Raw genomic sequence first — 60,948 nt, 5'->3', positions numbered from 1 at the left:
AAGCCAGGTATAAGGCTGCAAATGGCTTTTCATGCCAAGCCAAGGGGGGGACTTCATCCTGAGGGCAGAGAGGAGCCACCCACTAAGTAGGGGAGTAACACGATTAGAGCTGCATTTTAGAAGGATCTCTCTGGGGTACGGTCATGGGTTCTCAAACTGCAGCTGCATTAAAATCACCGGGAGGGCTCATTAAGAGATTCTGGGTCCCCTCCCGTGAGTTTCTGGTTCAGAAGGTCTGGGGTGGGGCCTGAGAATATGAATTTGTCTCCAGTTCCCAGGTGATGCTGGTCTGAGGACCACACAGTGAGAACCACTGATGTAGAGGATGGGATGGAGAAGAGTGGGGAGCAGCAAGAAGAGTAAGGAAGCTGTTGAAACCCCCTAGGTGGGAGGTGACAGAGGCAGAGCAGGCAGGTGCTCACATCTTACATCTGAGCGCTGGTGACTTTTCAGTGTCTTAATGGTGAGATTTCAGGCATGGTACTAAGCCAACGTGGGAAAGGGAGGCTGTTTCTGGGGAAAAGTCAGCCAGTTGGTCAGGATAGTCCCTACCCCTAAGCTGGGAGGACCAGATGCACACTTGACAACAACCTTCAGAAAGGACAACAGAGACGCAGCGCCCAGAGTTGCCATTTAATGCCCGATTATCACAACATGAGGAGGTTTACACAGTGCTCATCGAGGCAGGACCCAGGCGAAACCAGGCCAGCGGTAAGTGACCCGTGTGGAGCCCTAGCACAGGACCCACTCGCCCTTGAGACGTGTGCCACATACAAGGCTTCTTCACTTACCCAGGAGCCAGGAGGCTGGCCGGGCTTCTGGTCACTGAGGATCCTTTGGGAGAACAGGGTCCCAGGATGAGTTGGGGACCTCAGGACACAATGATGAGAACCAGAAAGCTGCTTGCAAACAACCCCAAAAGCTTTCCCTTCAAATGCACTAAGCCACACAGCGCTCGGATGAGGGGACACCCAAACTCTTTCACTAAAAACTCTAAACACTGTGCGGAACTGAAGCTGAGAACACCTGGGGAGAGAAAATAAAGTCAAAACCATCCTGGAGCCGCTTTTACGAGCTGCACCATCTCGCTCTTCTTCCTGCAGCCACGCTAGTCAGCCCACAGCATTGCCGTGGGGAGGGGACGCCGCTAAGGTGGAGCCAACACTTTTAGCGGGAAGGGACACAGGAGCACGTCCCTGGTGTCAAGCCATCTCTTTGAATCCCCAACTCTACTGAACAATTTAATGCTACCGGGTTCCCTGGAGCCCCCGGGGCCTTTGATGCCCCGGGGACACAGGTGACTTGGGGGCTGCTGGTGGGCTGGGAAATTTCCTGGCAGAAATAATGTACTTCAGAAAAAACTGGCTTTCCTTCTGCCCTGGTTTTAAAGTTTCCCCGGCCCCTAAAGGAAATACCACTCCAAATGCATTCTTAAAGCACTGGAACATGGGAGGTTCCAAGCGTCACTGGCAAGGAAGACGTAAGAGCTTCTTTCCCATCCTGAGCCTGAGGCTTGGCCTGGGCGGTTCAGCCCCTGGGCCAGGCAGGGTGTGGAGAGGACAGCACAGGAGGGGGCAGGGGCAGCTGCTCAGGATACAGGCCATGGGCCCAAGGGGCAGCCCCTCTGTCCAGCCCTATGGCTGGGCATTCAAAGAGCTTGAATTCTGGCCAGATTTCATCATTAAACTCATTCCCGGTGGGTCCTGCAGGCCTCTCTTTTCTCTATTCCAGGAGAAAGTTCTAGACAATCCACGGCATGGAAGTCAAACATCTCTGTCCTCAGAGATGGTGCATGGCTAAACGGCAGCCCAGCGGAGACCTCAGAACAGCAAGGCCATCTTCAGTCCCACATGCCCCAAACCAGAGCCCATGCAGCTCCCCTCACCCCCGCCCAAAGGTCAAGGTGGTCCCTTGGCCCTTGGCCTCTTGAACTTCAAAACAGGCTTCTGATGAGACCCCTGTGAGTATCTGGGGAGGGGAGATTAACGGCATTTCTGTAAAGCATACAAAATTAGCCCTGTCTATAGAGCGGGGCATCTGTGACCTGATGGCCATTCCAGAGAGGGCCCTAACTTGGGAGCCCAGGAAACGGAGCAAATGACAAGGCACCACTGTCCCAAGCTGGACATTAGCTCACATCAGACCCCACCCCCAAAGAAGCCCACCTCTCAAAATTCAGATGCCAGTTGGTGAGCTCAGGAGCTCTCTTACGAGGCCAATTTCATATTTTAAATCAACTTAATGCTACAAACTTAAACAAAAAGTGCTGCCCAGCTGAGCCCCTGAGGAAACCTAGCTCCCTGAGGGTGGGCGGGGGCCTCTGAGACCACCACCCCTGGCTGCCTCTCTCCAGAAGGCACAGCCTTGGTTCAGCCCAGAGCACCCCCCATCCCAGGCTGGGTCAAAGGGGAGAGTTGTGTCCCCCTTGCCCAGCTGGGCTACAGGGACAGTGTGGGATGGTCAAGCCTCTGGGGGATGGGGTGAGGCCAGACCTTCTCAGGACCCCAAGCCTGAAGAGGTAACACGAGCCCATCTCCCCATTAGCTGGTCTGCAAGGAAGACTCGTCCCTGTCACCCCTTCAGCATTCCTGTGACAAAAGGAGCCAACATGCCATCAAGCCCTGGTCACCTCTGTCCCTGGGGGGGGGTCTATGGGAGAGCTGGGGGGAACAGGAGGTCCTTAAAGAATCACCCCCCTTCAACAAACATGGCAAAAAAACGATCCTTCCAGGGAACGGGAGGACAATACTGGCAGCTACCAGGGCGGGAACTTTCTGGCAGTTTCTGGTTTTCATCCCACCCTTCTCTGGGGTGGAGCTGCCCGGGTCCTCAGCATCAAACAGCCCCATCCCAGAGGGAGGCAGAGCCGAGGACAGGTGCCCGCGGCAGCTGTTACAGCTGCTTCCACATTCCTGTCCGTGTTTCCACAGGGGCACTTCTCTGCTGACCCCCCGGAGGATGGTGTTTTACATTCTAAGGCAAGAGGTAAGGGGTTCCACAGGAAGAGGGTCTCCTTAACTGGCTGCTCCAGTTTCCTCAGAAGCCCAGGGCGCCCTGGAACCATCTCTGGGACAGAGGAGACCAGGAATGTGGGGCTAGAGTCGGCAAGCTGAGAGCAGGAGAGGCCACAGGGCCTGCAGCTGCAGCCGCGACAGAACCTTGGGGCCGAAGAGCAATCAGCATTTCAGCCGACGGCCGGCCCCTCCGAGACGCAGCCCCAGCCACCAGCACAAATCAGGGAGTTGGCCCGGCCAGGCCTAGGCCTGCCCTTGGCCCGTGGACAGCGTTGGGCCTGTCGGAGGAGAAGTCTTACTAGAAACTAGAACAATCTCCCTGCTAAAACTCAGGGAAGACAAACAAACAAAACTCAACCTGAAATAAATACAAAGGTATTAAGTGCTTCTTGATAAATCGAGGGTCCTAATTACCCCTCAAAAAGCAGTGGCAGGACCTTTCCTTATACCTAGCCACCTCACCTGTGGCCCTTCACATGAGAGGTCAGAGGTCAGAAGACTGGCTAGGCCTTCCCAGGCCCAGCTTCCACTAGGAAGGTCAGGACCCGACGCCTGATACACTCCTCACCTGCGGCCTCCACACCGCCCCCGCGAGACACTTCGGCCAGCAGGGAGGCGGAAAAGGAGAGGAGGAGACCCCCAGATCCTGACGGCAGCACCTTGTGTCCAACGTCCCTGCACAGGCAGAGGACCTGTCAGTCTGTCTGGGAGGAGGTAGAGACAGGAGCAGGGCTGCAGGGGACAGGCAGGGCCACTCAATTAAGCAGCAGTTCCGAGAGGTCGTAGGAGTCGAAGAGGTCACTGATGCCCTCACCACCGTCCAGGCCCCACAAGTAGTCATCCTGGTCCAAGGGCGGGGAGAAGCTGATCAGAGGGGAGCTGCCCGGTAGGGTCGGGGACAGGAACTGGTCCTCAGTCTGCTGCAGAAGAGGGTGTGGCAGCTCCAGCATGCTGTCAGTGGCCTCCAGGGGGACAAGGGATGGTGGTGGCGGCGGTGGGACCTGCTGGGGAGTCAGCGCTGGCGCTGGAGACAAATAGACAAGGGTTATGCTTGCCCTGGTGCCCAAAAGCCCTGGTCAGACCTCAGAGCGCAAGAACAGCCTTCTGGTTCTCTGATGACGGTGCACCCTTCTCCTTTCTCCTACCCTGCCCCACTCCTAATGGCACAGGGTCACCCTCCCTTTCCCGGCACCAGCTCTAGCCACCGCCCTCATTCTCCCATCCTCTCTCCCCTCTCCTCTCACAGTGGGTGGGGTCTCCTGCTCTCAAAACCCACCCCCAGCTTCTACACTCAACCCAACTCCCTTTCACCAAGGCCCTTGCCCTTGAAATAATTTTTCTTCCTCCTGCACCGTCAATTTCTCTCACTCTACATCATTCCCACCAACACAGACACACTCTCATAACTCCTGTCTTTAGAGAGCACCCTCCCTGACCTCGTGACTCTCTCCAGTCACCAGCCCGTTTCACTGCTCCGTTTCATGGTGGAACTTCTCAAGAACCGCCTGTCATACTCCCTCCTTCCCCACCGCTGTTCACTTCTCCTACCCACTCCAACCTGGGGTCTGTCCCCACCACGCCACTGAGCCAGGGACCTCCATGTGGCTAAATCCAATGGTCAGTTCTCTGCCTTCTCTTATTTGACCTTCCAGCAGAATCTGATTCAGTTGTTCCCATCCTTCTTGAAACATCTTCCTCCCTTGGTTTTGGATGCACCAGCTTCCCCTGGTTTTCTTCTTACCTCTTCGGCTACTTCTCCTTGGTCTCCTTTGCTGGATTCTCCTTCTCTTCCCAACTAAACCCTGATGACCCCAGGGCTCCACCCTCAGCTTCTTCTCTCCTCCAGCGGCTCTCCTCCTGCCCTGTGGCTTTAAATCCCTCTTTCGACCTACTGCTCCCAAGTGGAGGCCTCTGGCATGGACCTCCTCCCAGAGCTCTGGGGCCCTGCAGGACTGCTTCTGTAACATCTCTACTCGGATGTCTAAGGTGCATCAGAACTCAGAACTCAGCGGGTCAAAACCAAGCTCCTGGTCTTCCCCTGAACCTGGGCCTCCCCTCGTCTTGCCCCATCACAATTAAGGAAACACCACTCACTCAGTTGCCTTGACCAAAAGGCCCAAGAATCACTGTAACCCTGACATGTCCCCTGCATCCACTCCAGCAGCAAGTTCAGTCATCTCTACAACCAAACGAATTCTCCAAGCTGCCCCTTTCTCTTTAGTTCCACTGCGGTGATCCTGGTCCGAGTCCTCTCCTCTCACTAGGCCCCTGCAGGAGGTGCCTCTTGCCCCTTGCAGTCTGTGCTTGGATTGAAAAATGGCCTAGAACAAAATCCAAGTTCCCACCAGGGCTGGGAAGGCCTGTGTGGCCTGGCCCTGCCTGCCTTCCCACTCCTTCTCCCACGTTCCTCCCACAGCTCACATGCACCCTCTCCAGCCACGCTGGTCATCAGCTACGCTTCAGTACACCAAGCTTGTTTCCCCCTTGAGGTAAGACGGTGGTTTCCTACACAGGGATGCGGAACAGGGCACCAGAAATCCCCTGCCATATATCCCGATGCCCGCAGTCTCACCATCTGAGTCATTCCCTAACCCCCAACCAAGCCTTGTTTGAAAATGCAACTGTGCTGGTAGGCCAGACTACCTGGTCAACCCCTTACTAGCCACGTAACTGTGGGCAAGTGACTTAATGTGTGTGAGCCTTGGGGTCCTCACCTCTAAAATGGGGACAATGATTACACCGCCCCACAGTGTTGCTAAGAGGATTAAATGGTAAGCGCAGGGAAAGAGCAGCTGATCTGCAGAAACCCCACCTTGTGTCTGCACGCCCTTGTCAATAATGAGAATGGCTCCCATTACCCAGGGCTTACGGGGGCCTGGCTCTGCTCTTAAGGACACTCACGTGGCAATGTTGTTAACCCTATTTACAGATGAGGAAACTGAGGCTGAAAGGAGTCAATTAAATGTATTTGAATGAAAAAAAATCTAATGTTCCTTTAGTGCGCTGCAGAGGTGTGCAGGTGTTATAGTAAGAGGCCTGGCTTGGGAGCACGGAGGAGGTGGGCTCCGACCCCAGCCCCACCGCTCACTGGCTGTAGGACCCGCTGCCTCAGTTTTAGAGACGTGGGGACAGAGGCTGGGAGGGGTTAAAGCGACTCGCCTATAGTCACCAAGTCATAGGAGGTGAGGTGCAGACTCAAAACCAAGTCTCCAGTTCTAGCTCCTGCACCGTCGGCCACGTCTAGGTTCACTCAGAAGGTCGGGGCCTGGAGGGAGGTCAGAGACGACCCTTGTTCCCTTCCATTACAGATGAGGGAAACTGAGGCCCCAAAGGGTTAGCGATCCCCCGCTGATGTCAGCACTAGGGACAGAGCTGGGTCCCAAGATTGCAGTAGCCTCCTCGTTGGGCGTGACCCCTGCACTCACACCTCACGAAGACCCCGCTTCAGGCCAGAACGCGGAGGGGGTGTGTGGGGGTGTGTACCCTGTCCAGAAAACTTCCTCCTGCTCCCTTCAGCAGGGACAGCACTGAGACGCCACGTAGCCAGGGTGGAAAGGGGCAGCCATGGCATGACCCCTGGCACAGAGCCGGCTGTGTGGCCCCATCAGCAACTGCCCTGTATGGCTCTACTCCTCTCGGGCCTCACACTCTTAATCTGTACAACCAAGGTAAAACCTGGCCCTCGCTCACGCTGCAGGGTCCCCCACCTCCGCCCAAGGTCTTGGAGGACGATGGAAGTGAAAGTGGTTCTAACTTTGGAGAGCTGTACACATGTTGACAGTGGGGTGAGAAGGCAGAGCGCAGGAGGAGGGAGAATGGGGTGAGGCACAGGTCTGGACAGGGAGATAGGCATTGGGAGGTGCCCAGAGCGACAGATGGCTGGTGCAGGGAGAAGCCTCGGTCTCTGGACAGGGCCAGGACACAGGAGACATCACTAGAAAAGGGAGTCTGGGCTCTTGCCCAAGCTCTACCACCAACTTGCTGTGTGATCTTGGGGAAGTCATTGGCCTTCTCTGGGCCTCAGTTTATTCACGAGTAAAATGAAAGGTTGAGTTAGATTAGGGTCCAGCAAACTCCTGTAAAGGGCTGGATAGTTTTTTAGGCTTTGCAGGACACGTATGGTCTCTGCCACACAGTCACTTCCCTTTTTTTCTTCCCCCACAACCCTTTAAAAACATGAAAACCATTCTTAGCTCAAGGATCACATACAAACAGGCCAGATGTGGCCTGCAGGCAATACTTCGTCAATCTATGAGTTAAAGAAATGGAATCCAACCTGTGTTCTGTGGACTCCCCCACCAAGGCTCCTCCATCAGACCAGTTCTAGCTCTGTGCCTGCTTACACATGAGGTTTCTACTTAAGGGAATTCTACTGCTAAGAAAACAAAACGTGGGACACGGGCCTACAAGGCCTCAAAGGATCCTGCGAGCCTGACCTGATGTGTATCCCAGTAAAGGGCAAAAACCATTCTCGGGGAGAGGCCTTCCCAGGCTCCCATTTCTTCTCCTTCCGGACTCCCGCCCTCCCTAGGAAGCCCTCAGGGACCTCTCCCACCTCTTTGCTCCCTGGCAATGGCCTCACACTACTTCCTGCCGGGCACAGCCAGCTTTTAGCTGTACTGTCCACCCCGCAGCCAGGAGTGAGCCTCTCCAGCCAGGGCCCCTTCCTTGATTCGCTCTGTGCCTCAAGGAGAGAGCACTGGGCTAGGAGTGTGTGTACCGAGGTTCAAGACAGCTCTGTGCTCGCCCAGCTGGGAGACCTTGGGCAAGTTACACCACATCTCTGGCTCAGTTCATTTATCTCTAAACTGGGAATAACAGACCCTACTCCAGAGCTGCTGTCAGGAGTAATGTGAAGCGGGTGCAGCTGGTACAGTTGTGGTTCAAAAAACCTTAGCTATTATCTCCCAAAAAAGTATTGAGCTTTCCTCAAAAAACCTATAGTTTCTATTTCCTGTGGGCTTATGGGGTAGTTGTCATGGAGCTAGCAGGACTAGTGGCAGTGGCAGTGATGAGGGTAATAACAGCTGACAGTTGTTGCCAGGCACCCTCTAAGCGCTTCCCTATATTGACTCATTTCGTTCTCACAACAAGCCGTGAAGTAGATACTATTCGTTACTATGCTCAACTTACAGATGGGGAAATTGAGGCAAGGAGAGGTTAAGTAGCTTGTCCAAGGTCACACAGCTGGTAAGTGGAAGAGCTGGGGCTCAAACCCAGGCCCCCGCTCTGCCCCAGGGCAGCAGCAGCCTGCCAGTGAGACGAGGAGGAATGGCATGTGCCTTATAGAGTGTAAAGGGTGATGCACACATGTGGGGGAGGACGGCATCCTCTGCTGCTGGGTAGAAGGTGGGTACCCCACAAACGTTGCCGTGGAAGAAGAAACTCTGAGGCTGGTTGCTCTCCCCACCTCCTATCCCTCTGGACAGAGGGCCCTACCTGGGGATGCCGTGGGTTTCAGGGTCCCGGGGTCGGTGCTGCTGCTGGGCTGAATGGAGTCAGGGCTGGGGCTGCGGGTGGAGGTGGAGGGGAGGGGTTCCTTGGCAGGACTGTCTGGATCCTGCACTTCCTCGGGGCACAGGTAGACTTCGATGGGCCCCTGCGTGCTCTTCAGATATATCTGCAGGTTCTCCTGGAAGAGGAAGAGAAGCCAGGTCATGGCTCTGGGCAGCTGGATACTTACTTATGGGTGAATGTATATGAACATGTGGCTCTTACTGTCCACAAGAGCAGGCTCAACTCCGGAGCTGGGCTCTGGGCTGGCCCCCTCTGGCCTGTGGACATCTGCTTTGTTGCCTGTCTGGCCCCAGGTCCCTTCTTTTGGGGACAGCACCTTGATTTTCCTCTGGGAAGTCACTCCTCCCCCCACTCTCAGGCCTGCAGTTGTGGGGGGTGGGGGGGCAGCACCCTTCCCCAATTCCAGTGGGTGAGCCTGGGATGCAGGCGGGGAAAGTCAGAACGAGGTGACTACCTTCAGGGTGGCACATGGCTCAGGTCAGTCCAACCAGCATCAGGCTCAGGAGGTGTGGGAAATGGAAGCTCCCTCCCGCTGGGGTTGCTGAGCCGGTATCATAAAAGCTATCTTTGCCACCGCAAGGAGAGAGCCCCCCTGGGAATGGAGTCAGCAAAGAGGATGGCAGAGTGAGAGATGGAGAGCGTGAGGCGGACTTGAACTCACAGTTGGAGGCCCTGCATCTGGCCTCGTCTGCAATCGCCAAATCTTCCCCCTGCCGCCCCTCTCACTTAAGCCAGCTGGACTCAGCTTTCTGTTACTCGTAACTGAGAGTCCTGATCCTTGGCCTTCGCAGCCCTGCCTCTTCCCTACCCCAGACCCGCAGCTCCAGCCACGACTGGCTACACACGCGCCATTCAGCCCGCATTCCGGTCTCCATGCCTGTGCTCATGCGGTACCCTCCACCCACCCCTACTTCACCTGGCAAAAGTCCTATTCATTCTTGAAGACCCAGTTTAAGTGTCACCACTTGTGGACTCTTCCTCCAACTGTCCTTTCTCTGACCCTAAAAATACATCTTCGGTCTATAAATGACAGCATCACTGCTTGCTGGGGTCTTTTTCCCACTAGGTCTTGAGCTCCTCCAAGGCAGGGTGGGGCCTCATTTATCTTAATGTTCTTTCATTAAACAAATTAATTCTTAAGCCCTTATTATGAGTCCAGTTCTGGGCTGGGGGTACCACGTGAGTGGAACGTGCTTTTGTGGAGCTTACACACTAATAGACAAGGCAGAACATAATCCCGTAATCACCAATATACGCCCGCAAATGGAGGTTAAGTGCAGTGGGAAAGCACAGGAGGTTATGAAGTCTAGGGGTGATCAGGGAAGGCTTCCTTGAGGAAGCGATGTTTGAGTTGAGACCTGTAGGATGCATAGGAGGAAACCAGGCAGAGAAAAGGAAGAACATTTCCGCTGGAGGGAACAGCACGTGTGCAGGTCTTGTACTGGCGACAAGCTTAGTGTGGTGGGGAAACCGCAGGCAGATCAGTGTGGCTGAAGCAAAGACAGAACAGGGGCAGCACGCAAGAGGAGGCTGGTGAGGTCAGAGCACAGAGGGCCTCATGGGGAGTGTTAAGAATTTTGGTCTTCAGCCTAGGAGTACGGTTCACAAGAAAGGATTATTGTAAGTACTAACACCGCTGTGTGTGGGCACACGTGCATGGGTGCAGGAATGCGGGGGTTGGAGGGACACAGAAAGAAACCAGGAACAGAGATTTTCTCGAGCCGGAACCCGATGCCTGTTGTACTTTCCAGCCTCCGCCATTTCTGCCCCAGCTCGGAGACCATCAATCTTGCCATGAGCACCAGAACAGTCCCGGGAAGCTTGGGGCTGGGCAGTGCCAGGGACAGGGTCGGCAAAGCTGCCCAGGACCCCCATAACACTGCTCTCCACCCAAAGCTTCCCCCTCTCACCTCACTTCTGTCGGGCACCTCCAGTCTTGTCTGCGGAGGAGCCTTGACAGCGATCACTGTCTGCTCCTTAAAGTTGCCGACAGCACGGATGTCCTGGTAAGTCACATAGGCCAGTGTAGGGGCAGGAGAGTCAAGAGAAGTGACTGTCTGGTCAAAATTTGAACCCACAGCCTGCCAGCCAGGCATCTTGCCCACCTCTCCTAGGCCTCTGAGTATCTCCTTCTTACTCCTTACACAGATAGAAATAACCAAAAACTATAACCTGTTCTTTTAAAGTCATAAGCTACCTTGGATCCCTTTGGAAAGCAAATGGGGGAATAAATCATTAAAAAAAAATGCCGCATTATATCAGCTTTTTACATAAAAGCTTCATCTCTGAAACTAACTAGATCAGTAGCTCTGAGAAGGCAGGAGACATGTCTCATTTCTTCATATATCTCACAATGCCTAGCATCCTTCCAGAAATACAAGGGCAGATCCAAAAACCGATTAGATGGCGAAGCCATTTGGGGAAAATGTATGAAAAGCCTTAGCAAAGGCCACGCTCTTTGACCTTATCGTTTCGATCCTGGGGATCTGACCTAGGGAAGTAAGTGAGAAATTTAGGAAAATGTTCTATATACAAAGATATTCATCACACTGTTGCTTTACAAAAGTACAAATCTAGAATCAATCTAAATGTTCATTCTAGGCCTTATCAATAAGCCAGAGTATAGTCTGAGTAGGACATTCTCAAACCATGTAAAAGACGAGTTTAAGCCATATGAAATTGCTATTTTTGTGAAAGATGGTCCAATATCAGCAATTTCATGTGGATCAGTCAAATAGTTAGGAAGGATGTGTTACAACATAAAAACTGTCTATGGTGACATGCTAAGTGGAGAAAGGCAAGATATAAAATCTTATGTATAGCGGGGCACGTGCTGTATTTAAATAACACAGACCCTGTCTATAGTTAAGGAACAATGGCTGGGTTAAGGTGGCAGCTATTTCTTTCTTTTCTCCATTTTCCATATCTAAAGAAATGTACTTGTCTTAGTTTTATAATGAGAAAGTAACTTCAATAGACTCAAGAGGAAAAGCCCCTGAAGAAGGAAGAAACAGAAGCCAGAGCGAAAGGGTGACTTAGTCCCCGCATGGAGGTCTTGCATCATGTCTGCATGGAGAGGAGCATGCCGAAGGCCCCTGCTCCCTGACTCCTCCCCCCAACCAAAGAGGATATCTCTTGTTGGCCTTGTCCTCGGTCAGGTGCTTGAAGTTCAGAGAGCAGCTCTGGATGAGCTGGTCCAAGGCCTGCTCCATGCTCATCAGCTCCTTCAGCTCCTGCCCCAGCTGCTGCTGCTTCCCAGGCCGGGTGGGATCTTCAAACATTCCCCTGCCTCTGAGAACAGAGCAGCCCGCCAGGGTCAGTCTCAGACCACATCCGGGGACCCCAACCCCAGGGTTGCTGTGCAAAACTGCACGGATGGTGCAGGCCACACTCCAGGAAGAGCCTGTCCACATCGTCTACGATGGTGCCCCCTGGGTTGTGCAAATCAGTGGTCTTGCCAGGCTCCCAGGAAGCTGCCAGGGACTGGAACTTGAGGTTTAGGGGTTGGGCTACAGAAGAGAAACAAGTCAGGCCTGACTCCACTTTTGGGGGGCTTTCAACTGTGTCCACCCTCTGTTCCAGGCTCCCCTAAGTGGCAGGGAGCTGGAGTGACCTCAGTCCTGACTCCTCTGCCTGGGTTCTCTCAGGGTTCATGCCAGGGGCTGCAGGTCGCTCTTTCAGACATTGTAGAAGTGACGGAAGGAGTCTTGAGCAGTTACGTCTCGGAGCTGGAAGGAGTCTGGGTTACTACAGCTCAGCTCGCAGGGGACTTTCCTAAGCTAGAAGAGGGCGAATCTTGGGATCCCTGACTCAAGCGGACCTGGTATGCTCTGAAGCCTTTACACAACCCAGAAATCCCTCTCCACCTTCCCCCTGCCATGTTCTATTACTTCCGCAGTGCACCTGCTTTTCCACCCCTCTTAAATACATTGGCTCCGCCCCCAGACTATAAGCCTATTGGATGTTGCTCTTGCTCGGATCCCAGCATGTGTGCCCACTGGCTGTTGCTCTCAGCCCTGCCCTTGACATTCACAGCCGCTGGATACTGCCCCCAGCTGTGCCCACAGCATGTGCACCCACCGGTGCCATCGGCCCCAGCCCAGGCACTCACACCCACTGGATGTTGTTCTTGGCCTTCTTGCGGATGAGCTGGATGCCCTCCAGCACGTTGGTGATGTCATAGATGCGCCGCTTCTGCACGTCCAGCACCTCAGCAGCCCAGTTCAGGTCCAGGACACCATCCTCGGACTCACTCAGGAGATAAATGAACTTCTTGGTGAGAAGCCCCAGCGACGTGTCATACCGAGTCTTCTCGCCGGGGGATTTGGGGGCTGAGGAGAAAAGGGGCCCAGTAACTGCTCAGAGAGGGCCAGCCTGGGGAACCCCCTCCCTTGACCTGGACCCATGAAGTACCACCCTTCATATGAGCACCCACTTTCCAGTTTACAGAGCACTATGAGGCAGGGGTCATTCACCACCATTGTCCAAACAGGGAACCTGATACCTAGAGAGGAAAAGTGACTTGTTTAAGGCCTCACAGTCAGGGGCAGTGTCAGGACTAGAAAGCAAGCATCTTAACTCCTGGTTCAGAGCACCTTCCCACCACAGCTTGGGGCAACCATACCACCACCACCAACAACAACAGTAAATGTGTAGGTCACTGTTCTAAGCAGTATTTGTTGCATATACAACACATGTAATCCTTACAACACCGTGTAAAGCTGATGCACAACCATCCCCATTTTATAGATGAGAATACTGAGGCACAGACAGCTTAAGTAACTTGCTCAGCTCACTCAGCTAGAAAGTGGCAAAGCTGGGATTTAAATTCAGGCAGTCTGGCTCCAGAGTCTTCCTTCTTAACCATTGCCCTATCCTGCCAGTTATGTCAGGAATCTGGAATGAGAGAAGGGAGGGAAGGATGAGCTTGGTTGAGAGCATTTTTATAGGCTTGCTTTTTCTTTCCATGCGTAGCCCAGTGATGATCTGAGAGGAATCAGTCCTGGGACAACAAATGGGGAAGGTTCATGAAAAAGGTGAACCTTCTTAATGAGGTCAATGTCACAAGACCACTTCTCAGCTGCAGCGTCTTAAACCACAGGAGGACTTGTGCAATCAAGTGACTTGCAAGTCACATAGCAAGTTAGTGGCCAAACTAGTTCTGGAAACTGAGTTTTAGCGAGTCTCAGATTCCTTGGGAGAGGGACTTTAGAATCTCTTAACATATAGATGGCAAGCATTTGGCAAACAGAAAATTTTGCCAAGCTCTGCACTCGTGGCAGACATTACTAATTCATCAGCACACTTAGGATCCTTCAATAAAAAGCTCTGGGCAGCCTCTATCAATCAACTGCGTAGGAAACTTTCTTGTTTTTCCTGACCTAGCTGTATCTCGTTTTACAGATGAGACAACTAAGGGTCACAGAAGAGGAGTGACCGGTCAGGTCAGGGCAGAGCCTGAGGTAGTGTGGGTGGGATGAATCCCAACTTCACTTCTCTCTGCACCTCTGACTTAGCTCTCTGTCTGCATGTGGGAAAGACCTTAGTTAGCCCCTCCTCCTCTCTGAGCTGGATTCTCTCTTAGCAAAGCTCGGATTGAACTAAACAGAAAAACTTTTTGAAAATAGTAAGCTCCTCAATAACACGTCACCGGTTTAGATCACGGGAGTGGTGTGTGGTGTGGGAGAAGCAGTGTGGCACTGGGTTCTAGTCCTGACTCCACTTCTGGCAATGTGACCTCGGACAAGTCACTCCAGCTCTGCGTCTCAAGGGCCCCAGCAGAGAGGGGGACGATCCTGCCCACCTGGCGGGACCCAGGGAGAGCACGCACAGGAAACTGTTTTGTAAACCAGGAAGTGTGCTCCAACTATTATTCCTGGTGGCCTGGGCAGGGCTGTACCCTCTGCCCCCACTCCCTCCCCGTCTCCTGAGCCCGCCTTCAGATGCCCCATCAGGCCGCTTACTTTTGGGGCTGGGGAGGCCATCCACTCTAACGCTCTTCCCCTTGGGAGTCCGGAATTCAGGGACCGCAGGCCTGCCGATTCCCTCCAGGTCCAGCTTCCTTTTGGCCTTGGAGAGAGAGAGGCAGAGTTTGAGGATGGTTCCCCCTCAGCCTTTCCCTGTCCTGGGGCCAAAGCACTGAGGCTACCAGCAGCCATCTCCTGCCTCAGTTTACCACCAGTCCTGGTGAACTATCACTGTACCTGGTAAGGAAATATCAATGGCCTGAAAGAAAGCTTTCAGGGGAAGGAAGTCCTGTTCTCCGAGGGGCACACAACACTCCCGTCCTCTGAAGCCCGGGCACTTGAGACCCGATCAAGGTTAGTCGCTCAGGGCTCCTTAATTGCAGGCCCCAAGGTCACTTCTACATCTGCCTCCGCACCCCCCACACACCCAGAGGATGATGTAGGGAGGAAGGAGTGGGTGGGGCCTAAACCACATCAGGCTGGGGAGAGGCCCCCCCCGACAGAAGCAGCTGGGCCAGCCAGACTGTGTGCCCATCACTGCTCTACAGCTGGCCCTTATCTGGGTGGGGCTGGGCATCCGCCCAGGCCCAGGGGACTTCCTGGCTCCGTGCCACACCCCAGGGAGGTGCCGAGATCTGGAAGCAGTGCAAACATCCCCCCCCCACCCCCCGTTTGGGCTCAGCTCAAGGGCCCCAGGGCCTCCTGAATAGACCCCATTTGCCATTCTTTCTTTGCCGAGAGGGGTAGACAATGAATCCTTCCCCTGTGTCTTAAGGACTGGCAGCTGAGGTCCCCCTGCTCCCCCCTCCCTGTTCCCGCCAAGCTTGGGAAACACCTGCTGGGGAAATCAAACCACAGACCCATCTGTTCCTCTCCACCCCACTGCCACCCGGCCCCAATTAGGCCCAGAGGCCGTGCTGGCCCGGAAGGGGCCTCTCCTGGTTAGGGCTGGGCAGGGGCAGGGCTGGGGCACTGGGGCACAGGTCAGAGCCCAGGGCTTGACTCTCCCAGCTCCTTCACGGGCTCACTGTGTGACCTGGGGCAATGCTCCACATCTAGAAGCCTCAGTTTCCTCCTCTGTAAAATGGGGCAGCAAATACCTACCTCAGGGGCTGTTGTAAGGATTCAAGGAGATAACTTCCGTGAAGTGCTCAGCCTCTGGCTCAGCACACAGTAGGTGTTCAGGAAATGCAGAGTCCCTTCCAATCTCGGCCTCTTCGTTGACACACCCTTCTGGGGGTCACTGAGCCATTTCCTTCCTCTCCCCCTCCCCCACCACCCCAACCCTGCTTGGGATACAGACGCCTATTTTAACCTTTGGTGGTGAGGTCATGCTCGGCAGGGCTGAGACTTCTAACCGCTGCTAAGCACAGCTGGGCTGACAGGTGTGGGAGGTGGTGACAGTTCTTCCTGCTATCAGCTCCCCTCCCCCCACTCCTGCCTCCTCCAGGAAGTCTTCCTGGACTGATCTGAGGAGCCTTGGATATGACGCTCCGCTCCTCCACCCCTACCCAGAGCAGGACATGATCCGAACACCTCCCTGCTCATTCCTCTTGAAGTCTCTCTGGAATCTTCCTTTTATAACCTCCCAGCTGGAGAGATCCTAGATTCTAGGGAAAGTGACCTGCTCTGGCTCCATCTTGTCTCTAGAGAAAGGCCCAGTCATTTGCTGAGACCTTCCACATGCCCTGGGCCAAGCCCCAACATTCACTACCTCACTGAATCTTCCCAGGACCACTAATCCCCATTTGACAGCCAAAGTCACTGAGGCTTGGTGAGCTCCAAGGCCTTAAGCACTCCTGATGGAGGTTGTCCGTCCCAGCATCCTTCATCCATCCCTCAGAGGAAAGGCCAAGAGCAGGGAGAGGATGGGGAGTCAGGCTGAGTTCCACCAGAGGCAGAGGTGGGGCAGCCCAGAGTTGTCCCCAACCCCACCCGCCTCCCCCACCTGCGAGGAGCCAGCCCCTGCTGAGTTCACAGAACACACCAGGAAGAACCTCACTACCTGCAAAGCGGGGAGAAGGAGGGGAGGGCCTTGAACAGAGGACCTGTGCTGGGCCTATCACGTGCTCATCAGTCCTGCAACAGCAGTATTGGTAATATCTCTTGGTAGAAGAGAAGTGGAGACTCAGAGAGGTTAAGCCACATGCCCAAGGTCACACAGACAAAGGACAGAGCCAGAGTTTGAACCTAGGTCTGTCCGATTCCAAAGCCATAGACCAGGCTGCCTTGGCTCCATCCCACACACATTGCCCCAGAATTTGCTGGGATTTGAGCCAAGACCTGGCTATGTCCACCTGCCCCCATCACTTTACACACACACTCCAGTCCCACCAGTCCCCTCCCTTCTCTTACTCTCCCTCACCCTCATCCTGCACGCCAAGGGTCCCTAAGCAGCAAAGTGTCCCCCACCCAAGGACATCTCCCTGACATCTTTGGGCACTGCCCAGAGAAAAGTCAGCCCATGGATGGGTCTAAGCCTGCAGGACAGAGGCGGCAGAGGACAAGCCTAGGGGGATGAGGAACGAGGAGAGGCGGAGCACAGGCCTTGGAGTCAGACCTGCCTGGGTTCCCATCTAGGCTGGGTGAGCTGGGAAGTCGGCTGACCTCTTGAGCCCCATCTGTGAAATGGGGATAATCTGCTCGACACCTCTGCTGAGGATTCAGTGAGACAGCAAAGCGCCCTGCTCACGCAGGGCAGCTGCTGTCACCAAAGCTCCAGGGGCCCCAGCAGGGGAGAGTTCAGAGTGGGGCTGAAAAGAGACGGGATGTGCCAAGAGCCAGGGCCAGCGTGGCTCTAACCTGGACCCTCCCAGGCAGCCCCTTTGGCTGTTTCCTAAAAGGCCTGCTTAGGATTCGAGCCCACCTGCCAACCCAGAGGAAGAAGAACAAAGCTCCTTCCACAGGCAGCCCCGGGAGTGGGAGGGCCAGAGACCACCAGACACAACTCCTTGCAGTCACCTAGGTGAGGGAAGCAGGGCTCGGGGGAGGGGAAGTGATGTGCCCAAGGTCACACGGGGGTGGAGCCAGGTCTCTCCTGAGCCCCAGTCCTAAGTTAGACAGTGGGGCAGGAGCAGGTGGCAGTCAGAGAGCCTCGCTGTCAGACCCCAACTCTGCCACAGGGAGCCTGGGAGTCACTGCCTCACCTCTCTGAGCTGTATGTCCTCATCTGACCCGCCTTGCAGGGTTGTTCATTAAAATGTTCACTTTCTTTCATGGTTCTCAGACGAAATTTGGAAAATAGAGACAAATGAAAAGGAAATAGAAAAGAAAAGGAGAATCGTGCAGAACCCCACCCTCTTCACAGGTTCCTCCAGGGATGAAAGAGAATGATGCAGTGTGCCTGGCGGGAGTAGGGACGCAAAAAGAGCATCCCAAGCCTGCGCCAGAGGGTGGCGGGAAGAGCGCTAGACAGGGAGCGAGGGAACCTGGGCTCTGGCCTTCATTCTGCTGTTGAACTTGGTTGCCATCCCCGGGCAGTGCCTGAGTTCCCTTTAAACAGCTCCCCAACAAATCCTGCTCGCCCTGCACTTTGCAGCCTGGCCGCAAAGCAAGGGGCCACACCCAGGGTTGGGTCTGGAGCTGCTCCAGGTCACACCCTGGTAAAATGAGTAAGCAGGGTCCAAGGCCTGCCCACAGGGCTGGGGGCACGGGGCATCTGGAGACGGACACGAGAGGGGGCTCTGGGCCTGCTCGGCCTTTAGGGTGGTCTGAGGCAAGGACACTCTCCTACTTCTTGGCTTGTGACTTGGACAAGTGACTTCACGTCTCTGCTCAGTTTCCTCATCTGTAAGATGCCTCATCCCAGGCTTCTTGACCGAGATAACGAATGAGAAGAGTGCCAAGCAGTGCCTGGCACACGAGAGGCGTTCAGTAAAAGAGAGCCATTCTTGCTGTGATCACTGAGCCCCTCTGGGAGGGAGGTACAGACAGATGCACTCAGGCTCCCCGGGGAGGGAAGCAGTTCAAAACCACAGCTGTTACTGAAACTCCGCCCGAGCGCCTGAAAGCAGCTGGCCAGAGGAGACTGGGCCTGCCTCTGAGCCCCTTCCCCGGGGCCACCCAGCTCCTAAGTCAGGCAGCACTGGGGAAAGTCATGGCTGCAGAGAAGAGACTAATGATCAATGCCCTGTGGGTCATACACCTCCCTGTATGACCTTAGACAGGTCACAGGCCCTCTCTGAGCCTGTTTCCCCTGCAACATGGAGCTGCTAATGCCATCTACTTCACAGAGTATAAAACTGTTTTAAGCTGTAAACTGCTGAACACAAGACACGTACTCAGTCCTGGTTATCCTTGGCTACTTGACCTGTAAAATGGGACTAGCACTCCTCTTAGCTGAAAATAACGGCAGGAAGGGACTCTGGGAAGGTTAAAGCCTTAAGCATGGGCAAAGCATGATTCCAGTGGCAGGAATGGGGGCTCTGCCTGCATCCAGAGCTGGCTGGGGGCCTGTGGCTGCTGACTGCCACAGGCCTGACCAGATGCCTCTAGGGCAGTGGGGGTGGTTTATCCCTGTACCTGAACTTATTCATCACTCACAACTAAGCAAATCTACAACCCTCCCATCTCCCCGCCCTGGAGACTGCTTCCAAGACCCAGAACCTGGAGCTGGGAGTGACCTGAATTAGCTGTACAGCCACTCCATGCACACACACAGTTTCAAGAAAAGGAAACTGAAGCCCAGACTGGAGCCAAGACTCGTCCAAGGACACACAGTGAATTAGTGGCAGTCAGGACCAGAAATCAGGCTCCCCAGCCACCACCCCCACTCCCTCACAGCTTTTCCCACCCCACCCCCACCCTCTGGTTGTTTCGATTCTCATGGGCTCCAGCAATTCCACTCCCACAAAACACACCCTGTGCCTGGTGCCACCACACTTAGGGCCCTCCCTGGCAATGGGCCTGGGGGCTTAAGCAGGGAACAATCAATCTCAGCAGGAACCCCAGGGGGCTGCCCTCCACTTGCACCTGCTACTGGCTGTCTGGGAGGGAAGACTGGGCCTGGGGGAGAACCTAGGGCACATAATTGGGAAGGAGTTGGCTGGATGGAGAGTTTGGAGTCTGTCCAAGCCAGACTGGACCTGAGAGACCTCACCTCCATTTTAAAGTCCCCACGGAATCCCCAGGCCAAGCTCTCTGCCTGCACAATAGCAGGTGCCCAGTACTGGTTTCTGGGCCAAACAATGAATGAAGGAATGAATGACTGATGGCAAAGTTGGCTCTGTGGACTTCCCCAAAGTCACACAGTGCACTGGGGGTAGTGGGGTGGGTCTCCATGCTCCCAATCCAGTGCTCATTCCACTTCACTCCAGTGGATGAGATTATTTCATCCCAAGTCTGCAAAATGAAGTACTCAGATATTGGGGGCAATGGGTCGTTCGGGAAGCTGAAAACTCCCCTTGTCCCTCCCCAAACTCTACCTGCTTCACTCAACCAGGGTCCCAGGCGCCCCTCCCTCCTTTCCCACACCCGGAAAAGCATAGGGGGAAGCGATGGGGGTCCCCAGCATTACCGGCAGCCGGCCAGCCGGCACGCATCGTACAACTTGGCTCTCCGGTCCGTGTGGGGTGGCGTCGAGGCAGGTGCCCGGCGGCGCCGCAGGGGGAGGCACAGTCTGCGGGTACAGCGTGGTGTAGTAGGTGGTGGTGGCCGGGCAGAGCTGAGGGCTGCTGAGGCCGGGCGACCACAGCTCGGTGGGGCTCATCGCGGGCAGCCCCTTCGGGGGCGGCCCAGCCGCGGGAGCCAGGGCCCGGGGCCCTCGCAGCATGACGAGCGCAGCGCCCCCTCCCCAACCGGGCCTGGCGCGCCCGCGGACACCTGCAGGCTCCCGAGCCCACGCCGGCTCACACGGCCCGCGGCATGGCGCGGAGGCCGGGGGAAGCCGCCAATGGACGTCTGCGGGGCAAGGCCGGACCCTCCCTCCTGGCCCGCGGCCGAGCCGAGCAGCGCTTGGAGATCGCCGCTTGGAGATCGCCCGGTGGCTGCGGCGGCGGCACGGCCAGGGGCTGCCCCGCCCCGAGGGCGGCCGCGACCCGGGACGGCCCCGCGCCCCCGGAAGGCCTCGGCACCTGGGGTCGGGCCCGCTCCGGGGAAGGGTCTCTGGGGTGGCCACCGGCTCGGTGGAGACGCGATGTACTCGGACGGGGACGGGGACCGATTGCACGGACTCCCTCTCGCCTCCCTCTCTAGTTCCCGAGTCTTTCTCTGCCTATTTTTTTTCTTCTTTTTTTTTTTTAGCGCCAAACTGCGTGCCGCGAAATTCGGATCTCCCGCGGAAAATGCCGCGCTCCGGTTGGCCGCTGCAACACGCACAGGCTCCACCCCCCGGAAAGGACCGGTCCCCAAGGCAGCGATTACAACACGAGCTTCGCTGCTTAAAGGGGCCGCCACACCTGCTGTCGCCCGCCGGCCTCCCGCCGCCGGCGCTAGCAGCCCGCGAAGCAGACTGCTCTCGCGCAGTGCGGAGGCCGCCGGAGCAGCGCGCTGAGGAATGGCCCCCAACTCCCTGGTGGTTGGGGGAAAGATTTGGGCACGGAGTCCTGACCTGAGCCCAGACCCAGCAACACATTGCCCCGGCCGCATTGTTGCTTAGCGGGCATATATGCATTTATATCCACCCCCCGCCCCCATCCCCACTAAAAATGAAAGCCAGGAACCTGTTCTCTTTCTTGGTAGGGGTTGATAGAGGGGCAAGGGACGGAGTCTAACGTTTATACCTCTTCATAGGGGGATACTAACGTCAACTGAGCACCTGCAGTATGCCAAGCACCCTGCTAGATGAATACATGTGTTGTTTTATTTAATTTAATCCAATCCTGGGAAGAAGAATGATTACCTTCCTGGTAAAGATGGAGAGTCTGAGAGGCTAGCTCCCTTTCCCAAGGTCACACAGAAAGAGTCACTGATTTGAGAAGTGGCAGTCCAATCTGGGACAGGCCAGCTCCGGAGCCCTTGTTTGTTCCAATAAAAGGTTCCTCTTTTACTCTCCCAGGCTGTGCCCTGCCCCTTGCATGCATGGGGTGTGTGTGTGCACGCGTGTGCATGCCCAGAGTGCAGACGTCTGTCTTCTTCACTGTTGTATGTCCACAGCTCAACACTCAGTAAGTATTTGAACATTTCCAGGTTTCTCCTGAGTAATCCTTTTGTCACAGAAGCCTCCCTCCCTCCCTCATTCAAAACCTTCATTGCTGATGATCCATTTACAGTCCTCCTCTCTCCGGTTTGGAGATGCTGAGGCTCAGAGAAGTGACCTTGGCTAGTGAGCGGCAGAGCTGCTAGAAGCTGCTGCTAAATTCCAGGTCCACTGATTCCTGCCTGGTGTTGTGTGATTTTTATGCAAGTCTGAGCCTGGCATTCAAGGCCCTCCAGAGTCAAGTCCCCAGCTTAATACCTGGTCCTCATCCTCAGATTGTGAGGATGACATAGCGATAATGCATGGTGATTAAGAGCCCAGACTTTGTAGTAGATGGCCCTGGGTTCAAACCCGGGTCCTGTCACTTTACTAGCTGTGTGACCCCAGGCAAGTTTTGTAAACTCTGAGCCTGAGTTTTCTCATCCCTAATAACCCCTGCCTTATAGGATTATGGAGAAATCTCATGAGATAATGCATGTAAAGCTCTCAGCCAGAGCCTGGTTCATAAAGAACCTCAAAAAACGGCAGCTTTGGTTCCATCTCTAGCCTTATCTCCAGCACACAGACCCTTCACTCCAGTATACATATTTCACGGGTCCTTCAAGGCCCAGCTTAAACTTCACCTTCTCCAGGAGGCCTTCCCTGCCTGCCTCCCCTCTCCCAGTCAGAGTGCCTCTTGCCCTCTTTGGACCCTTATTGTGTTCTGCCTCAACACACTAAGGAGCCCTCAAGGGCTCAGGAGCTGGCCTGTCCCAGATTGGACTGCCAGTTCTCAAATCAGTGAATCTCTCTGTGTGACCTTGGGCAAGTTAGCCAGCCTCTGCTCTGTTTTCATGCCTTGTTTACCAGGTTCTAAGCTCCCTTGAGGACCCAGGTGTTCTGTGTTCTCTCTCTCTAAATGCCCCTCAGCATGTCAGGCCTGGCGGGGCATGCAGAAGGTGGGTAATAAATATTGATTATGCGATTTGCTCATCTTCCCAGCAAATAGAGGCAGAAGTTAATGAGATCTGAAGTCAGAAACTCATGAGGCCCGATGCAGGTTCCACTCTCCACTGCCTGGCTCAGTGACCCTGGACAGGCTCCACCTCTCAACCCCAGTTTCCTCAACCGTAAATATGGAGAATTCTTCCACTCAGCCTAGTTTACCGGACTTCAGGGACACTATAAAGTGATGGTGGTGATGAGGCTCATTAATATTTACAGAACCTACTACAGATTCTGAATGTGCCGGGCTCCGAGCCTTGGGCATCTGTTCTGATCCTCATAACACCCCTCTGAGACAGGCACTATCATTATCCCCATTTTACAGATGAAGAAACCTGGAAGGAATTGTGGCAGAGCAGGTTTGGGGAAGGAGCAGAGCCTCAGGGCCAGGAAGGGAGATGGGGGTGGCAGGGTGGGGCTGAGAAGAAAGAAGGGAGCCAGCAGGGGGGCGGTGAGCCAGCTCTCTGCGGTTGAGTTTCGGGCAGCTGGGACTGGCTTTAGAGTTTCACTGCCTGGGAACTGACTAATTCCTGCAAAAGCTGTGGGGTACAGATCTGCAGCCTGGCTCCCCATGTCCCGTCCATTCCTAGTGTGCACTCTTGGTCAGGTCGCTGGACCTCTCTGAGCCTCAATTTCTTCATCTTTGAAATGAAGATGGCAAAAGTGAACTTTCCATTTATGGTGAGGATTCAGTAAGGCATTGGATAGAAAGTTCTCAGAGGGGTGCACAGTAGGTACTTAATACATTTTAGCTAAGATTTATGCGGACGGACCAAAGAGGTCCTCATATGGAACTGAACGAAAATACTTACAGTTTTCCATTCAGGCCCTACACTTCCCCATTTCCCAGGCTTTAATTACATGGCTCCATATGCACAGGGCCCCTCCTCCCTTCCATCCCTACGTGGTCAAATCTGATCCAGCCTTCAAGGCCCTACTCAAATGGTGGAGGGGCAGGAGCAATGAGTCTAGAGTTAGACGTCCAATGACACTTCAAACTCCTTGGGAGCAGGACCATGGTTTGTTTTTACCTTTGTGCCTCCTCCCTGAGAGTGCCAGGCACATAGTAGGCCCGAAGTAGTGATGATGGTGATAACAGCTCATGTCTTCTGAGTACTTCCTCAGTATAAATCCCCCAGCCAGGCCCTTCACATGCATATTATGTTGAGACCTCCCAACTACCCTGTGACATGGGTACAGTTTGGACAGACAAGGAAACTGAGGCTCAAACAGGTAGAGGGGGCCGGCCTGGTGGTGTAGTGGTTAAGTTCACTCACTCCGCTTTGGTGGCCTGGCATTCGCTGGTTTGGTTCCCGGGCACAGACCTATGCACTGCTTATCAAGCCATGCTGTGGCAGGCATCCCACATATGAAGTAGAGGAAGATGGGCACGGATGTTAGCTCAGGGCCAATCTTCCTCAGCAAAAAGAGGAGGATTGGCAGCAGATGTTAGCTCAGGGTTGATCTTCCTCAAAACGAAAAAAAGAGTCATGTAGAGGGACTTGACCAAGGGCTGGTTAAAGATGAAATCAGGATCTGAACTCAGACCTCTGTCTCACAAGGCACTGAACCATTTTGAACAAAGAACTCAGCCCCAGGACCCCACGTGAAGGCGAGTGTGTTCCTCTGATGAACCAGGAGTTGCAGTGCTGCAGACACTGTTGGGGTGGAGTGCACCCCACAACTAGATAAGCGAGGGATGCTTAGTCCCATTTTCCAGATGAGGAAGCGGAGGCATGGAGGACACTAAATGACCTGCCTGAGGCTGCACAGCTGGTCAGGGAGGAGCCCCCATTCCAGTCAGGCCCTGAAGGCCCGGAAAAGCCCCCAAATAGCAAACGTCCCTTGCAGCTGGTGTATCTTCTCCTGAAAAATGCCTCAGATTCCCTCTGCTCAGAATCCTCCTTATCAAAATACAAAATGCTTGATGGAAGCTTCCTGAATGCAAAGACTTCCTGTTCCGGGGCTCCCTACTGTGTTACCTGTTCACGCCAACCCCAAATCAGAGAGAAGCCAAACGGGAGCCATGGGACGGAAGGAAGAGAAACCTCTGCTCCATCTTCTCTGTGCTCCTCTGTACAGGCTGGTCCAACTATTCTATAATAAGCACGTATTACTGTGGGAATTGGAGAGAAAAAGTTGCTTTTTTAAAGAAACAACTTGCTGCTTCAGGGAAGTTCTGCTAGTGATAACAATGCTTTTGCTGGAAAATTGTTAGAATGTGGATTCATGGGTTCTCTGAACTGGCACATAGTAAATACTATATGAATGTTTGTTAAATAAACAAAATTCTGGGCCCTGACACTCTTTAAGCTGTGTGCTCTTGGGCACATCATTGCACGACTCTGGGCCCCAATTCCTTCACCTGTGAAATGGGGCTGAGCATGACTGTCTTATAGGGTTATTGTGATAGGTGAAATCTGGGATGGTACGTGAATGTGCTGTGTGTATGTGTGTGTGGCATAATATTACCAAAATGTGTTGAGAAGGTAAAGGATTTGGATGGACGAACCTCCAAAGAAGATGCACAGAAATGAATAAGCACATAAAAAGATGCTCAACATCATTAGTCACTAGGGAAATGAAAATCAAAACCACAACGAGAATCACACCCACTAGGATGGCTATAGTCAAAAAGACTGACACTAACAATTGTTGGCTGGGACGTGGAGAAATTTTTGAACTCTCATTCATTGCTGGTAGGAATGCGAATTGGTGCAGCCACTATGGAAAACAATTTGGCAGTTCCTCAAAAAAGTTAGACATGGAGTTACCGTATGATCCGGGAAGTCCATGCTTAGATATATACCCAAGAGAACTGAAAACAAATGTTCACACAAAAAACGTGTACGTGAATGTTCATAGCAGCATTAATCATAATAACCAAAAAGTGGAAACAACCCAATGTCCACCAGCTGATGAATGGATAAGCAAAATGTGATATATCCTTACAACAGAGTATTATTCAGCCATAAAAAGGAATGAAGCACTGGTACATGCCACAACATGGATGACCCTTGAAAACATTATGCTGAGCAAAAGAAACCAGCCACAAAAGGCCGCATATTGTGTGATTCCATTTATGTGAAATGTCCAGAATAGGCAAATCTATAGAGACGGAAAGTAGATTAGCGTTGCCAGGGGTGGGTCAGTTTCATCTTATGAATGAGGAAGCTGAGGCTCAGAGAGGCTGAGTTCCACTGTGCCCGTCTCTCTACGGGACTTTGGACTGGTGGCTTCGCCCCTCCAGGTTTTAATTTTCTCGACTGTAGAATAGAGATAATGACGCATACCTGAGAGACCGGTTGTGCATCCTTCTCATTTATTAGTTCCTTTTCCCTCCTCTCTTGCCTTTCCGGGAGCTGGTGGGCTTTAAGGGTTAAGGCTGCCATCTAGAGGTGAACTCCAGCACCTGCCAAAAGCCTGCCAGGCTGTCTATTCTCATCGTTAACCAGCTACGGGCTTGGGAAGGAGAAAAAGGATGTGAAAGATGCTGCCCTGCTGGGAAGGCCAGGGCTACCAAATTGGCCAGATTCTTTCCAGATGTTTCCAGCCCCTGGAGATGTTTTTCACAGATGTTAGGTCCTGTGGAGGTGGCCCCTTGTTGGAGACGGGCAATTGGATTCAGGTCCCCAAAGAGGTGCCCAGAGGAGTTTGGGGGATGCGCCACCTACAACTCACGTGATTATCAATTTATTCCCTCCTTTTCCCGCGGGAACTCTTTAAAATGCACACCTGACCTGGTCACTCTCTAGCTTAAGGTCTGGCAAGTAGCTCCCCACCACGGAAGGCCACCCCACCCCACCTCCTCGCAGCCCCTCTGATCTTGAGCCCCCTTCACACAGGGACCTTAGGCTCTGATCAGACATGCTTTTGCGACTCCCCCCGCTGACCTGCCTGCTCTCCCTGTTTGCTCACGCTGTTCTCTCCGTTTGGGATGCTTCTCTCTACCTCTTCTACCAGGAAAAAGGGCCTGCTCTCAGACACAAGTTTCTCAGATACACGTCATTGAGGATGCTGTGGACCCCATATGCACACATGACCTCAACCAACACTCAATAAAAATGGGTGTGTTTTCACTCTTCAGACTAACAGAATTGAAACCCGGGACAGCAAACTCAAGACTCCAGATCAATTGCTAACATTGGAAAATAAGACTCAGAATTCTTTTGAAATAAGCAAGACATTCAGTCTTTGCAGTCCAGGTGGCACTGGCCACAGTATGGGAATGGGTGGTGATGGCTTGTACGGCCCATCTCTCAGACCCTGCTCCCCACCTCCTGTTGGGAGCCTCAGTCTGTCATCATTTCGCAGTGTAGTGACGGTCGTTCTTCTGTTCTGTCCTCCCCTCCAGATTTAAGGTGCTGCTTGCCTTCTTTGTCTTCCCACCCCAACACCCAGCCCAGTGCCCCTCGCAGAGAAGCAGCACGAGAATTGCTCACTGAACTGACCTCAGTGGAAGGTTTCTGGAGCCACTGAAAGACCACACCCAATGTCCTCCCGGGAAAGTCTCTGGCCACTGTCAGTCTCGTGTGACTCTGCATGGAGGGGAATGGGAGGCCCTGTGAGGCTGAAGGGGTCGCGGGGCCAGAATTCTCCGGTACCTCCTTCTCCTGGCCTGTGGAGAGAGGAGAAGCAGAACCTCTCCCTTCCGAATCTTGCCCCTTCCCCTACCCTGCCCTTGCGATCATTCCTCCCTACAAAGGCAGGTCAGAAACGAAGCTAACAGCAGCAAAGCAAGCACATTCACACCCCAAATCCACTTCACCGATCCCAACAGCCCTAAGAGGAAGCCACGACTGGCCCCATCGTACAGGGGAAAGGACTGAGGCAGGAGTAGGTCAACAATATGCTGATGGCACACAGCTTGAGTGTCAGGGCCCGGAATTCATTTCTTTACTATGCCAGGCACTGTTCTGAAGGGTCACAAATCTGAACTCACGTCATCCTCATAACGTCCCTCTGAGGTACATATTGCTGCCACTCCCACTTTACAGATGAAGAAACGGAGGCTCAGACTTTAGGTCACAAGGCTGGCGATGGTGGAGCAGGTTTTGGTCCCGGGCTGTCTGAGTTCACCTCTGGACCTCTCTGCTATCTATGCTTCTAGCCTCGAAAGGCTTGCCTTCAGCACGTGTAAAAAGGTTAAGAACACCCCGCTCACAGAGTGGTTGTGAGGATTAGACCAGATATGTGTGAGCGTCCGGAACACGGCAGACACCCAGGAAGAAGAGGTCATAATTTTTGTTCCTCTCCAGCGCCGCAACTGACAATTGCAGCTACTGGCCACCAGAGGGGAGTCATGTGCTGAAGAAGGAAGCCCTTCCCAGGGGCCCGGCTGACCCGTCAATGCTTCAGGATTCTGCGGAGCCCTTTTTCCTCTGCCCAACCCTGGGATCAAGGACACATCTCACCAGTGTGGAACCTCACGGAATGGACCTTCCTGCAAAAGAAATAAGGTTTAGGCCTTAAACGCATCCAAGGCCCCTTTGCCAACACCAGTTCTGGGGCGCGGTGGGAGGATGTATGTGGAGGGGAGCCCAGCTGTGTCCCATTTGATGGTGGGGGGGGGTGGCAATTACCAGCAATGCCCCTTCTGCTGGCGGCTTGGTTCCTGGAGCCACAGCTGCAGGGCGGAGGGTGGCAGGGAGGGCTCTGGAATTGTCTTCCTGGGGGTTTCCATGGTTACAGATTGATGCAGGCAGCCCACTAGGCTGGCTCCTTTATCTGTATTGTCTTCTGGGGAGACAATGGGCTTTGGGGGTGGGGGGGCACTCCGTGCAGATCACTGCTGCAGCAGAGGCCTTGTGTGCCCTGCTCTGTGAACCCCCTGACCCTGGCTGTGGGGCTGAGAGAGGGGAGCATGGGGGTCAGCCTTGGTAATCACTTCTCGCTTGTGGGTACAAAACTACTGCTGTAGACACTCAAGAGAGGCCATCTTCAAGGCTCCGAAACAGCAAAGCTGCAGAGGAATCGAGGTATTAAATAAAAAGCACACATTTTGGAGTCAGCCATGACCGAATCGTGATTTTGTCCCTTGCTGCTGTGTGACTTGGGCAAGTAATTTCACCTGCTCAGTTTCCGTGTCTGGAAAGTGGGGACAACACCTGCTTTGTAAAATTACTGTGAGGAAGCACCAAGCACAAAGCTTGGTGTCAAGAAGGGGCTCAGAGAGGGCCTGAGCTCAGATGGGCTCCTGGCATGTCTTGGGTCAGAGGACTGGCTCTGTCACTCACTCTTGTGACCTTAACCAAGGCCCTTCTTCTCTCTGGGCCTCAGCTGCCCTGTGTATGATTTGGGGACTTTGAAAGGTTTACAAGGATGAAACGCGATGGTAAGAAAGTGCTTGGAAAAATAGACGTCAAATCCCTAACACACAGCTCTGCTTTTTAGGACTTAAAGCTGTTTTGGAATACACAACAAATGATCAGAGGGGACACGTGGTATTTGGTGAGTGGAATCTTCGGTGCTATGGCAGATGAGAGAGATTTTCTGAATGAGGAAGGGCTCAGAAGGTCTCAGAATCAGGGCTTTATTCCTAAAAGATCTGCCACCCTGTGCCAAAAAGAAACAAAAGCCCAGAGGGGTGAAGGGACTCAGCTCTTTGCCGCCCAGCTTAATCATCTCGCCCCATCACCAACTTCTTCTCCAAGGGAAGGGTGTGCGTAGCTGGGGAGGAAGGAAAGGAGGAAGGGAAAGTTACTGTCATTTATGAGCCACCTTTACATGAGGCCAGTTGATCATTAGCCCCATTTTATACATAAGGAAACTAACGAGTGCTATTATTGTTATACAATGGATTGGCCAAACAATGGAAAAGACCCAAGAATGAAATTAATTTGTCTGCAGCATGGAAAACAGAACTTGCCCTAGGGAAAAGGACGACAATCCCTTCACCTTTCAATCAGCAGCAGAGGGAACCCAAACCTTTTAAACGTCTGTCACTCATCCTTCCATTAGGATGCCCTCAGCCCAGAGCCTCGTTCACAGGGAGCGTTCAAGAAATGAGAATTCCTATCTCCCTCACCATTATTATTAAATTTATTAGTACACATTCAATGCTGGGGCTGAATAAAGGTCAACAAAACTCTCTCTTGTCTTTGAGGAATTCAGCCTAGTGAGAGGGAGGGGCGTACAGGAAAATATCTCTGGCACGTGTTCGACTTTACAATCTACAAAGCATTTTCACATACACCGTCTCGTTGAATTCTCGAAACAACCTTGTAAGAAAGGCATTTTTCCCATTTTAGAGATGAGGAAACTGAGGCTCAGTCGGCTTCAACGACGTGCCCAGACATTGTAAAATATGAATAAAATATGAAAGAAGATAATTTAGGAGGAAAAACACCTTGATTGGATTAACAGATGTGTTCAAATGCAAGAAAGTGTATTAATTGTGTAAGGCACACAGACCGTAGCCCCGTTTTATTAAAGTACATATAAAAGATAGCTTTTATGGAGCTAAAACACCAGCCAGACTTTTAAGAGCTCTCACTTGTGGAGCCATGACTATGTGCAGGCCCTTTTTATGCATTTCTCTGATCCTCACAACAAGCCTGAAAGGTAGAAAGCGTTTCACAGATAAGAAGCTGAGGCTCAGAGAGGCAAAGCTAGGTGCCCAGGGTTGCACAGCAAGGAGAGGAGAGGGCCAGGACTGGCACCCACGGTCTGACACTCAGGTTAAGGGCCAGAGCCAGGAATTCCTCCCAGGTCAGTCTTGCCAAGGAACACGCTCCTGCTGAGATGTGAGCACCCTTTCTCGCTTCACTCCACAGAGCATGATGAGCAGGACAGAGAGCGCAGGCAGTCCTCAGGGCTAAGAGGGCTTGCTTCGGCCCATTTAGGAAGCAGCCCAGCGGAGCATGGCCTTCTCAAAGCGTACATCCGTATGCACATATGTGATTGTGTGTGAAGTTGGCTGGGTGCCGGGTTTCACAAAGCCATGTGATAAAAATCTGGTACATCTTCCTGAAATGTCAATTTCACTAAAAAAAAATGGAGACATTACGATTTTATATTAAAGCACAGATGGCTACAGAATGTATAAGAACACAAACTTCAGACGGTATGCTGAGAGAATGAAAGACAACTAGCATTTGGGGGTTCTCTGTGCCAGGCCCCAGTCTGAAAGTTCTATACATTCATTAATTAATCCTCACTGTCTGTGGCAGGGAGGTTTATCACCACCATTTTATAGATGCAGCCACTGAGAATGAAAGAAGCCAAGTAACTTGTCCAAGTTCACACTGCTAGTGAGTGGAGGAATGTGGGCACACACAGGCATTTCAATAGCCAAATATTACAACATCTGTATTATCCATTGTTTGTTCAAGTTGAAAGTTTACGATAAGATTTGCAGGTGAGGGTGATGACGAAGGAACAGCCCGTGCCCCCTCCCCACTTCCTCTCGAAAAAATCATAAGGGCTGCCAATCCTGAGGAGATCACCTGTGCCAGGTATGCTATCTCCGTTGTCTTATTTAATTCCCACAACCCCAGGAAAGAGGCACTATTGGGAGTTTTACAGATGGAAAAACTGAGGCTCAGAGAAGTGCTGTCACACAGCTAAGGAGTGGCCGACAGGGTTTCAGCACAGGTCTGTCTGATCACCAAGCTGCTGCTCATATCCATGATTTCACCACCTCTGGCCTCCATGTCCCCTGGTGTCCGGGTCGTGTCCCTCCTACCCCAACCCCCAACCCCTGTTCTCTTCTAGAGAGGGGCACTTTCATGAGTGAGATGGTTCTGGAGCAGGCTGAGCCTGGACAGGCTCATGGATCTGAAGCTCCATCCTTCCACCAGTTGATAACACATCTGCCGTGAAATAACTACAGACCCCAATAACGGGAAAGTAGTAGCTGGACACTGATTGGATGACGCCAACAACATTGCCACCCCAGAAAGATGAGGAAAGAATTCTGTTAGGATTCTGACAACCATGCCCAGCCAGCTCCGTGGTGGGGTTACTATGGCTAATACCAGGCGCTCTACCTACGTCATCTTGTTTAGTCATCACAGCAATCGTGTGAGGCTCAGAGAGGATCAAATAACTTACCTGTCGATGGCACAGCTCACACACGACAAAGCTCGGAGTTCAACCAGCAACTGTCTGATTCCCAGACTCACAGAGAGAGTACCCGCAGGGCTGCGGTGGCTGGCAGAGGCCACTCTGTGTGATCCATTGCTTTGCACAGATTTAAATGAGCTGCGGACATGGAAAGCACTGGATGTGCTGGAGACATGGCCTCTGACACTTACCCCAGGGTGACCTTTGGCAGGTCTCCCAAATCTGTGAACCTCGTAAGGGTGAAATGGAGGCAGCGCCCCCTGTTCCTGTTACCACGCAGACTAAGATGCTGTGAACTACTGAATGCCTCTTCTGAACAATTTCTTGGCACTCTGTTTATATATGGAGTCAAACCTGCAGTGGAAAATGCAATTGATAGGGTGCAGGACCAACATTCAGGCCCCTCGAGGCCCACCTGGATGAACCCTTGACGGAACCTGGGACCAACCCTTCACACATCTGAGTCACTGCAAGACCTGCCAGGGGCCCCGGTGGGGGAGGGAGGTGTGTGAGTCAGGGTGTGTGTTAGGGGTGTGTGGCTGTCTGGCCTGATGGTCCCCAAGTCCTCATCTCCTCCCTGCATACCTAGAGGGCCCAGTACCCAAGTGTGTCTTGAAACCCGTTTTTTTTTTTTTGAGGAAGATTAGCCCTGAGCTAACATCTGCTGCCAATCCTCCCCTTTTTGTTGAGGAAGACTGGCCCTGAGCTAACATCCATGCCCATCTTCCTCTACTTTATATGTGGGACGCCTACCACAGCATGGTGTGCCAAGCGGTGCCATGTCCACACCAGGGATCCGAGCCGGCGAACCCTGGGCCACCGAAGTGGAACGTGCACACACAACCGCTGTGCCACCGGGCCGGCCCCTGACACCCGTTTTTTGATGGTAGAAATGGCACAGGTCAAACACAAAGTGAGGGTCAGGAAGAACCTGGCTCAGTGAGCGTGTGGGTTATTCTGGGGAGTCTGCTGTGCATTGGGTACCCTCATTGTCACACAACGCACACTTTTAGCCCCCAAGCCGACCAACTGCCAGCTGGCCAGCAACCACTTCGACTTAGGGTAATGAGTTCCATATGTTTCCATAAGGACCCAGCTAAGCTTTTCCCCAGCAGTGCTTAAAAAGTGCTCTCTCCCCTCCCTGGCTTCCAGCTCATGCTTGGCCACCCTTGTTTCATTTGCTCCTAATGAGGGCAGGACGGAGGGGGCTGGGTGGCAATGACAAGGAGACAATGCTTTAGGGAATCAGCATTCTCTGACTTCACATTTCCCGACTCTCAGGGTGGGGGGCTGTGCATCCCACCAGCCCCTTACAGTTACTCTGTGAGAGCTGTTTGAGTCCCTAAGCCTCGCAGGGCCTCAGCGGCCCCATCTGTAAAATGGGAATAACACTCCTTGCTCAGGATAGGCATACTACACAAAAAAAGCCCCAGATAGGAAGCTTGGAGGCTTGGGTCTGAGTCCTGTCTTGACTACTAACTTGCTGTGTGTCCCTGGGTAGGTTCCTTTCCCTCTCTGGGCCACAACTGTGACCTCTGAAGGCTCTTCTATCCTTGACAGGCTTTGGATTTATGAACAAATGACAAAAGGTGCAGGGAACAGCATCTTCTTACCTGTTAAACATGGGTGGCTCCAGGATGGGGTCCCCCAGAAGCTTAAGGCTACCCTACCATGGCCAGTGTTACCGCCAGTCTGGGCTCCCTTTGACCACAGTCTGGCCCGATGAGGGTTTCTGCCTCTAGCTTCTGGCACAAAGTAGGAGCAGAGTGGTGCTGAGCACAGGGAGTGGCCCCACATGGAAGGTCAGCTCCATGGCTTGGGTGACGGGGGAGGCTGTGGTCAGCCCCCAGCACGGAGGGATAGGAATCTGAGTTCTGAGGCCTCCAGTGCCCTCCTCCTATCTGGCTTGTCAGAGGCAAGCCCCAAATCCTGGTCTCAGGGTGACCTACTACCCTGATCCGGAGGTCCACTGACCTTACTCACACACTGACTCACTAACCTTGACCTCTGACGCTGCTCAGACCAACCCTCACACCCTGTCTGCGAACGGGGCCCCTAGACTGACTGCTGCCAACTTCTGCCCACACGTATCCCCAAACCCTGCCACAGTCTGGCCGAACCCCAACAACTCTGGCCACACTCTGACTCTCACCCCACTTTCAGACTGACCCCTGATTTAGGTCACAGAGAGACCCCTCGACCTTGCCACAGCCCGACCCTTAACGGGAGGGAGAAATAATCAGAGAACAATTACATGCTCAACTCTGAGTGAAACAGGACATCAGGGAGGAGAGCGGGGAGCAGGGTGGGGAGGGAGGCTGGGGTGGAGGGCAGAGGCTTCCCGGAGGATCCCGGTGGGCCGGGGGCCACACTCGGAAGGTCGGCGAGGCCTTGTGCGGGGCACGTCGCAGGCGCTCGAGGAATGCGAGCTGCCTGAAAGAATGGAGGAAGGAAGGAACGGGGTGCGATCCAGGGCGGCCGCCCGGCCGGGGCAAAGCTGCCGAGGCAGGAAGCGGGGTGGGGGCGCGCCGAGGCTGCAGCGGCCCGAGCGCAGCTGGGGGCAGCGGGAGAGCAGTCGGGTCAGCGACTCCGCCGGGTGGGGGGCCCCCCAGGCCGGGAGGCTGGGAAGCGGGAGGCCGCGCTGCTGGCAGAGCGGAGGGGGCGCCGCGAGGCTCCGGATGGGCTGGGAGCCCCGCCCGCAGGCTGCGGAGGGAGCCGGAGCCAGAGTGGAGCCAGAGCTCAGACATCCGGGCGCCAGCGAACACCTGCGAGCGGCCCCCAGGGCCCGCGGGGGGAGCGCGGGGCGCGGGGCCGGGGGCGGGGCGCGGGGCGGGGCCGGCGCAGCCCCGCCCAGCCGGGCCCGGGGCCACGTGGGCCGAGACTCCGCCCCGCCCAGGCGCCGCGGAGCTGCGGGCGGGGAGCGGCTCTCTCCCCGGAGGGCCGGGAGCGGGCCGAAGGGACCTCTTGGATCGGCTCTGCGGGAAAGAGAGAGCGACAGGAGGTTTCTAGGGTGTAGTCTGGGGGATGAAGAAGCGTGGAGGCCAGGAGAGGTGATGAGACCGGGAAGACAGATAATTGAAGGTTGTCCGGCGCATCCACAGCTTGGGAGAGCTATAACTGGCCTTCTCGAAAGGGCACCATCTCCGGTGTCACTAGCATGGAATTTGAATCCCCGTTTTGTTACTTAGAAGCTGTGTGGCCACGGACAAGTTACTTCGCCTGTTCTGAGGCGCTTTTTTAATTTACAAAGTAGAAATCCCCTCCAGATTTCAGAGCTGATGCAGTGATGAACGTAAGATAGTCAGTTAATAGTGAATTTTGTATTTCAGGGAGCTCGGTAGATGCTTTACGCGTGTTATCTTTAATCTGAACCACAAACCTGCAAAGGAAGTACCATCCCCTTCTCACAAATGAGAGGGAGATCTGAGGTGGCCTTAGGTCTTTTATTCAGCAAGCACCCACTGGAGACCAAATATAGGCCAGGCCAAGCGAATGGGGAGGGGAAAGAGCTGGACTGGAGTAGAGGTGAGAACGTGGGCTTTGAAGCTAGATGGAGCTGGGTTTACTAATGCATGCTGCCACTTCCTTGCTGTGTGACCTGCATCAAGTTATTCAGCCTCTCTGAATCTGTAACACAGGAATAATGATGCCCACTTTGCTAGGTTGTGGTGAGGATTAGAGAAAATTAAGATAAAATGGAGCCTGGCACCTGGTAGGCACTCGATAGGTGATTATGACAGAAGGCTCTATCCTCTCTCTCAGAGTTTTCCGACCTAGGGCCAAATTGCTTTCACTCTCTAATGAGTAATGAATTGGCATGCTGATTTCAGCTTTTGTCCCAGCCACCTGAACAGCCCAGTCTCAGCGGACTTGACAGGCAATTTCCTTGGAATTAGCTTAATAATACCTTGTAGGTGTGCGATGCATTTCAAAGAACTTTCCCATCATTATCTTCTGTCTGGGAAGGCAGCAGTACAAGAACCGCCAGCTGTTGGGCAAGGGAGGAGAAAGGCTTGGAGAGGTGAAGTGGCTTGCTCAAGGTCACATGGCAGATGAGCGATTCAGCTCTTTCTAGCCTTCCACAGTCCGGCAACTTCTGAGAGAGCAGGAAGCAGCATGCTGTGGCAGAAAGGGTACAGGACGTTGAGTTCAGTGCCTGGCTGTGCTGCAGTTAATGGTGTAATATGGAGCCAGGTGCCTCAGAACTGTATCCTCAAGATCAGCAATCTTAGACAGTCATGGAAACTGAGGCTTGAGAGAGGCTGTCTAGCCTGCAGTTTTACTGCTAACAGGTTGCAGGGCAAGGATTTGCACCCTGTGTGACTGTCTCCAGAGCCAGCACTGCACACCTAACAAACAGCCCGAGGGAGACCCAGCCTGGGTCTTGTACTCACTTGGCTTGAGGCAAGAGCTCCTCATGTGGGGACTGAGGGCTTCCCACAGACGGGAGGTCTGTTACTGCTCTGCAAAAATTGTGCGTGTGTGCAGGTTTTTATTTTCTGAAGAGAATGTTTGTACCTTCCATCAGATCATCAGAGACCAGGAAACAGGTTAAGAACCAACGGCCAGCTGGGAGGATGGCTGGCAAAGACAGCAGTTGCCTCCCTACCACGTGCCCCTTTCACCCTTGAAAGCTCACCAGGGTTAAGGTGTGAAGGGTGATGATGTGACCTGTTTGTTAGGAAATATTGAAGTAATTCATGCCAGGGGCCAACACACAGATGAGATCATATCATAAACAGGAATCTAGTGAAGCCAGGTGCCTCATGGAGCCCACCTGGGGAGCTGCCAGGTGGGGGGCAAAAGGGGATGGCCTGGGTTGGGGGTCTTGCCCTCTGCTCCACTCTCAGGCCTGGCCCCATGGAGTGGCCAGTCTCGGGCCCCGCTCCTGTCCACTACAATCGTAGTCACTGTAGTTAAGGTTCCAATCCCATCTCTGCCTCTGGAGGGGCTGTGAGAACCTGGCTCAGGCCCATTATCCATGGAGCCTCAGTTTCTCCAATTCTGAAATAGGAATAAAGATGCTTATAGAGTAGGTTCCCAATGGAGGTGCTATCGGAAGGAAATACCAGAAGGAATGAGGGCTGTAGAACCTCTTTCTCAAATTCCCAGCCCAGGGTCAGAGTCTTCAAGTACCTGGTGATGGAGGAGGGCTGGGCACCAAGAGGTTCCGGCCAGCACCAAAACCCTGGTCAGTATGACTGGGGATTTGCGGGAGGAGAACCCTCTCCTACTTTTTCCAACTTCGGAAGCCCAAGAGGAAGACAAATTAGAGAGCACGAGGAAGGAAATGAAACCAGGCCCGGGGACGTTTATTCATCTCTGAAATGGGTCTATCAACCACCACCTCCGTCTGGACACCAGGTGAGGCTCCACTCTTTCCCGTCCCCTGCTAGAAAGACATGAGTATTTGACCATCTGCTAATGTAGCAAAACAGCTCTCAAGGGACCTAAGAACTGGGACTCAGGAGACCTGATTTCTATCCTGAGCTCCCAACTTGCTGGGTGAGCTTCTACCAGTCACTTCCCCTGTCCATATCTCCTCATCTGTAAAACGAGGAGCCAGGGCCAGGATCGTCTCTGCACCCAACCCTCAATGGATGTGGGGCTCCCATGATGAGCCCTTTCCATTCCTCCTCCACCCCAGTCTTAGCTGGGCATTTTCCCATCTCCCTTTTAAGGGAATAAGCAAGTTTGCTTTTCCCAAGCTCCAAGAAGGACATTTATATATTTCCCCTAAATTCAGCCCCGTGAGAAAGTGTTAGCACTTCAGGAATCAAATTATATACACAAGTGTTTAAAAACCGTTTATTATGCAAAATGATAACTTTTATAAAAAGTTTAATAATATACATCGCATGGTTACAGAAAGTCACCTTCCTGCAAACAAGGTACAAAAGCTATATACTCTATTATAGAGTTCATAATCAGGGCAAACAGAGCCTTTCTTCAAGGAGAACAGAAGACCAGCTCTACCGCTGCCTCGGCCGAGTCTGGAGAGCAGCCACTTCTCCCCACACCTCCACACTCCGAAGACAGTCTTTAAAACTTGGGGGTACGGTGGGGGCTGGGCGACGTTGCCAGCTGGTGCCCACAGCTAGCTCTGGCGCTTTAGGCCACCCAAGTTCACAGTCCTTCGCTCCCGGGCGCCAGGTCCAGCCTCGAGGCAGGGGTTTGGGGAAGTCAAGTGGGCAGGGCGAGGCTGGGGCCCATCCATGCCCTCGGGCTTCCGGCCGTAGAGGGTCCCGGGTTCCCAGGCGGAACGGGCGCCAGCACCTGCGTTCTGGGCGGGGGAGGAAAGACCAGGGAGCCGTCAGTTTCCGCCGAGCGCGCCGCGGCGGGGGCCGTCCGCAGACTGGCCGGCGCCAGGGAGGGAACTTGGTCTCTACCTCCAGCTGATAACTCCGCGCCCCACGCTGCCCCCACCCAGTTGGCGCCAAAGGACCACAGGCGGAGCTTGCACCACCCCACCCTCTTGGAACTGACACTAGTTGGGAGGGGGCCGTGGAAGACTACAAACAGCACTGCTATTTTATTTAGTCGGACCTGAGCCTACTTTCTAGGGCCTTTGGCCACTGGGGGAGGGCTGGGACAACGTGCGTTTAAGGTTAAAATGTACACTGGATGGGAATAAGTTCCTCATTCATTTCATGTGACAACCGGCAAGTCACTTGCCCCTCTATGGCCTGGGTTTCCCTAAACCGAGGGGATAGTAATCCCTTGAAGGCCTGCCAACTGCAAGATTTGCTTTAAACACCGGTTCCGCCCCCCCCGCGTCCCCGCTCCCGCGAAGGCGGGAACACTCACCTGGAGGCGCCAGGACGGCCAGGTCAGTGGCAGAAACTCCTCTTGTCGTTGGAGATCACAAGTTCTGGGGCGAGCTCGGCTGTCTGAGAGAAGGGAAAGGGGGAGAGTTACGCATGGCCCTTGGGAGTTCTAGGGGTCCAGCAGCATCCCGGCCCTGGAGCTCAGCCCCGCCCAGGTTCCCGCGCACGCCCACGGTCACCTGGATAGGAAGATGCGGACTGTCTGGGGGTCCAGGAGCGGGCTCCGCCAGGACCACCTGCAGGTCGAGGATGTAGTCGATGACGCGCTGCAGGATTTCCACCTGGCTAAGCTGAGTGCCTCGCGGGACTCCGGGTACCAGTTCCCTCAGACGTGAGTAGCAGTGGTTCATGTCGTCCAGCAGGCTCAGCGGTTCCTCTGCTGCCGGGCCCTTCCCGCGGCCCCGCGCGATGGCGAGGCTGCGTTCCGACAGGCAGCACACCGCCTCGTAGCAGCCGCGCACCGGGCTCAGCGCCTTCATGGTGAGGATTGAGGTTGGAGGTGCAGAGAGGGCGCAGAAAGCCAAACAACCCCTAGAGCAGCTTGCAGTGCGCGCACGCTCGCCGAGGCCCGCACTTATAGAAGCCGCCTCGAAGGCACGCCCCCTTATGCAAAGCAGCGCGCCTGGGCCCCGCCTCCGCCAGCCCTGGGCGTTCACGACCCGGTTAAATTGCAAACAGGCTTCCTCCGGCTGGTCTGACGCCGAATACCGCGGAGCCGCGGATTCAAAGAATGAGGAAGCGCTGATACTGAGGAAAGGCGGGCCTCTTTGCCAGCAAGGATTTAAAAAATCACTTAAAATCATTAACTTTAAGAATTTGCCTTTTCCTGGCAGCGCCCCAGATCTTTTGAGCTCTCCTGCCCCCTGCTAGTCCACCCACAGCCCAACACTAGCTCTGAACCCACAGCTCCTCCGAAGTCATAAATCCCTGAACAGCAAAGAAGCTTTTTTTTTTGCAAAAGATTTTTCAAGGGAAACTTGTAAGGAATTAGTGCCGCCTTGTTCCCCAATTTGCTGTTCGTCTGACCTCCAGACTCACTGGCGTCAGGAATTATCTTGTGACCAGAGGGGAAAAAAATTAATTGCGGTGAAGCTGAGGTTACAATGAAGAAAACAGATTTGGGCTAGGCGCTGAGATTGCAGAAGGAGGAGGGGAAGGGGGTTTGAGCAAAGAACACTATTTATTTGAGCAACGGGGGAAAAGAAAAAAAAAGAGAGCAGCCTGAATCTGTGCTTTTTGCACGAGGAAGGGAAAGAGCCCCCGCCCTCCTGCCCCATGCACTCCATAAGGAGCCAAATATGTGCCCAGTTGTGTTTTGGAGGTGAGTTTCTTACAATTCTGGACATGGTTTTAAATATGGAGGGATAGAAGAGATGAGTTGTAGATGAACCTTTATAGGAGTCCTCCATCAGGTGAGCAAATCTCCTAACCCTTCTTTTCCCCTTTCCCTCCACTCCATGCACCTCTCTATGCAGAAAACAATAGTTTGGTAATTTCATCGCTCTATTGTCTATCCCTTTCTGCTATGGAAGGGCAGGCCACCTGGACTTGATTATTCTTAGCCTTGCTGAAATGGCTCCAGCTCTATCTGAGAGCCCAGGAAGGGGACCAGAGGACAGGCAAGCTAAGCCCTGTATTGATTGCGACAGGACAGTGCACTCAGTATTCTTTTCTTGTCTTGTTGGCACTTCCCAGGACTTCTGGGAGTTTGCAGCCTCAAAATGCTGGTTTCCATCTTGAAACTGACGAGGTGGGGGTCCCCCAATGATGGCTTCCTTAATCAATCAGTTGGTAAATGTTTTGGAGTTGCCCCACGTAAGACCGTGGCTCCTGCTCTCCAGAATCTCATAATTTGGGGAGACAAAAATTAACACAGGAAACAATTGAGAAACTCAATTGTTCTACAGTGTGTGGTGCTGATGAACAGGACAATGGGAGCTCAGAACTAGAAGAGTCTCAAAATAGTCGGAGTAGAAAGGACACTGGACTGGGAATGAGGGGTCCTAGGCTCAACATCCCAGCCCTGCCAATCATTTGTCATGTGATCTTGAACAAGCCCAGCTATCCCATCCTTAGTTCTCTTGTGAATAAGATGAGGAGATGGTGCGAAGTGATTATTTTAAATCCTCTCCAACTCTACAAGTCTAAGGCTTTATGAAATTTGGACAGGCAGGTGTGGTGAGATGCTGAAGGACCCAGAGAGGGGCTGTGCTCAATGTCACACCACGAGTAATGGCAGAGCCAGCCCTGAAGCCTCACTCTTTGCCATCGTACCACAGGGCTCTGTGTCCCAGGAAACACATCTTCAAAAGATTGCTTCCTGGAGTATTAATTTTTCAAGGACAGCCTCTTTTAAATAAGAAGGAGGAAGAAAATAACCTGTGAGTGGATAAGTCAGTCTATATATGCTACAGACATCAAGTGAAAAGCATGCCAACTATTTGGTCATGGGGCGGGAAAATGGTGGTGATACAGACTCCAAAATGACCAAGTAGAAAAGTCTTTCTTTTTCTATCATTCAGACTTCCAGGGTTTGTACAAAATGGTCAAGCCCAGAAGGTTCTGGAAAAATCACGGCCATTAGGGCCAGGCAGATTTATGTTCAAATCCCCATTCTTCTCTTTTACTAACGATGTGAACTTTGGGTAAGTGAATTCTGTGCTTTGATTTCCCAATTCCTAAAATGGAGCTAATGAGACCTAACTCATTCATTCAACAAATAATTATTGAATACCTCTTCTCTGTAAGGCACTTGACATGAACTCTCCATTAGATCTGTTAGTCTCCTTGGTGCCTGGGGACCTAGCATGGCGCCAGGTGTGTGGTAGGTGCTTGGTCCACAGGTCCACACAGGTTCTCCTCTCTCCTTTCCCTGCTCCAGTTACTACCACCGGTGCCTCAGGCTTGGATAGCTGTTTGCAAACACTTTCATATTTATTATTTCCCAAGATGCTTTCAGGTTGAAATGCCCAGGGGCTGTGTGACACAAGGCAGGAGAAGGATGCAGTGGGATTAGCAAGCAGAATTCTGTCCTGGCCATGCCAATAACTTGCAGTGTGGCCTTGGACGAATTTCCTCCCTTCTGGGCTGCATTTTCTGCAAATTGGGGGAAGAGGAGGTAGTGAATGACCCCTAATGGTCCTTTCCAATCTAAGATTATAATTTCGAAAGAAGTAGGTTACGGTTGGGAACATCGAATAAAGTTTGAACCCAAGAGACTTCTTTTCCCAACAGCGGACTGGAGGCCCAGCTCAGGCCTTCTGTAACTTGCCTAGCGGTGGCGGGGCCCAGCCTCTTATTCCAAATGCCTCTGAACTTTCTGTTCCCAGTTCTGCTCCTTTTACCAGCTTTTTCCCCCCTCTTGCATTTTTTATTTTTATGAAAGGATGTCATTAAGGCTTTTGTCTGCGCTGTTTTTGTTTCAGAACTTTTCTCACAATCCTATTTTTTGTTGAGGAATCCGCTCCTTTGCCCAGCTGTGGGTCCCGGTCCCACAGCTGTGTTGATCTAAGACTCAGCCCCAGACAGCCTGGCGCCAGGGTGGGACGTCATGCGTTCACACAGGGATGCGTGTCCCAGGCAACCTTTCCTCGGGCAGTCACCGGCCGGAGCCGGCGGCCCCCACCAATGAGCGGCTGACACCCGAGAAAGGGGCGGGTCTGCGCCGCCCAGACCCGTGAGCGGCTTGAGAATTGCAGATGCTGAGAACTTGATAACGTTCCTTGAATTGGGGCCCTTTAAAGTCTTTTACCCCCCTCTTTTTGCTCTTTCTTTTCTTTCTTTTGTTTATTCTCTTTCTTTCCACCTTCTTCCATTATTTATATATGTATATAGTTTTTCTTCGTCTTCTTCCTTTTCCTTTTTTAACTATCTCCTCCTAGTGTCAGGAATCATTTTGTAAGCATTTCCAGGAACTGAATCTTCCTTTGCCAAAATTAAAGACAAAAAAAAAAAAATCTAGTGTTGTGCTCTCTGATTTTTTGAAGAGTTGGCAGAACTCTTAAGTTATACTGTTTTGTCTTTTAAAACTTAAAAAGTGGTGGGGGGTCTCTGAGCTGTCGATTTCAAAGCCAAAGTAATGATGATGAGAACCACAGATGTCTTTTTGCCTAAATTGAGCTTCTATCTATGTACCTATCTATCTTTTCCCATTTATGTTGTAAAGTGGAGATCAAGGGAACCTCCGAAACTTGCCCAAGGTTACTTGCAGTGTCAGCTGCTGACCTGTGGCCAGGACCCAGACTCCCCCTCACTTGGTTCCCTGTGCACTCTGCCCACTGACTCTCCTTAGCACTGGGGTGGCCCGCTGTGGACTCAGAACATCCCCAGATGCTGCATTTCCTAATAAGGACCTGTTTGCTCACAAAATACCTGTAAAGGTGGGCGGAGGGCTTCCAGCCATACACATGGAACAGATCCCTTCTCCTCCCCTCAGCGAGGCTAGACCTCAGAGTACTGCTTGACGCTCACGTGATACCAGGAAAGCACAGGGAATTCAGAATCAAGACCAGGCTCAAACCCTTGCATGGCCTACCTACCCTCACACTCTGCCTCAATTGTCTCCTCTGTAAAATGGGGAGGAAAATAATATCCACAAACCTCAGAGGAGAGAATCAAAGGGGAGGAAGGCTGGAAAGTTCCATGAGAACCAATTAGTTATCTTTATGTGCTATGGTGGGAGGGAGCCCCTGGGGAGCGGGATAGGTGGTGCCAGCTGAGTTGAATGGCTCCTGCTGAGACTGTTCTCAGGAATGTGGGTAATACTGAGGCCAGCGGTATGGGGAGCATCACGATCTAAAGGCAGGAGTCCTTATGGGGTGGGGATTTCAGGGGCCTCCTAGATGGGCTACTCTATGTTCAGAAGTACTCGGTGCCATCGTCATCGTCATTGTCCTTCACTGAGTCTTCACTGTTTAAGTCCTGTTTGCCTTCTCATACATTATCTCATGGGCCCATTTTACAGACGAGGAAACTGAGACTCAGAGAGGTTAATGTGCTTGCCCACGGTCACATAGCTAGTAAGTGGCAGATCCAAGATTCGCACTCAGGTCTGCGTGTCTCAACGCTGTGTCCTTCTGTGCCTGTGCTTTTTCTTCTGCCCCTTCAAGGGACCTCCTGGGAAGGGGGCTTGGACCTGAGAGGGTTTTATTCTGTCAGATAGAGAAAAAGCAAGGGGTGAATGTATTAGGTAGGAAGACAGACACTAAGGTATTGGGGAATTAGGGGAAAACTTTTGCTTTCTAAGCAGAGAAACAGTAGTAAAAATTTCTTGGAAATCTGAAGCTTTTGGGTTTTTTTCCTTCCCCTCAAATCCTTCCTGTCCATGCTTTAAGGGATGTTTATCCTTAAAGTGCAGAATGACTACTCTTGTTTTTAAGAGTCAACTTTCGAGCTGAGCTTCCTCCCTCTCTCCTTCTTCCAACCCAAAGCCAGCCCAGCTTGGTCCAGCCATACCACCCTGAAGTTAATGAACCCCTGACATCAGCAGGTAGGCAGTGACCATGGGATGCCCAAGGGCTGGATGGCATCTGTGGGTGGACACCCACAGGGAAGCAGGAAGGGAGTTTATTTTCTGAGAACCTATCCTGTGTTGGGTGTTTCATAAATTCTATCTAGTATAATCTGCTCTAGACTCTTTTGGGGTAGGTATTATTATGACGAAGATACTGACGTTCAAAGAGATTTCTCCACAAAGCTGGTAGGAAATAAATGCCAACAATGAAGATTTGAACCCAGGCCTGTGGCTCAAATATTGATACACAGAAGGATGGAGAAAGACATTCAAACTGCACGCACAAGGACTAGTTCTTTCCTTCCTGCATTTCTAGGCTCACAAGGGTGGACAGGGACAACCTCATTTCTCTGTTAAGGGAAAAGTTTGGAACTTTTAGAATTTGGAGAGCATCAGTCGGTTATGTGGGAGTTGAACTCTGATTTAACAAATAACAAAAGGAAAAGAATATATTGCACAGGTTTTAGTATTTACAAAGCACTTTCATTCACAGTTTTATCAAACACCCGGACAACCTTGTGGGACATGGGGCTCATCTGCTTTGTGATCAAAGTATTCATCTCCCCTGTCTCACTCTCCCTCACAGTGCCTGGCACAGAGTGGGCACTTTACTGAGATGGATGTACGGAATTAAGTTCCACCCCAGTAATCACTTTTGGGAGACCACTTGGAGGCGGGATTTAAAACTCAAATGCAAGTTGTGCTGGACGGCTCTCTGATTTTGTGGCTCCCAGGCATAATGTCCTTTGCTGCAGATGGATGCTGACAATTGCATCTGGGCTCCCAGTAACAGGGTTCAGGAAAGGCTTCGGAAAAACGATGGAGTCGGGGCAAGAAAAGATGAGGGTAAAAAAAGACCTTGAAAGGCAATGTTCACCCTGCCCAGATATTGTCTTGTGTTGGCCTAGGGCCCAGCAGCAGTTCAAAGGCTGCCAGGGGAGGTGGGGAGGTAGGGAGGTAGGGAGGGGAGGCATGCGTCCTGGGGACAGAGCTGACCCTGCCAGAGAGGAAAGGGCTCCCCCACCCCCAACTGGGCCAGAGCTCTGCAGTGAGCTGGAAATGCTGGAAATGCTGGAATGCCGGAAAGCATAGACAGCCGCTGCAGCTCAGAGAGAGCCTCCTGCTGGCCAAAGCTGTTTCTGAGTGTAATCATTACAGTGGCCTAAGCATCAGCAGGCTTATAAAGGATAACTTTTGCTGAGCGCCAACAATGAGCCAGGCATCTTACATGTATTGTCTCCCTTGATCCTTATATCGACTGAAGCTCAGAGAAGTGACGTGACTTGCCCAAGGTCACACAGCTGTTGGGAGGCACAGCATGGCTGCCTAAATCCAGAGCTTGTGCTTTGAAACATTAACCAGGCTATCAACTGGAGGGAGAGAGGAAGCAAATGCTGCAGAATGGGAGAGTGTCTTAAGGAGAAATTGGGGATGGAAGGAGAAGGAAATTCATATTTGAAACCCATTTTGTTCAACAGACCCTTATGGTCTCAGACAGTGTATGTGTGTTTGAGTCTCAGAGTAAGCCGGTTCTTTGTGAATGTATGTTTTCCTCCCTGAGCGTGTGTTGTTTGCCCCTCCCTGGGCGTCGGACCCTCCTTGAGGGTTGTGTGTCTGGGCCCCTGGATGTTGCAATCTACTTAAATGTGTGGTGGGACTCCCTGACTGCTTGTGGCCCCCTGCCTAAATCTATGACCTTCTCTGGGTGTCCGGCTTTCTCCCTACGTACCCGGCCAGGTGCAGAACAGGGCTAAGAGGACAATGGGCTTGCGCGCCCCGGTGGCTTTTTCCTCCACTCCCTCACCCACCGCGACCCTCCCCGCCTGTACCCCGCGCCCCAACCCCGACCACCCCGGCCAGCCCGCGCCCCGCGCCCCCACCCGGGCGGCCCCAGGCGCGCAGCTGCGGGACACACAATCGCCGGCGCCCCCTCCCCGCCCCCCGCGCAGCCCCTCGCCCAACAAAAGCCGCTTTCTTTCCCCACAACAGATTAAAGACCAGGAGGGGGTGAAAAATAGCTTCTCCAGCCCTGGCGGGGGAGGGGCGCGGGAAAAGCTGGGGCTTTGGGGACTCTTTGATGGCCAGTGTGTGGGAAACCCGGAGGAATGTGGCCGCTTGGACCGCCGCGGCGGGGCAGGGCGCCGAGAGGAGGGCCCGCCCCCCGGGACCCCCGCGGCCCCGGCGCCCCCAAAGTCCCCAGCCGGGCGCCGCCCGCGCCCCCGTGCGCCGAGCTCTCCTCTCACGCTCTCGGTCTCTCTCTGCCCCATCGCGCCCCTGCGCCTTCAGTGTCTCCCTCAGTTTTCTCAAATTCTCATTTCTCTATCTTCTTCCTACTTTCCCTTCTTCTGTTTCCTTTCCATGTTTCCCCTTTTCTCCTCCATGTTTTTCTCATTTCTATTCTCTGTCTTTATCTTGATCTGAACATCCATCCTTTATCTCCTCTCTTTGTCTCGGACACACTCTCTGTGCTGCTTTGTGTCCGTGTGTCTCTCTCGTTTTTTGGTGGCTCCTTCTCCGTTCCTCTGGCCAGGGCTCTCCTGGGTTAGCTCAGAGGGATGGTGCTGGACTTCTCACAGTCTCTGTCGCCCTTTCTCCTGCCTCTTTGGAGAGGGCCAGGAAGAGGGACCCCGGGATGTGGGCAGTTTGTCTAAACATCCCTCTCTCCACACACACGTGTGGGTGCGGATGGGAGCTGACAGGGGAAGTCTGGGGGAGCCCAAGAAGAGGCAGGGGGAAGACTTGGGGAGGCCTGGTCAGCTGGACCAGGGTCGAGTAGGAAGAGGGGCTCTTGGAGGCCTTCAAGGTTTCACAATTATTTTCGGCTCAGTTTAATTCAGTCTCTGAAAGGAATTCCTGGCTCAGGACCGGATGGTGGCCTTGGGACCCTGATGGGAAATGGGTTGGGTCTCCTGGCCCCCTCCTCTCTAGTCCTTGGGACAGGCTTGGGGGAGGGGGTGACTAGTTCCAGACAAAGGGCTTCCAGGTGGCTGGGGGCAGGGTCCTTCCATGCAAAGACAGTGAGGTACATGCCGGGAAGCTCAGTCTGGATCCTGGAAACCCAGCTTTTGCGTTTGCCTCTACCACTCGCTGACAACCCCTGGTAAATCCTTTCTCTTCTTTGGGCGTCAATTTCTCCACCTGTAAAATGAGATATTTGTTTAGATCAGTGGTCCTCAACCTTTTATTCCACCCACAGATCCCAAGATCCGATTTATTCCAAATGCATTGCTTATATTAATTAATCTGCTTCTTCATTTGGTTTTTATGAAAGACAAGCATTCAGTCAGAGTCTCTGATTAGCATGATTCATTACCATCCAGAGCTGTTCTAATTCCAGCCAAAGACACCCCAGGGAGACCCCCAAAGCCTTGGTGCATTAGAAGTCTGTGTAGCAAAATCCCATGGAAGACTGGGTTTTGGAGTCAGACAACTCGAGTTTGAATCCTGAAACTGCTAGTGTCTAGCTGTATGACCTTGGGGAGGTCACACTCTCCCTCTGTTTCCTTGTCTGTAAAAAGGAGATGTTCATAATATCTACCCCACAGGATTGTACTGAGCATTACGTCAGATAACAAAATGTAAGAAATAGGTGCTCAATAAATAGCAACTGTTAGGATGTTGATGCTCTGCACAACACTGTCCAGTAGAACTATAATGCAGCCATAAATGCGAGCTGCGTATATAATTTAAAATTTCCTAGTGGTCACATTGTTGAAAAGTAAGACGGGTGAAGTTAATTTCAATAGTGTATTTTACCTAACTCATTTTACCCAAAATATTATTTGAACATGTAATGAATGCAAAAAAACTATTTCTTTTACATTATTTTTCACACTAAGTTATCAAAATCTGGTGTGTGTTTTATAAAAGAGCGCATCTCAATTCGAACTAGCCAAATTTCAAATACTCAATATTCACACATGGCTAGTGGTTAGCAATTGGACAGTACTGGTCTAGTTAGAAAGTCAAGATAGACGTTAGAGAGGAAAGGACACGAGAGTCTTGAAGGCCAGCTGGGATTTTAATATGTGAAGAGAAGGCAGGAGGAAGACAGGAGGGAAAGGACAGAGAACGGTGTGGGCAGACGGGCTGCTCAGCTTGACTGGGCAGAAGCTGGAGGGTGGCGTGGATGCTAGCCAAGATCGGATAAGTAGATGGAGGTGGATGCGTGGGGAGCCTTGAATGCCAGGCTAAAATCAGGCAGAATATGGGTATTAATACTTCAGAGTGACCGTCTCTTTGAGATCCACTTTCTTTTCAGGGAAGGAGGCAGCAGTCCTGGGTACTGTACCTACAGCTGATTCCAGTAAGACCTCTATTCCTACTGGCTACCACTGATTGAAGCTTCACTAGGCCCAGGCACTGTGCTAAGTACTTTTTGTTAATTACCTCATTTAATTCTCTCAACAAACCCTCATACATTGCAGATGGGAATGTAAAACTTTGGAAAACAGTTTGGCGGTTTCTTAAAAAGTTAGACATCAAATCACCATGTGACCTAGTAATTCTCCTGCTAGATATCTACCCAAGAGAAATGAAAACGTGTCTACCCAAGACTTGTACAGGTATGTTTATAGCAACGTTCTTTATTATAGCCAAAAAGTGGAAAGGACTCAAATATCCGTTGACTGATGAATGAATAAACAAAATGTGGTATATTCAGACAATGAAATATTATTCAGCACTAAAAAAGGAATGAACTACTGATCTACGCAACACATGGATGGACCTCGAAAATTATGCTAAGTGAAAGGAGCAAGACACAAAGAACCACATGCTGTGTGATTCTATTTATGTGAAGTTTCCAGAAAGGTAAGTCTATAGCGACAGAAAGTAGATCAGTGTTTGCCTAAGGCTGGGAGGAAGAAGTCAAGTGACTGCTAATGGGTACAGGGTTTTTTGGGGAGGATAAAAATATTCTCAAATTGATGTGGTGATGGTTGTACAACTCTGTAAGTATGCTAAAAATCATTGAATTGTATACTGAAAGCAGGTGAATTTTATGGTATGTAAATTATACCTCAATAAAGCTCTTTAAAAAAAGAAAAGAATTCTCCCAACAACTTTTGTGATAGATACTATTATTATCCCATTTCACGGTTGTGGAAACCTCAGAAAAGTGAAGCCTCAGGCCACTTAGCAAGGAAGTAGAGGAGCCAGGTTTGCAACCTGCAAGGCCCGTGCTCCTGGCCTCTGGGCTCTCCTGCTTCCTGGGGGTTGTGCCCTTCCAAGGGCACTTCCTTGCACAGTGCCCTCTTTTCTGGGGCATTTAACTCACAAATTTGGTGCCAGACGTGTTTTTCAAGCTGCAACAATTGCTTCTTAGATGACAAGGGTCAGGGGGAGGCGGCAGAGGGCCTGGGGTAGACTAGGGACACTGGGAGTGCCTCCTTCGTGAGAAAGCTCAGGCAGCAGCTGGGCCAGGGTCATCCATGGCGATCCCCACGCTCTGACACCCCCTCCCCAACCCTGTCTCACTCCCAGGGGACGGAGGAAGTTGGCTCCAAAGCTGAGGCCATAATGTGAGCCAGAGACTTGACCTGACCCCACCTTGGAATCTACCGGATCTGGGGCCATGATGGGGGAGAGACTTTCTCCAAACCAAACTAACAAACTGAAATCCAAGCACCCCACGCAGCGTGTTATTTCATAGTCACACCATAGGACAGATTGAGTTGGAACTCATGGGATCTGGAATCTTGAAAATCTGATTCGAGCTCCTATTTTCTCTGTCTCCAAACTCAGCTTCCTTGAGGCACTCATTTACCTTCTCCAAGCCTAGGTATCCTTATCTGTGAGGTGGAGACAATGATACTCCCCTCAGAGGATGGTTGTAAGGAGTTGGGGGGCCAGAGGTTAAGTTCACTTCATTTCAGAGCACTTACGTTATGTATCTTAAGTTGTTATGGTTTTAATAATTTCCTCACTCAAAAGAAACAAGGTTAAAAGAAAATAGTAAAAATAGTTAATAATAAGAGTCAGCATTTATGAACACTGATTTTTTGCTGTTTCAAGTGCTTTGCATACGTTAACTCATTAATCTTCCTAATAACCCATGAAGTTGGTATTATTATTACCCCCATTTTACAGATGTGCAAACCGAGGCTCAGAGAGGTTAAGTACATTGCTCAGTTCACCCAGTTCACCCAGTTGTGGAAGGGACAAGCCAACTGAACTCCAGAGACTTAACTTTTTGCCACTCAGAATGGAATAGAATAGAACTCAAGAAGACATCAGCCTGGTTCATTCAAGTCCTGGTGTGTGAGACTAAGGGAAGGCAGCCAGCAGTCAGCTAAGATGACAGGTCTAAAGCAATTGGCCAAATGTATTAACCTTTCACCATTTCTAAACCGTCCTGCCGTGAGGTCACACATACCATCTTCATGAAAGTGCCGCAGAGTCACCATGACCACTGCATTCGTGGTTTTACCTTTAGCGTGAACGACTGTATTCTGAAAAATTTTTAAATGAATAACAGGATTTCGATGTAACGTTTTAAATAGACAACACTTTCACCTGGTTCAAAATTCAAAAAGCGTGAAAAGGTATAAGATGATAAATCCCCACCTCCCCCTCAGCCTGCTGGTCTCCTCACAGCCAGCCAAAATTGCTAGTTTTTTCAGGGGGAAGGGAAGAACTGATACCTTTTGAAATTAGAAAGGGTGTGCTTGATTTGTTCTGAAGCCACGAGGCATAAAGTCTACCTTACTCTGGTTGATTTCTTCAGGTCGGCCTCTGCCTGGTTTCATGTACCCTTTGATGCACGGCTGCTTCCTGCAGGTGATGGTCGGTCCCTCAGGGAGATGGTTGGTCCCTTCTCCCTCTAAACTTTCCCCCGAGGCACCCCATTCAGTACCCGCTCTGCTCCTGACCACATTCTCTCCCACCTCCAGACCCAGCTGCTTCCTCATCCCCCGGAGCCTGCAGAGCCTGTCAGTAGCAGAGAACATCTCCTCATCTCGCCATGGCCGATGGCCTGGAGGCGGATCCAGAGGTCACACCTGGGTGACCTCGGGCCAAATCTAGCTCATGAGCATTTTTTTTTTATTGGCTTTGCCCAGTGATTTCAAAATTGGAAGACTTCGCCTGAAAATCTGATTTTCCAGCTTTATTTGGAATATTGGCAGATCCAGCCACACTGTGTTCATGCATGATGAAATCAGCTGGGCTGGGTAGCAGTTGCCCCCTAGAAGGAGTATGTGCTCTCTGATTGTCATGGTCCTTACCACTCCCTGTTGGTTAACATGGTAGGCAGATTAGTGGCCTCTCCAAAGATGTTCATGTCCTAACCCCTGGAATCGTATGTTACATCACGTGGCAGTGGAAATTACGGTTGCAGATGGAGTTAAGATTGGTGATCAGCTGCTCTTAAAATAGGGAGATTATCCTGAATTATTTTGCTGGGTCCACTGTCATCACAAGAGACCTTAAAAGTGGAAGAGGGAGGCAGAAGAAGAGAGTCAGAGAAAGAGATGTGACTGTGGAAACAGGGTCAGAGAGGTACCGTGTTGCTGCTTTGAAAATGGAGGAAGGGGCCGTGAAACAAGGAGTGTCAGCAGCCTCTAAAAGGTGGAGAAGGCAAGGAAATGGATTTTCTTCTGGAGCCTCCAGAAAGAAACAGGCCTGCCAACACCCTGGTTTTAGCTGGGTGAGATCTGGGGATGGGGGAGTGGGGCACAGTTGGTGAGAACTGTTGTTAAGTATGTGAGAAACTTAGCTTAAAATGCTTGACCAATGGCGCCTGTTGTTATAAGGAACAGCTTGTCAAGTGGCTCCCAGGCAAAGGGGAGACGTGGGTGATTCTTGCTTTGGCTTTTCCTCCCTCCGCTCTCGTAACAACCCCCTGCCTGGGTTGCTTCCCAGAGCCCAGTGCTCGCTGGGAGAGCCTGCCCGGGCCCGGGGCGTTAGGCCTTGGGGGCTGCCCGTAGCAATCGCTCTGAGTTGGCGGGCGTCAGCAGCCAGTGGAGGAATCTGATCCCCTACTGAGGACAGAACTAGAGGGTCAAAATGGAAAAGCAGGGACTGGGCCCCAGGCTGGGTAAAAGGACCCTCAGAGCTGCAGGGGGAGGGAGGATCAGAGCAGGTCCTGGCGTGGGGTGCAGTGGGCATGGGGTGCAGTGGGCATGGGGTGCAGTGGGCGTGGGGTGCAGTGGGCGTGGGGCGCAGTGGGCGGCAGGGTGCAGTGGGCGGCAGGGTGCAGTGGGCGGCAGGGCACAGTGGGCAGCAGGGCACGGGGCTGGACCAGGCTGGAGGCCGGTTTTAGGTGGTGCTGGCTGGTGTGGGTGTGACTGATGGATTAGGATTGCTGAGGGGAGCAGTAGGCTGACCTGTTGGGAGGGAGCTGATAAACTAATTTATCCTGGGCCATGACTGATGACTGATAGTGGCTTACCGTGTTAGACTTGCCAAAGATATTCATGTTTAACAGTGCGTATCACTTTAACATAAAAAGATGAAGTTGCATTTAAGGCAACAGTGTCTGAGAAGGAAAACCTCATGGCCAGGGGAATGTAGGATGCCACATGGACAGCCATATGCCTCATCTGCTTTCAAGGCCCTACCCACCCCAGATCTCCCATCTTCCAGCCCCCATGCCCTTAAATGTCCTTAAGGGTTTTTCGTTTTATTTTGTTTTGCTGAGGAAGATTGGCCCTGGGCAAACATCTGTGCCAATCTTCCTGTATTTTGTATGTGGGAGACCACCACAGCATGGCTGGATGAGCGATGTGTAGGTCCACACCCGGGATCTGAATCCACGAACCCCAGGCAGCTGAAGCAGAGGGCATGAACTTAACCACTATGCCACCAGGCCAGCCCCATGTCCTTAGATTTTTATTATCATTCTTCCACTTATTTTTGGTGTATTCTGGGCAAATTTGTTTATTTATTTATATACTTTTTAAGCAAATACTCATAGACTACTTAATATGTACCAGGCACTGTTCTAAGTGCTTTACACATATTAATTTATTTAATCATCATAACGACGGTTGACAGAGATCCTGTTATCTCCATTTTGTAGATGAGGACACCAAGACACAGAGAGGTTAAGTAATCTGCCCAGGACCACATGGCTGGCGAGTGGCTGTGCTTTCTGAGCCTCAGCTTTCTCAGATGCTAAATTGGGATGCCTGTAAGAGTGCCCTCCATATAGCAGGGGTTCTCAGTCCTGGCACTATTGACCTTTGGGGCCAGATAATTCTTTGTTGTGGGAACTGTCTTGCGTATCGTAGGATGTTTAGCAGCATCGCTGGCCTCTACCCATGAGACGCCAGGAGCAACCCCCGCCTCCTAAATTGTGACAACCAAAAACATCTCCAGATCTTGCCAAATGTCCCCTGGGGGCAAAGTCAACCCTAGTTGAGAAGCACTGGGATAGGATCTGGGGAGGATTAAGCGAGGTCACGCATACATGGAAGATACGTCTATAGACCCCTTTCCTGACCCTTCCATATCTGTACGTGGTGAATTCTGACTCCTCGGAGCCCTCTTTCTCTTTCTGTTCCTGTACCGCTCTTGAAGATGTGGCCACCAAATGTAGCCTGAGTGCTTAGCAGCTTCCTGCAAAGCCGAAGCTGACGGCAGGAGTCAGTCCTGCACCTGGTGTGATCGCCTCCACTGACAGGCTGTGTGGCCTTGGCTGAACCCCCTCCCTCCCCGAGCCTCAGTTTCCCCAAGTGTACAATGAGGGAGTTGACCTAAAACCTTTCTGAAAGATCTTCTCACTGCAGAAATCAGTGACTGGGTGATTCATGTGACATACAAACAAATTCCCCACACAAAGTCCAAATTCTTCCAGAGACTTAGTCATTCCAGGGTTTGAACTTTCTCGCAAAAACCATTTGAAAAATTCTTCCAGCTTAAAAAAAAAAAAAAAGCTATTAAAAGAAAGTAAAAGTTTCAAAACCAAATCCTAAGCAAACAACTCTGAAAACAATACACACACACGCACACACATGCACGCACACACGCACACAGCACCCAAGGTAACTCCGAGAACAGGATATGAAACCTTGCAGGCCAGCGCTAAGAAATGTTTCACAGGCCTTTAGAGATGCTTCTATTTCAAGGCATGATCCGCCCACTGGATCTGGTGGCTCCAAAAACAAAATAAACCTTAAAGAAGCTGCCGTTTCTTATCTCAACACAGAGTTAGGCTTGCCAGCATCTTCAGGTCTCAAGAGCTCCGGCCAGAAGACCAGGCTGAGGCCTGTGAATTCCCTTTCTGTTCTATTTCAAGTCTCAAGCTGCTGGCTTGTTTAGAGAAGGTCTTTTGCATCCACCTTTGGTTGGCTGACCCGAATTTAAAGTAACACAGCCTAACGAGTTGATCACACAGCCAGTGAGCTCATAAGTTTAGTTTAGCAAGGCCCCTGTATGGCTTTGTCCTGCTAGATTCCAGTAGATTCCAGGCTTGTCATTCCAGTAGCTGTCTTCAGCTAAACAATCCTGCCTGGCTTGGGCTGACCACTTGCTCCAGGTCAGGAAACATGAATTTTAGCATGCCATTCAAAATTTCATGCTCTTATGTAAGCTATAAATATAAAAGTAATTTATTCATTGAATAAAATGCTTATTGAGCACTTATGATATGCTAAGCACTGGGCTAGGCACCAGGGATGAACTGGTGCTAAGACACAGCCCCTGGCTTCAAGGAGCCTTGTTGAATGGGAGAAGCAGACAAGTTAGATATAGAAGAAACGTATGGAACTATTCCTGATAGCAAACGTCCTGCATAAAGTGATGCCAAAGTTGGAGCAGAATTTAAATAAACTCAAACAACTGTGATATGGTCAAGTGCTTTCTTATGTGTGCTTACTTTTGATCTTTTGTTTTCGATTTAGAAAACGTCTAACTTTCATGGATGTTTCAGTTGCCCTCCCAGAATCCTATGGAAAGGGTCACCATTGGCCCAGACATACTTTTCTTACCAACTAATTTCGTCTCGCCCCAATCTTAGGATCACACCACCATTGCTTCACGGAGCCTTCCCTCCTCTCCTTCTTAGCTGTCCTCCAGGGCCTGATTCAAAGCCTGTGTCCCCCGGGAAGCGTTTGCAGACCTATCTGGCCATGTCCTCACTGTTCCTAAGCACACGGGTCTCATGCTCTTTACTGGGCTTTTAGCCGGTCCTACCTCTCTTGCATTTCTGTCCTGAACTTTTACCTAACTTATGAATTAGGGGAAAGAGGACAAGAACTGACATTTATTAAGTGCTTTCCTCGTGCCAGGCATTTTACTAGCCCCTTACTCTTCATTATGTGCCTGGCGCATAGAAAATGTTCAATAAATAGTTGCTGACTGAATGCTTGAGTGATTTCACTTAAACTTAATTATAACTCTGTGAAGCAAACGCTATTAGTATTCCCATTTTACAAATGAGGAAACTGAGGCACAGACAGGTTAGAGGCTGCATTTGAGATCTTTCTGCCACCAAAGCTAAAGTTCAGGTGCATTCTTCTATTCTGTGTTGCTTTTTTTCAAATATATGTATTTTTCCCTAAAGTATCTTACACAAAGTAAGGGCTTAGTAAGTAACTAATGATTGATAGGATACATACAAGCTCCCTGCTTTACCCTATCCCAGACAGTATTGCTCTCTTTTGTGGGGTCATATTCTTAATCTCCACGCTTAGTTTAAAAACCATTCCACCATTGTCTGTGCTGTCTGTCTCTCCCAACAGACTGGGCAGCCCTAATGCAATAATGCCATATGCCTGCCGTGTCCCTGGCTGGCACATTGTTCATGCTCAATGAAGATTTGCTGAACTGGGCGGGGGGTGGGGTGCAATGTAGTGGGTTGAATTATATCCCCTAAAAAGATATGTCCAAGTTCTAACCCAAGTACTTGTGCATGTGACCTTATTTAGAAATAGGGCATTTACAGATGTCATTAAGTTAAGGATCTCAAAATGAGATCATCCTGTATTTAGGGTGGGCCCTAAATCCAAGGACTGTTCTCCTTACAAAAGAAAAGAAAGCGAGATTTGAGATACAGAGAGAAGAAGGCCGAGTGAAGACGGAGGCAGAGACGAGTCATGAGGCCCTAAGACGAGCATCCCAAGGGTTGCTGGCACCCACCACAAGCTGGAAGAGAAGCATGGAACCTCCGGAGGGAACCGACCCTGCTGACACCTTGGTTTTGGACTCTGGCCTCCAGAACTGTGAGAGAACACATTACTATTGTTTTATGCCACCGAGTCTGTCACAGCACTAGGCGACAATACAAGAGTTGAGCAGGAGGACACTCCTGGCTGAGAAATTCAGGGCTTAAAGAGAAACGGCTTCAACTCTGGGGTCTCACAGACCTGGCTTTGGCACCTCCCCATTCACAGGTCTTGACGAATGGCTTTGCACTTCTGAGCCTCAGTTTCCTCCTTTGTGAAATGGGAAGAGTCGTAGCGATAGCCAACGTCTGTAGAGTGCCCGGCAGCGTGCTAAGCCCTGTCCAGGCATCCTCAGACTCGGCCTGGACAATAGGCCAGGAATAACCATTAATAAAGGATGCGTGGTTTGAAATTTACAATCTCTCCTTGCCATGTATGAAGAAATCTCCACCTGGCATTGTTTTGCTTTGAATCTGACAGCGTAACAATTCATGAAAAGGGCATAGACGGAGTCAGATAGAATCCATTCAAATCCTGGCTCTGATGTTTACCAGCTGGATGAACTTGTGCAAGCTGTTTTGTCTGTCTGAGCCTCAGTTTCATCATCTGTAAAATGGGGGTGGTACCTACTTCATAACGTTGATACGATGATTGAATTAAATGATATAAGGGAGTGCATATGTGGAGCTATGCTGTAAAGGGTCGTGCCATTCCGGCACATAGTAGGTCGTTAATGAGAGGAAGTGGCTGCTGCTGAAGATGATGGCTCAGGAGGAGACAATCCAGAACAGTGAGTGAGTGAGAAGGGGACTGCAACAGCTGGTGGCTGATTTTCCCAGAGGAGGACTGCGGGACAGCAAGGGCCTCTCGGGCAGCTGCTTCCTGGGGTTGTGATGTCACCGGCCCATCCAGGAGGCCACAGTACCAGCGCCTGTCACTGCCTCCCAGCTGGCCGGCTCCACTTCCTGCGCCCTGAGCCTGCCCTTGCCTTCTTTCTCATGACCCTCGGGAGGCAGCTGGACTGCAGCTCAAGGAAGAGCTCTCATCTGCAAGTTGGGAGAGCAGCCGCTCCTATTCCCCAGGCTCCCACACCTTGGGAGGGACCCAAAAGAGGGACTCTTGTTGATTTCCAAACTGGGTTCCTCCAAAGCCCTGGGATGCTGTGAAAGTGCCTCTGGGACCACGGAGGGTGGGGAGGGGTAGCATGGTGGAAGCAAGGAGCACACTAAGCAGGCTGGGCTCTCAAGCCGCACCCCCAGGCTTCAGAACAGCCCCATGCTTCTCTCGTTTCCATAGTGGGTCGTCATATAAAATGTGGCTTTGGAAAACAAGATTTTGCAACCACAGAAAAAGTTTAAAACCTCTGATCTTTTACGGTACATGAATCATATCTCAGTTTTTCAAAAGTCCTCCCGTCTATTCTACCCCTTTCATTTTCCAGATGGGAGACCGAGGCCAAGTGAGGAGAAGCAGCTCGTTCACGGTCACCCACAAATCAGTGACAGAATTGGGAAGCAGGGCCTAGTGCTACAAGCCAGATGCTGTTTCTGTGCCACGTGGTACCAGGAGTGGGGTGGGGGTGGACAGCTCTGATTGCCGTATCTGACAGCCACCCCCTCATCCTATCGCTCTCGGGGCCGCAGTTCAGCTGCCAAGTGGAGCCAACACGGTGACTGAGGCAGGCCAGCTCGAAGCTCGGCATCCAGCCCTCTCACCTCTGTGAGCCTCCGTTACCCTCCTCTGTAGGACACAGAGGCCAGCGTCTAAAGGGGACACCTGGGAAGATCAAATTTATTCGTTGTTCTTTGAACAAATATTTTGTAAGCACCTACCGTGTGCCAGGCAGCCTACTTGGCTTTGGGAATCCAGGAGGGACCAGGACACCAGGCTCCAGCTCTCATGGAAACTTACATTTTTATGGGAGGGGCCGATCACAAGCAAGTAAAACATAAGTCAACGGGAAAATGTCAGAGAATGTTAAGTTCTGTGATGAAAATAAAAAGACTGACGAGGTGGAGACAGAACACATTTCTGATTAGACTGGGCAGTTGGAGAGAATCCTGTAAAGAGACGATGTTTGAACTGAGACCTCAAGGAGGTGAGGACCTAGTGAATTAACGCGAAGTGAGGCTGCTGTGTAAATGCTGAAGAGTGACAGGTGAAAAATAAACTGATTACCGTGAGTATCCATCTGTATCACAATTGAGTTATTGTTATAAAGGTACAAATGTGGTGCACACTTGTCACACGTTTGTTTCCCCACCTGCGCTTGACGATGGTAATAACTGTGAGCGTTTTTTGCACTCTCACCATGTGCTGTGTCCTCCTCTAAGCACCTGGATGTGTTGCTTCATTTAATCCTCATAGCAACTCTGTCAGGTAGGCACTGTTATTTCCACTATTTTACAGATAAGGAAGCTGAGGCTCAGAGAGGTAAATTGACTTGCCTGAAGTCACATAGGCAGAAAGTGGTAGAGCCGAGACTTGAATCCAGTTGATCCAGGGCCTTTGGTTTTAACCATTGTCCGTCTTTGCCTAATCCACTGCCTGCCCATAGCAGGTGCTCAATGAAATGGTTGTCTGCTTGTGTTTGGGGAGAGGGAGCTCTGAGCAGCTGTTTAACTGTTCCAGACCCTTGGTGTGACCGACCCTTGAGTGGCGCATGAGATCTTGTGCTCACCTTTCCTTGCTCCCCACAATCTCCCAAACAGGAGAGGGGAAATGACTGTGGGAGTGTGCTGGCAGGAGACACGATAGCATCTGCAATCATCTATGTGGATTGTGAAACCAAGACAAGTTCTGAGACTGTGACTCACAAATTTTACGTCAAGAAGGAAATTACAACCAAGTAATAACTAGGAGCATCATTTCACAAAGCGTCCTTCCCCAGCTGTGTCACCCTGGGCCCCAGACCCTACATTTTAGTCACCACAGGCGTCTGGAATAGAGATGGGAGCCTCGCACCCCCTCCACCAAGCTCAAGGCTCCCTCCTCCCAGGTCCTCTCTCTGGAGAGTTGGGTTTGGCTCTGCCCAAGCTGCCGCCTGATCCTCCTGTAGTTTTCTAAGATGATGGTTCCCTCTGGGAAGCCTGACAGGTCTGGGTTCGAATCCCGCTCAGCCACTTGCCAGCTGAGCACTCTTGGCAATTTTCTGAACCTCAATATCCTCATTCAGGGACTAGCCAGGACTGCAAATGCCCATCTCCTAGGGCTCCAAGATAGCAGTGTCCTCATCTGCATGTCATTGCTGTATCCCTAAGGCTTAGAATGGTACCTGGCATAGAGTAGACCCTTAATAAATATTTGCTGAGTGAACGAATGAAAGTTCTAGTACAGTGCCTGACACACAGTAGGTGCGCAGTATCCGGTTACTGTTATTATCACTTTGAGTTCCTCAGAGAGAACCTCATGACCGGCTGACCTCAGGATTGACCTGCTGTTCGGCCTGTATCTCTCTCAGATCAATGAATGTGCTGGTGTTGGGTGTATCAGTTGGTCTTGGGTGGGTTCACCAGTGTGAGTCAGGGTCCCAGAGGCTGGGTGCCTGGGCTGGCGGAAGGCGGTTGGGCGCATAAGACCCTGACCTTGTGAAGTTCAGGAGGAGGCTGGGGCATCAGGGCCTCGCCGAGGGCGCCCCCCTGTGAGGCTCAGCTGGGCAGGCAGCTCTGGGAGAGCCCTCTCCTCTCACTGGGGCCTCACTCCCCAGCTCCTGAGACTTCCCCAAGACTGCTCTCTCCTTTGGGATTCAGGGATCTTCTTTCTGCAGCTGGAGGGAGGGACAGGTAGAAAGAGCACCTTGATAAAAACTGGGAAACTGGCTCCTTGCATCAGTCAAGTTTCCAGCAAGAAACAAATGGCTCACTGGAAGGGCCTTCTGGAGATAGTTTAACGGAGGGCTTTCATGTCTAAAGGGGTTGGCAGGGTTAAGGGAGGCAGGGCCACCAGGGACTAGCAACAGCAGGCTTTTGGCGGCGGGGGGTGGGCTGCAGCTGCGAAGTGCTTCCGTTGACCAAAGCTAAATGGAAGCCAGGGAGCACAGAAGCCCAGGAGAAGGGAGGCCAGTGGGGGTGGGGCGTGGTCAAACGGAGAACACCCAGCATGCTTTGTGTTTTTTTGTTTGTTTTCCAGTACCTCTATGCTTGAGGGGCTTTACATACGTTATTACATTATTATATGTGTTACATACATCCTGACAGTTGCTCTGGGAGGTGACAAAACCAAGACTCAGAGAAGTAAAGTGACTTGTCCCCTGTCACTCAGACAGGTCTTCTAACCCCAAAACCATATTCTTCCTTTGTTTTTGAAAATGAAGACTTTAGAGTTAGATGGGAGATATTGAAATATCTTAAAAGCCAAAGAGATGAAAAGCACAGCCTCAGCCTGGACAGACCAGTGCCACCAGAGCCTGGAGGCCAGGCACGTCGGAATGGTGCACACTGTGTAAGCTGCGTAGGAGGCCTTGTGGCCGACCTCACCGACAAGAGTCCCAACAGCGAAGCTACAGGAAGCCCACTGCCTTCCTGTGGGCAGGGTCAACATTATCAATAGACACCCGTTTATTACAAAATAATAGAACTCAGGAACAGCCAGGTGGAAGAGCTGTGTAGGACAAGGGGTGTGGGGAGGGGCACGGAGCTTCCATGCCCTCTCCAGGCACGCCACTGTCCCCAGACCTCCACGTGTTCCCCAACCCGAACGCTCCCCGTGTTCTTTCCGTGTGGCATGACTCTGCCAGAGCTCGTGCTGACTCTCTCGATAGGTTCCACTTTCCAAGGGAATCTCTCTTGACCGGGTGATGCTAAGACTCGAAGGGGAGGAAA

The 60,948-nt window shown here is 51.9% G+C and overlaps 2 protein-coding genes and 1 long non-coding RNA gene across 5 annotated transcripts; all 3 read right to left on the bottom strand.

The window, feature by feature from the left end:
- Window positions 1-618: 618 nt before the first annotated feature.
- On the bottom strand, window positions 619-20,703 carry E2F2 (E2F transcription factor 2). Of its 2 annotated transcripts, XM_070598172.1 has the most exons (8): window positions 20,013-20,401; window positions 14,495-14,600; window positions 12,967-13,035; window positions 12,643-12,862; window positions 11,664-11,822; window positions 10,442-10,556; window positions 8,454-8,646; window positions 619-4,038 (listed from the first exon to the last, which is right to left on the bottom strand). In XM_070598172.1, exons 1-8 carry the CDS (start codon window positions 20,265-20,267, stop codon window positions 3,770-3,772), a joined length of 1,386 nt encoding a protein of 461 aa, XP_070454273.1. In that variant the 5' UTR covers window positions 20,268-20,401; the 3' UTR covers window positions 619-3,769. The 2 variants fall into 2 exon arrangements, with proteins under 2 accessions (XP_070454273.1, XP_070454282.1); XM_070598181.1 differs by lacking the exon at window positions 12,967-13,035 and having other exon boundaries at window positions 20,013-20,703.
- A 7,404-nt stretch (window positions 20,704-28,107) lies between these two features.
- LOC139080028 (uncharacterized) lies at window positions 28,108-34,471 on the bottom strand. Of its 2 annotated transcripts, none has more exons than XR_011534148.1 (3): window positions 33,296-34,426; window positions 31,874-32,036; window positions 28,108-29,285 (listed from the first exon to the last, which is right to left on the bottom strand). It is a non-coding gene; the product is annotated as an uncharacterized lncRNA (long non-coding RNA). The 2 variants fall into 2 exon arrangements; XR_011534147.1 differs by lacking the exon at window positions 28,108-29,285 and adding an exon at window positions 29,636-30,601 and having other exon boundaries at window positions 33,296-34,471.
- A 3,005-nt stretch (window positions 34,472-37,476) lies between these two features.
- Window positions 37,477-39,082, bottom strand: ID3 (inhibitor of DNA binding 3). Its single transcript, XM_008520770.2, has 3 exons — window positions 38,689-39,082; window positions 38,490-38,572; window positions 37,477-37,965 (listed from the first exon to the last, which is right to left on the bottom strand). Exons 1-2 carry the CDS (start codon window positions 38,986-38,988, stop codon window positions 38,513-38,515), a joined length of 360 nt encoding a protein of 119 aa, XP_008518992.2. The 5' UTR covers window positions 38,989-39,082; the 3' UTR covers window positions 37,477-37,965; window positions 38,490-38,512.
- Between the last annotated feature and the right edge of the window lie 21,866 nt (window positions 39,083-60,948).

The sequence above is a fragment of the Equus przewalskii genome, chromosome 2, assembly GCF_037783145.1.
Source record: "Equus przewalskii isolate Varuska chromosome 2, EquPr2, whole genome shotgun sequence".
In the NCBI taxonomy this organism is placed as follows: domain Eukaryota; kingdom Metazoa; phylum Chordata; class Mammalia; order Perissodactyla; family Equidae; genus Equus; species Equus przewalskii.
This window is presented reverse-complemented; position numbering and strand designations above follow the sequence as displayed.

Coding starts and splice junctions, on each gene's coding strand:
- E2F2 (XM_070598172.1), bottom strand. CDS start 20,267: ATGCTGCGAGGGCCCCGGGCCCTGGCTCCCGCGGCTGGGCCGCCCCCG. Junction 11,823..12,642: donor AAGAACAACATCCAGTGGGT/GTGAGTGCCTGG, acceptor CTCTGTTCTCAG/AGGCAGGGGAATGTTTGAAG. Junction 4,039..8,453: donor GAAACCCACGGCATCCCCAG/GTAGGGCCCTCT, acceptor ATTTGTCTCCAG/CGCCAGCGCTGACTCCCCAG.
- ID3 (XM_008520770.2), bottom strand. CDS start 38,988: ATGAAGGCGCTGAGCCCGGTGCGCGGCTGCTACGAGGCGGTGTGCTGC. Junction 38,573..38,688: donor GTCCGCATCTTCCTATCCAG/GTGACCGTGGGC, acceptor CCCTTCTCTCAG/ACAGCCGAGCTCGCCCCAGA.